At 38.8% G+C, this 71,742-nt stretch overlaps 3 protein-coding genes across 7 annotated transcripts; 2 read left to right on the plus strand and 1 right to left on the minus strand.

Moving 5' to 3' along the window:
- Window positions 1–871: 871 nt before the first annotated feature.
- Window positions 872–20,998, plus strand: slc35f4 (solute carrier family 35 member F4). 5 transcript variants are annotated; one of them, XM_032547735.1, is made up of 8 exons: window positions 8,847–8,951; window positions 16,497–16,591; window positions 16,708–16,797; window positions 17,729–17,948; window positions 18,022–18,147; window positions 18,237–18,429; window positions 18,922–19,011; window positions 19,575–20,998. In XM_032547735.1, the coding sequence occupies exons 4-8, from the start codon at window positions 17,760–17,762 to the stop codon at window positions 19,814–19,816; spliced, it is 840 nt and encodes a 279-aa protein (XP_032403626.1). In that variant the 5' UTR covers window positions 8,847–8,951; window positions 16,497–16,591; window positions 16,708–16,797; window positions 17,729–17,759; the 3' UTR covers window positions 19,817–20,998. The 5 variants fall into 5 exon arrangements, with proteins under 5 accessions (XP_032403623.1, XP_032403626.1, XP_032403625.1 ...); XM_032547732.1 differs by lacking the exon at window positions 8,847–8,951 and adding an exon at window positions 872–1,277 and having other exon boundaries at window positions 16,497–16,797; XM_032547734.1 differs by having other exon boundaries at window positions 16,497–16,797.
- A 2,065-nt stretch (window positions 20,999–23,063) lies between these two features.
- ap5m1 (adaptor related protein complex 5 subunit mu 1) lies at window positions 23,064–32,279 on the minus strand. Its single transcript, XM_032547730.1, has 8 exons — window positions 32,071–32,279; window positions 31,274–31,931; window positions 30,231–30,458; window positions 30,016–30,155; window positions 28,987–29,072; window positions 28,767–28,879; window positions 28,340–28,436; window positions 23,064–28,253 (listed from the first exon to the last, which is right to left on the minus strand). Exons 1-8 carry the CDS (start codon window positions 32,136–32,138, stop codon window positions 28,171–28,173), a joined length of 1,473 nt encoding a protein of 490 aa, XP_032403621.1. The 5' UTR covers window positions 32,139–32,279; the 3' UTR covers window positions 23,064–28,170.
- An 873-nt stretch (window positions 32,280–33,152) lies between these two features.
- exoc5 (exocyst complex component 5) lies at window positions 33,153–45,150 on the plus strand. The gene is made up of 18 exons (XM_032547502.1): window positions 33,153–33,361; window positions 33,709–33,803; window positions 35,961–36,108; window positions 36,276–36,470; window positions 38,114–38,178; window positions 39,107–39,135; window positions 39,232–39,341; window positions 39,490–39,534; window positions 39,647–39,787; window positions 39,871–39,953; window positions 40,032–40,241; window positions 40,338–40,485; window positions 40,574–40,682; window positions 41,534–41,654; window positions 41,739–41,825; window positions 41,922–42,027; window positions 42,145–42,360; window positions 43,235–45,150. Exons 1-18 carry the CDS (start codon window positions 33,335–33,337, stop codon window positions 43,421–43,423), a joined length of 2,124 nt encoding a protein of 707 aa, XP_032403393.1. The 5' UTR covers window positions 33,153–33,334; the 3' UTR covers window positions 43,424–45,150.
- Window positions 45,151–71,742: the final 26,592 nt, after the last annotated feature.

Below are 71,742 nucleotides of genomic sequence, written 5' to 3' on the forward strand. Positions count from 1 at the left end.
TTTTAACGAAGAAAACAGAAAAACTTACAGGACTTGAACACGGAGAACAGCACATGAAGTATGGGAGGAACCTGCAAAGAACAATAAAAGCTAGTGAGGCTACAAACTGAAGAAATGTTGGAGAATCCCACTAGATGCAGGTGAGCTAGTCAAGAGGATAAAAACAACTGCAGACTGACAGAAAGTGAATAAATGACACAAAAGAAGCTGAACAAAAAATCTACACACCAAAGCTGAAAGACTAACATAAAATAAACCTAGATGCAAAAAGAACAGAATACAAGAGCACAAGGAATGAACTAGTATGGCATCACTTTTCAAACAACAATGCACACAGTGATGCAAACTAAATACAGCAAGACCTTGTGATCAAAGCACAACTAAAAAACAAAAAGCAATCCTTATCTAACATCCATATATTGTCTTGTTTTACCATACATTTCACATACATCTGAAAATACATAAATAAAAAATGTCTTGATTTTTCTGACCAAGTTGCATGATGTGATTATAATTCATATGCGAAAGGCTTAATTCTGCCATGCAGCAGAATTAAGAAAATATTCTCTACACTGATATTTTGAGAAAGGAGACAAAGTAAGCAATTAATATAGATGCAAAATCAAACTGTTCATGGCAACATTTAAACCTGGGAAGCTGGTATGTGCAGAAATGTAAAATTATTAATGGATTATTTTAAAGATCCTAAAATGTCAAGTTGTGACAACTTGTCTTTTTTTGTTGTTGTTTGCTTTCAACCGAGTAAAATTTCCTCCTATATGTAAATTCACATTTTCTGCCCAGGGGTTGTAAACCATCTTAAATTAGGAGATAGTAGTGACACGCCCCCTAGTGTTTTGTGGCTGCCAGGCCACGGGAGTTTGATAACCTTGCTCTGCGTCCGGGAGCATCACTGAAGGAATGTGAACGCTGAATGTCATCCTCCTGCTGCTAATTGTTGATTCAGATCCGGGCGTCTCTCTCCCTATTGCGTGGTGGTCGGGTTTTACTCCGATCAGCCCCTCGTCTTTTCCCGCTCGGACTCGCGATGTTAAGCACCGAGGATGTTTTGGAGAGTGGGGACCAGCCTTGCATCCAGCTGGAGCCCCTGAAGAGCACGCACCTGCCGGGCAAGGCGACGCCGACCGGTGGCAGCCGCGCCGTTTTAGTGGAAAGCAGCCCGAAAGTGACCGCCAACGGAGTGCACGACATAGAGGACAGGATCCTGAGGATCACTGGATACTATGGCTACAACCCGGGCTACTCAAGTCACCGAAGTGAGTGAAAAGATGCAAGTGGAATTGGATGATGAGGGGATGTGACAGGTGTGCGCATTTATTTGCAAGGTGTGACACGTTGCGCATGATTTTTTTAAAGCATAGAAACAAAATACGAAAAAAACCCCCCCGAAAACAAGCAACGCAATGTGAATGTTAAGTATGTGAAAAATATCTGTAAATTATATTTTTAAATTGCAAATACGCTGTGTGATTGTACAATCCCACTTAATTGGCTTCAAATTGACCCCATTAAGGAACTGAATTGCGTCGCTGTCTCTGTCAGGTGAAGGCTAATCCATCTCTGAGATTGAATGCAAATGAACAGCAACACACACTGTTTCTTAAATCTAAAGTTAACTGTTTCAAATTGAGTTTGCAACAGATATTACCTGCAAATAACACTCAAACTCCAGCCTATAACGAATTGTTATATTTCAAAAATCGTACATCTCTGCAACACTACAGCTCCCTTAGCAATGCATGTGAATTGCATGGGCTGTATGAATAAAATGCATGAACTATGGCAGTGTTTCAGCAGCTCTGCTTTAGGTTGTCAATATGTGTATGACTTGTAGGCCGATATTTGGCATTCTGCTGACTCTGAGACAATAGCAGGGATTGGACAAGAGAGCTGATTGTGCACTTTGTTCTACAAGAAACCTGCTTCCACTTACGCTAAACTGTTGCCTGTGGGAGAATAAGAGAAAAGATAAACTACTGTAATGCTTTGTGAAAAGAGTTGGGTGCTAAATATAGATTTTCTGATATTGAGGTTATTTGTGCAGAGCAGAACTTTACAAGGCCCGAGGCAACAGACCAGACAACTTCGCAAATCTGCTGCACAACTGGCTGAATTTCTCAATATTTTTAAATAAAACATGGAGCTAAATTATGTTCTCCTATGGCAAATCCTTGGAAATGTAACTCAAATGTCTTGAGATTCACAGCCTGATACCCTTCACTTCATTTAAATTGAGCTTGTCGTACCACAACTTCTCCCTCGAGCCATTACATAAGAGCTGTGCTACAAATTCATGACTTCAAAATTCACATAGTCTGTGTTTTAGGATTTAACTATTGAAATCTGTTGCTAAGATGTTGCGTTCAGTGACATTATTTATCACACTGACAGACCTGTTCAAAATCCCAAAGGGAACAGGAATTGAGTCTCATTTAGCATAGAATGGATGCAGCTGAGACTCCTTCAGATGAGTTGAATGCACGTAAATTGATTTTTTTTAATGAAGCCGAGGGAAGCCAAACAAGCCCGTCTGCCACTAACTGCCTCATGTTTATCACTGCTGTCAGTTGCAGCAGACTAACCATGAATGCAATCCCACATTTCATTATAGAAATGTTTCTGCTCTTTTAGATTGATCATGCCACACCTGATTAATGAGAAGACGAAATTGCAACCAGATTAAGAGAACTTGAAACATTTGTGACACAAATTCTGAACACTGAAAGGGAAACTTTAGTATTCCGCTACTGTCTGGAAGACCTTTTTACTAAATGTACAACAGCTTGCAGAAGTCCTCATATTTGCTTGACCTTGACCACAGTTCAAGAATGGTACAAATTTTGCCCTCTAGCACAGACAGCTGATGCTTATAAACTAAAAACACAATGTGAAATTGAGTCTTTTCAATAAAATGTATTAGTAAACAACACATATATTTTTGTCTTTTATTAGAAATGTTTTTTCTTTTATTTTTATTTAAAGGTGTGGTGTAAACAACATTGTGATCGCTGAATACTTTGCTTGTACTGTGTGTGCTCAGTTTACTGTTGAATAGGTAAAAATGAAAAAATTGTGGTCCAAGAGAGCTTTAAACTTCACAATTTTTTCCAGGTCTAAAGGTTTGGACACCACTGCATTATAAACACAAACTTAAACAAAAAGTAATTTAGATTTTATGTAATAGGTTAAACAGTGTATGACTGTGCACCAGAAAAACAATGAGACACAGTTTTTAACATTTTTTACAACTAAAAATCTGGAGTCAGTACTTTGTGGAACCACAATTGGCTGTAATGACAGCAGCAAGCCTTTCAGGTGAGCCTGGGCTATAAATCAATAGCATTTACAGCATTCTAGGAGATGTAGGCAGAGGAAAGGCCTTGGCTGCTCAACTTTTCACTGCCAGGGTGAAAATGTGATAAAATATCAACCTTTACAAGCTGCATAAATATAAGTTTCATCCAGAGACTATCTAAGTCATTGAAGCTGCAATATATAAGATCAGAGGGCAGTGGGACAATCATTTGCCATTTCTTTAATGGACAGGATAATTCCTGAAGACAGTGACTTTTTTAAAGTCATCCTTGAAGAATCACATTCAGGCACCTTGGTTTGTTTACTCCAGAGTGACATGCCTTTCAACCTGGTGAGTGTCATTTTCCCACTGAGGCTGTAAGACAAAAGAGCACCCAAACAGAACAGAAGGCTCATCCTGGGGTAATGATATATTTAGTAAGGTCTTACTGCCAGTTTGCTGATATTGCCACCTGCCATCTGTGTTGAATTACAAGATGCCTCAGAGGGAGATTGTGGACCATATTCAGAGATCGGCTTTAAAGGACAGACAGAGATGTGGGTTTGTGGCCAGACGTAACCCATCGTAAGAAAAAGTAACTTAACAATATGGGTACCAGTGTTGTATAGTAACGAAGTAAAAATACTTCACTACTTTACTTAAGTATATTTTGGAGTACTTCATACTTTCCTGGAGTATGAAAATTTTTGATGACTTTCACTTTTACTTCACTATATTTCCGAACTTAATTGCGTACTTTTACTCCGATACATTTTCAATGTGTGGTTTAGTTACTCGTTACAAAAAAGCGAGAGAGAGAAACGCAAGTGTTTTGACCCCACCTACTGATTAGCAAGTAGCAAGTAGGCTACCGAAGAAAGTCCGTAGCCTGCTTGCCTGGGCTTGTTCATCACCAATAGGATACTTCTTCTTCTTCTTCTTTTCTATTATGGCGGATCACAAGCAACTTTAAGGTGCATACCGCCACCTACTGTACATGAGTGTGTAGAAGCATTACTTCATATCTATTAAATTCTACTTTTTAATTTTGTATTCTTAAGATAAATAAACAATGCTTTCCTTAATTTGTGAATATCTGTTATGTTTCCTTCATTTCCTAATATACCTTTAAGATTCCATTCATGCCCCATATTTCTAACTATTCTCTTTAATTCTTCCCTTTCGAGTTCATTTGACTTACAGTTCATCAATATGTGTTCTACATTTTCTTTCTCTCCACATCTCTCACATTTATCATTATTTTTCCTCCCTATTTTATAAAGCATGTCATTTAAGTAGGTATGACCTACTCTTAATCTACTAATTATTATTTCTTCTCTTCTGTTTCGTTCATTAATGCTTCGAATTCAAACTGACTTTTGTACTTCATATAATCTTCTTCCTTTCTTATCTTCATTCCACATTTTTTGCCATTTCTTGATTTCTTTACTTTTAATTAGGATACACCTGTTTCGCTTCTCCCATTAAACACAAAGCAAGTCTCGCAATCAGTAGCAGTCACATGGAAATTCTATCTTACAAAAACTCCCCGTCCAACTTGAAGAAACACATCGAGGTAACTTCTTATGAAATGGTTATAATCCTCCTGTTTCAGTAACTATAGCTTGGTCACTAGGCACTACTGTATTGTGAAACGTTGACCATAAATGAACTTTGTTTGGCATTGTTTCAGTTCCACACGTGGTGTATTTAGCTTAGGCCTAATGGTGACTGTAGCAGGCTACCTATACTCCTCTGTGCAAGGGGGACAGAAGCCATAGCGATAGCAATTTAGACTAAATTTAACGAATATAGGAAAGGCATGCAAGTTCAAAACCAGGTTTACAGATGCCAATAAGCTGCATTTCCCTCCCAATTCTTTTTTTCTTTTGCATAATGACCAGTTGTGTGCACCACCTACTGACTGTAGGATTGACTGATTCACTGATTTGTGAAGTAGAGTAATCGTAACAGCTCTTTTTCTTCATGTTGGCCACATTTTCTGTACTATTTATTTTTCTCATTTTCAGCACTGACCTTACTTGAAGGGAAAACTTAAGGCTTACAAAAACTTTGTATTTTCTGTCCTGGAGGGTATACTAAGAAGCTGGTTCAGTTGTAAAGCAGGTTAAGTTAACCTTGTGCTATAGGTAAAGCACCTAATTTTCTTAACTAAATGATGCCTGCAGGTATATCTATTAGCAGGTTTAATTTTGCCTGCACTTGGTTGGGTACATTATTTTAAGTATATTTGACAAGTTTACCAAAATATAAAAAATGTCATTCAAACTGCATTTGCTTTGTTTTACTTTTTACTTGTACTTTTCATTACATTACTTGAGTACATCCATTTTTACAGTAATTTCCATACTTAAGTACAAGAAGTTTCAAATACTTTAAGACTTTAACTCAAGTAACATTTCAGTCAGTGACTTCGACTTTTACCAAAGTCATATTTTGGAGAGGTACTTGTACTTTTACTTGACTCTGAGATTTCAGTACTTTATACAACACTGATGGGTACAATGTTTTAACTTGCATGCACAGTTGAGACCACGTATTCTCGATCTGTGACCTTAAATCAGATTAAAGTTTTCATGTTTTACATCACTTAGGATTGTCAAAATTATGTATATTTGCTTCATTCCAGAATAAAAGGAGATTTATTAAATATATATATATGTACCGTACAGACCAAAAGTTTGGACACACCTTTTAATTCAATGAGTTTCCTTTATTTTCATGACTATTGACATTGTAGATTCACACTGAAGGCATCAAACTATGAATAACACATGTGGAAATATGCACTAAACAAAAAAGTGTAAAACAACTGAAAATACCCCTTATATTCTAGTTTCTTCAAAGTAGCAACCTTTTGCTGTGATTACTGCTTTGCACACACTCTGCATTTTCTTGATGAGCTTCAAGAGGTAGTCACCTGAAATGGTTTTCACTTCATAGGTGTGCCCTGTCAGGTTAATAAGTGGGATTTATTGCCTTATAAATAGTCATGAAAATAAAGAAAACCCATTTTAATTAGAAGGTGTGTCCAAACTTTTGGTCTGTACTGTATATTCAAATTTGTAGGTTAATTTCCTGTGTATTTGACAGAATTTCCTTATTTGGTGAAATGCTTTGGATATCTTTCCAAAAGGTTCTCACAATAGTGTGCTGTAATTTGGGCCCATTCCTTCCAGCAAAACTGATGTTACTAAGATAATTGTGATGCCCACTCCAACACATTGACTTTGTTTGTTCATAAGCATAAGTAACTAATTTGGCAGCATGATTAGGATCCAAGTCCTTTTGTAAGACCTCTATTTTGCTAATTCACGTCTGCTTTAAATGGACCAGAGTTTGTTTCCAAGTTGGTCCGGATCTTTGGCACAGGTGTGAATACACTCATCCCGCTTCCAGCATGTTATAGGGTTGCGTGCACAGAGAATTTACAATGGATAGTTCACTTGCAAAAGATACAATATGAAAGCAAACTGCACCAAGCGAAATAAATTATTTTGGTTGTGACCAAACAAGTGGAACAAAGAACTTTCCTATTGTGAATGCACTGTAACTGCATCACTCATTCTGGAAAACAACATTATTTTCCCACCCACATACTTCACAGTTGGGAAGAATGAAGAGGAAAGTTACATTTCCTTTAAATGTAGGTAATGTCATTCCAGTCAAAACCTGTAACTTTGGTTTAATGAGACTAAAGCACATTTCCAAAAATGAAAGTTTTTGTCCCTGAGTGCATTTGCAGTGATCTGACTTTTTATGTTGCTTTCAGTGTGATGGGACACATAACCCATGTTTTTCTTGAACAGTATGATGGTTGGGTATTCCACGCTGCTTATACTTGCACGTCATTCTTTGAACAGTTGAACTAATATCTTGAATTTGAAGAAATTAATTAAAAAAAAACATTTTAACTCTATATGTAAACCTAACCCCTACAGAGACAGTAACAGAAACCTCTTTACCAAAACATATTTAAAAGAAAATAGCTCCTTAAGGCTCCTGTCAGTGTAATTTGCAGCACGGCCTCAACAAAGAAGCTCATTTTGAAAATATGTCTATTGTGAGCACACACCCTGCTGTGTGAATACAGAGCCGGAAAATGACACTTGCAAAAGTTTTAGCATTGTTCCCTGTTTGGATCGCAGCAGGGAGGCTGCACATCCTAAAAAGAAATTGCATAGTAACAAAAAGGCAAGACAGGCAGTTGTCATTATGCATCATTCTTCAGAGACAGTTTTTGTTTAGGAAATGTCTAGAATCAAAGAAAGAATAAAAACTGAACGTTATTATTCTTTTGTTAACTTGAAATCATTTTTAGACCACCTCCCAACAGTTGAACCTTGCTTTTTGTTCTGAAACATTCTTTGTGCATACAGACTTATTTTGAACGGCCCTTCAGGCCTGCTCACTTTGTGCTATTTATAACCAGCCCAACGAATGGGATATAAGCTTTGCCTGAATGGCTTCTAGGGTGCTGTTAGTCTTAAGCTCTGGGCATACTTGTATTCGAGCAACACGCCTTGCAAGTAATGGATGCAATTTATTACTGCAGCCGCTACAGAGCAACTGACCTGTCCAGAAGTCACACCACTGTAGGTGAGATTATAGATTATAGTATTTTAGCTGATCTCTGCAAGTTTGTCCTTTAAGACACTTGCTATAATTGAATAAAGAACAAAGAAAAACTTAATCCTGAAAGCAATGGCTCTAACAGCATTATAATTGCACTAAAAGTTGTTCCAGGGCAGTAGTCATGTATGAAGTGTAAACACTGACCTCTTGTGGTGGATAACTTTAATAGCTCAAATAAACAAATCCACTATCACTACATTTTTTTCTGGCTGCTTTCTCCTACACAATATAGGGCCACTGGATTTTCCCAGAAGTTAAAAAATAATATCCAGAGAACAACTGAACTAATTTCTAAGTATAATCATAACAAAGTACGAAAGCTGTATTAAACTGGGTGCATAAGTGTGTACATCCTTTAGATTATAAAGCACCTTGGGATTTCATTTTAACGCCAAGTAAAATAAATACAAGAAAGTAAGAAAATTAGCCTGCGTAATTCATAAAAGTCTAAAATTATAAAATCATAAAACAAAATTGTACACAATATGCGGATGAGTTGATAAAGTTTCATTGCATTAAAAAAACTTTGAAAATACAATCCCTCTGTTGCCTTGGATTTATCTTTGGTACTTTTTTGTAGTTTTTATAACATGGTCTCTGTCAATTTAATTGGTATTGGGGAAAGTAGCTTTCATCTTTTTAATTATGTGTTGTGACATACACAAATCAGTGCAACTATTACTCTTGTTTTTAATTAAATGTAATAATTTGTAACATCTCAGCACAGAGTAGCGATTGTTCTCTGAGCGAATCGTCTCATTTCACTAAAAGACAGCTCTGGTACTTTTTGTAAGCGATCATATTCAACACTAGGTGTCCTCATCCTCCACTCCTCTTACGTTAAGTTGATGCCACAGAGAGGACAGGAAACACACCTGACCGCCTTACAGAAAAATGTTCAGAGGTTTTCAGTTCCGATTTCAGCTAAAATGAGCTTCGTCTGTCCCTGTTCTTGGGTCCTGATCCTCGGCAGAACCTGGTGAGTGTAACGGAGAGGCACAAACGACAAAGAGCTTTTTACTATAAACTGAGGAGCATTTGGTTCATCTAAATGACAAAAGAGTCTGAATGGGCTGAGTGCGTCAGTGTGTACAGGAGCAACGCAGTTGCTATGGAGGTAAAAAGCGAGGATGCTGTACTATATTGTGTTGGGGTTTGTAATGCATGCAGACCAGCTTTAATTTACACTCAGACTCCAAATGATTATTTAGAATTTTAGATTACAGATTGCTTTATTTCAAAAACTATTTGACAGATATTTGTACATGTAGTGCTAGCCAGAAGTGTACTTTGTCATGCTAATTTAAAGATGAAATGGAACTTTTTTTTCCCAGGGTGAAACGATAGTACAAAAAACTTAGGTGATTTAAAAATGATCCCCAAAAGGAAGCAACAATTGGCTGCAAAAGTTTAAAATTTAAGGGGATTTTCTCTAATCCACAAAGTCAGTACTATACTATACAACACTATCTTGAAATTATTCAGTTCTAAGTTGAATCAGCAGCTTGATGGTTGAGATGGGACCATCACCATATTCCATAAGCCTGTTTAGCTACAGAAGTTTGGAATTTGTTTGCACTATTTAACCAAATATTATTGTAAGTTCACATGTAGATTGAGCCTTTTTGAAAGAGAGAAAATGCACAACAAATTAAAATTGTTTAGCAAATTCCTGTTTTAAAATTCATTGAAGTTTTACATTGGATAATCATACCAGAATTAATATTTAATTCATGCTGATGAGTGTATGCAAACCTCTGATTAGCTGTGGCGCTATTTTGTTGCCACAACTGTAGATTTTAAAGCTATTGAAAACACAAGATGTGAGATGGAGCGGAGTCTGTGATGTAATCTAAAGGTTGTTGACAGAACAGAATAGAAAGGTAAAATATAGAGAAATAAACAATCATCTCCAAATTCAGGATCACCAATGTACAGTTTGAAATTAAACCGTGGCCTCCTCTACTGTCGACAGGTATTTCTCTTAATCCGATAGTGATTAGCGTCTCTGGCTCTGCTGACTGGCTGTCTGGTTGTTGGCTCCATTCATCAACAGAGCTATTTTTAAGTTTTACCCTCCCAGATGAATCGATTCCTCCAGTATATCCTCTAATCTGTTTTTACAACAGTTACATTTCATTGATTTTCTTTATCGAGTGACTACGGGAACAGAATTTACATATAGTAAATTGCAACTACTTAAACACTTTTACATTTTGTCACAGAATAGCCACAACATTTAGAGGATTTCATTGAGAGAAGCACAAATGAGTGCATGATTCTGGAGTGAAAGGGAGTTATAGATGGTTTATTTATTTTATTGTTTTATTTAAAATTTGAAGAATGTGTACTAAAACCAGTGTAGCTTCATCCCTTTTTAATATGAAGAGTCAAAGTTTTCCTTCCTGCTGAACCAAACCTACAGTCAGAGATACAGTGAAATGATTTAGCTCAAAGCATAATCATATGTTAGAATGGCCTAGTCAAAGCTCAGACCTAAATCCAGCCAAGAGGTTGTGGAAATACTTAAAGCTATAAAAGACGTACCCCAAAGAGCAGCAACTGTAATTGCAGCTAATGTTAAAAGCAATGACTCAGAAGATTTGAATATAAATGTATGCCATTCTTTTATAGATTTTTATTTCTAAGAAACATTTGGGAATCTTGTATACGTTTCCTTCCACTTCCCCATTGTGCAACATTGATCTATCACAAAACTCATCATTTAGTACATTAAAGTTTGCAGTTCTAACAGCAAGATGTGGAAAAATCCATTGGCATGAATACAGTATAAAAAATTATGCTAGTAAAATATTTTTTTCTCTGCATGTAAACACAGAAATGATCATGTTTTTGTGATGTGACCCACTTTTGGCCAATTGTAACACACAACCGAACAGCAGAAAGGGTCGCTCTGATCTGTGATGCTCTTTGTAGTTTTAGCAAAGCTTTAACTGATGAGGAGTCTAAGAAAAGATAGAAGGTGGGTCGAGAACAAGCTCAGTGTGATAAAACAAACCTACTGCAAACCACTACTTATTTTGTGTGTCCTGACTTTGATTTTATGAAATATTTTGGATCAAAACACCAGTTTCCCAAGTTTGATGGCATGTTACATAAAACTTTGTTTACTTCCTTCACAGCCCTGTACATCTGACTGCACACACTTAGCATTGGCATGTTATTGAAATCGAGGCAGAACAAATACTCTGGTCCATTAAATCTTCAGGCAGAAAAACCACAGGTAAAGATTGAATGACCAGATGGCTTTCCTTGAAATGGAAACTTGTGTTTACAATCCTGCAGATGACTCTTAAAACCATATTGCTTCTGATAGGAGGGTTTCCCTTGTGTAAAAGTGATGGAATAAAGATATTGGATATCTTTACAATAGTAGCAGCATCACAAAGTAAATATTTAATGTAGGTATTCTCAGTTAACTGGAAACATTTACTGCAAATGGGTATAAAGAAACACCTATTAAAAGTTTTTACAAGAATGAAATCGGGGGCATGTGTGCCTCAGTTGGTAGAGCATGCACACCTGAGACCGTAGTCCTTGATGAGGTTGTCCTGGGTTAGATTCCCGGTCTGGTCCATTTGCTTCATGTCTTTACTTTCTCTCTGCTCCCTCTTTCCTGTCCATTTACTGCTCAATAAAGACCACTAGAGCCCAAAAAATCTTTAAAAACAACAATAAAATCCAAGTGGCTACCTCTGTACAGTCATAATCAATAAATTAGAATGTGTATCCAGATGAGCAATGTTTATTAGATGAAAAGTATATTTTGAAAATAAAAACTGTTAAGCAGTTATTAAGCATTTTATTCAGAATTAAAAATATAAATTTTATTGGTCAGGTGTAATATTCTAATCTTAATCTTTCATCAGCTATAAGGAGAATGTAAGCTCAGTAGAACATAGCAGCCATCAGTGTGACGCACGTCGGACTTATGAATGTTTGTATTTTCAGAAAAAGACGGAAAGTAAAAAATTTACAACCACTGCACGTCTCGACGTCTCTATTGTTTCAAGTGTGCAACACTTGTATAGGCACTCCTGGTCAAAAGATTTTTAGATGAATATGTATATAATTTAATTACTGTGAAAATTTTAATAAAAATCATCCATCCATCCATTGTCCTACACGCTTATCCCTAGTGCAGTCGGGAGGGCCCTGCACAGAGCACCAGCCCATCGTAGATGAATTTAAACATTTTACTTTAAATACATGTCTTTTCATGGGGAAAAAAAAAGCTTTTTAATCACTATTTAATTTTTGCTCCAGCAATAGTTTATTTGTATAATGTAGCATACCCAGGACGCTAATAAATATGTTTGGGACAATAAATGTGTAGATACACAGAACATTTAAAGTGAAGTGTTATTCGGCTTCTCAGCATGAAGAGTGTTAAAATGTCCTGTTTTTGTAATAAAATCCAGTATTGAAATGCCATGTATTCACATGAACAAAGATACGTCTATTTTTACCTCGTGGCTCATTTGATTAGTGTGGTGGAGGCAACAAGAAGAAGCTCTACAAATAAATCTGACTCTTAAGGAGCAGTCAAGAGCAGGAGATGAGCTAAGTAAAGGGGGGAGAAAGAGGACAAAAGTGTAGAAGAAGCCAGGGTAGCCTGGTCAGGTGGAGAGGTGGGGGGACGGAGGAGGATGGAGAGGAGGAAAGGATGGGGCCACAGCTAACGCAGCATAATCAGCCAGGGCTGCTTGGTTACCTTCCAAACAAAGCTGCTGATTTGTTGAAGCAAAAACAAGAGGAGGGGAAACGCGAGACAGAGAGACAGATAGGAAAGAGGGGGAGGACAGAAAGAGATGAGGTGAGTGATTGTGCCTTGCCACACAGACTTGAAGTGCATTCTCCCTTGGAGACAGTAGCAATGCTGGAGCTTTGCGTACCAGTGCAACTGTAGAGTCTCCACTTCACTCCCACTGAGCTGTGTAGCTAACCGGAGAGAAGGACAGCATCAGGGACGTTGAGAACGCTGGACTGGAGACTTCCAGAAAGTCTGGACCGAAGACGAAGAGTGGTCTGCTAACGGGAAGGGGGCTTTGAAGTGTGTGGAGACGAAGCAGTCAGCATTCTGAGAATGCACCAAGGTAGCAGAGGGAGCTGCTGAGTGTTTTGGCTTGTGCACCCGCATTCACACACCCACACACACCTTCCACTGGAGGACAGTGTGTGGTGCCCCCAGTGGAGAATGAAGAAGCACTCGGCCCGAGTGGCTCCTCTAAGCTCATACAGCACGCAGGTCCTGACCTGCCCCAACTCTGAAGGTAAACTGAGGCCTTGACTACTATTTAGACTTGGCATGAAGTGGGTTACTAGCTCAGAAAGGCTATTTGGTACTACAAAATTATGTTTATGTTTAAAAAAATAAATAGATGAACTGTATAAATCTGGAAAGCTAAAAACTTTAGAGGCTATCTTTATGTCACAGGCTTTAAAATCAAAGGGAATTGACCTAGAAAATATGATGCTATGTATTTAAGAGGGTATTTTTTGCAGCATATTAAGACCTAAACGTCACCCATTTTTACATGTTTATCCTGCTCAACTATCCTTCTTGCATCCAATTAAAAAAACGTTCCTATTTATTTTAAGACTGTCACACAGACACCCTCCACCCTCACCTTTTATATCGGAGATTACATAATGTTACATCCAATCAACTTTTCACCCATTTCATCAGATCCATGGCACAGCTTCCAGCCTAATTAGGATAAAGACTTGGTGTGTACGGCCCAGAGTTAGGCTCACTAACACTGCATTACTGGGAGCTTCTTATTGGATTCAGCGGGGCTCCATCAATCAGTGCTGCTGGCATGCAGCGTTAGTGGTGGGGATAAAACGCAGGATGGATTGAAATACAAGTTTCTAGCAGTACACTGCGTCACACAGATTTGATAAGCTGTCCAAGTAGGAGCTGGAAGTGAAAGATCCTCTGCTACAATGTTCTGTGGGATAAAATGTTGATACAAATTGTCATGGTCTTGCCTTAGAAACTAACTCTAAATTATCCCAGTTTTATGTAATTTAGTTTAAATTTACAGGGTACTTAAAGGCTTGTCCTTGTTCCCATTCTAAACTGATCAAGAACCTGGTTTAGTTCATTTTCTGATGCGTGCCTATAGAGTTATGATGGTGCTTTCTGTGTTGGCTTTCACAAAAGAAAGGAAAATCTGGTGGATAGTGGATTGAAAAATAACCAAAAGAATAAAAATAAAAATATTCCCTTGATCCTGCAGGAATTTTAGTTCTCAGTTTTTCTATCTAGCACACAGCAGGCTCATTGGGTTGATTAAGAACTTTTGCAGTGACAGAATGTAATTAGACCAAATCCCAGGATGAACTTGCTAAAATAAACCATGTTGGTGGAGATTTTTTTTTAACTTTCACCGTTCAGTGTCGATCCATCCCAGACAAAGAACAACTTTAAAGTTAAACAATTTGAATATTAATGAAAGAAATTGATGTTTTTGGTTGTGTTTCATTTAAATTTAGAATTCATAAGACATCGCTTTCCCCCCCAAAAAATCTACAAAATATGTTTTTGCTGATGCCCCTAAATAAAATCCAGTAGAAGAATCTACCTGTGTGTAATTGCCACTGAGAAGCTGTTCTTTGAAGACCCCAGAGTTTGTGTGCTTCAAACATCTCACAGAGCTATGTTTGATTCATCATCTGAGCATGGAAGTCATCTGACTGCAATCATATCAAGATATCCACCTAAACTGACTGTTCAAGGAAAGAATAATCAGAGTAGCACCCAAGAGGCTCTTAGGGACTCTGGAGATCCAGAGATTCACAGATCAGGTGGATCTCTGGCTCTCCAGACAAGACAGCTATTAGTTGTAACTCCACAAATCTGGAAAGTGATCTAATGCTGTGTGATGGACACAAACTACCAAAGTTCACTGCAATTTACGTTGCTAAACTGATGCAACTATTTTGTAAAATTTTCCTGAAGGGATCAATAAAATCTCAACTTATCTATCATTGTTGACAGAAAGCCATAACACATCTGGTTTGTAGTTTATTCCAAACCACGTAGGTGCAAAACATCATGTGTGGAGGATAACTATAACTGCACATCACCCTGAACAAATCAAGCATAGTGACAGTCGTGTCGTGCTGTGGGGATGCTGTTTTCAAGCAAGGACAGGAAAGCTGGTCAGAGTTGATGGGAAGATGGATGGAACTAAACAGATTACAATTCTGGAACAAAACATGTCTATAAAACCAGATCTGAAATGTAATGACCTTAATCCATTTCAGAATCCAGGTCAAGACTTAAAAAATTGTGTTCATAGACTATCTCCATCTAATCTAGGAGAGAAATGTAGCAAATATATTTCTTTGATCTGTACAGCTGGAAGTGAAATACACCAAAAGAATTGCAGCTGCACTTTGTGTTGTATCATCATATCAAGTACAAGCAAAATAAATTAAACAATGTGAAAACATTTTTTATCTTGTAATGAATTTGTTAAATTAACAAGCGAAATGAGGACTTCAAAAAGATGCCATTTTTTGTCTTTTTTAAACAGTAAAACTACATTTAATACTTTTCACAACTATTAGAAGAACTCCTGTCAAACATTGCTAACTTGTAATAAGAGTTCATTTGGATTGTAGAGCTTCGGCACAAAGCACTTTGATGATATACACCATTGAGACTATTTGAAGTTCAGTTACTTGAATCGCTGCTTTGTCTCATTATAGATAACAAACAAAACTTTATCTGATGCAATAATGAGGAATCAGAAGTGGCTGTGGCATCTTTACTCATGGTGGACACAGCAGAGCTTCATGCGCTGAGCTTGCAAAAAGCAAACAGCACCCAGCACATGCCATCTTTTATTCTTGCCTTGGTGTAAATTGATCACACCGTTGAGAGATAAAAAAAACAAGAAACGAAAGACAAAAGATCTAAGAGTTCTCCGTAAATGCACACACAGATACAGCACTTCAAGTGTTACAGCACAGTTAAGGTCCAGGAGCCATTTCTTTGTGCGGTCCATTAGGGCACAAAGCCAGATCTGTATCACTGATGGAAGATTAAAGTATTATCTGCCCATTGCTACATCAGTCATCTCCTCTGTCTATAAATAAAAATACAGCTGGTCTGCACCAGCTTGAGTACCAAGGTTGGCATGACTTTCTTGTGGAATGTCATGTGGTTAGATTTACACCTGCTTAATGGGCATCAGGTGACTGTACACAGTTGACCACAGGGGCAAGGCAGTACATGCTGCATCATGAGGTGACAAAGCTATATTTATGACATGTACAGCCACCATGCAAACCCAATCCATTTTAAACTATTCCTTTCATCAGGCATTAGTGCCTCTCCAGCAAAAAATGCAGACTGAGGTAATGATCAATGAAGGCAACCGGTCAATAATGCTTGTGTGATGGGACGCAAGCCATACTGTAGTCAGAATATGATGAATATGATGCAGTCATTATAAGACTGCTTTCTTCTTTCCTATTGTCTCCCCAGGAGAGGATGGTTCAGAGTCTCGACCAGAGACCCCAGCCAGCGACATCAGCATAGAGAGTCGGTCCTACCAGACATGTGCCAACACAGCTCTGAAGGTGCTGGGTGGTCTTCTGATGGTGCTGTGCGTGTCCTCCTCCTGGGTGGGTACCACTCAGGTGGTGAAGCTGACCTTCCAGTCATTTTCCTGTCCCTTCTTCATCTCCTGGTTCAGCAGCAACTGGAACATCCTCTTCTTCCCCATATACTACTCTGGACATGTTTTTACCACAGGCGAGAAGCAGACTCCCATTCAGAAATTTAGGTAAATCTCCTAAAAATTCCTTATTCTGCACTGTAGTTCAGTTGGCAGCAATGTTGCCTACCAGGGAAAAGGTCCTGGGTTTGAATCCTGTACTGTTCTTCCTGTAGATGTGTGAGTTCACTGTATATTCCAAAATATGACTGTAAAGTTAATTGATTACTCTAAATTTTTCTGAGGTTTAAGTGTGTGTGTGGGGGGGTGTGCAGGCGTGTGTGTGTGTATTTATGGTTGCCTTTCCTGTGTGTCTCTGTGTTGCCATAGTTCAGGGTATACCCCACCTCTCATCCAATGACTGCTGAAGATATGCACCAGCCCCCCACAATCCTGCATGAACAGTGGGTATAGATCAATGGTCTCAAGCTGCATTCCTCAAGGGTCAGAGTCCTGCAACTTTTAGATGTGTCCCTTGTCCCGCACTTGAACTAAATGTCAAGCTCTACAGAAATCTGCTAATAAGCTAGTATTGGAGCCAGCAGTGCTGAATCAGAGAGACATCTAAAAGTTGCAGGACACCTGCCCTTGAGGACTGGAGTTTGAGGCCACTGATGTAGACAGTGGAGAGAAGAAGGACAGTGTTACGTCCCATCTTAACAATGTGGAATTGTGACTGAAAGGCAGAAATAAGCCTGTTGATGTTTAGATTTTATCTTAAGGACATTGGGGTTAATGAATTGAGCTAACCAAGTCAGGCTTTCGGTGGTCTTCGTTTAGGGCTATAGTCCTGTTGTGAAGCTTGGCATTGGACAATCACAAAATTCTTGAAATGTGTGTTTTCCAAGTAACTGAACACACCATGATTATGAAATTTACAAATCACTGAATCTCCACTGGAGCAGAACAGGTGCTATTCAAACCATCAGGATATTCTTGAGGAGAAATGGCTAAACAAGCTGATTAAACTTTACTCCAATGCAACATTTCTCACCTTCAGGGAGTGCAGTAAACTCTTTGGGGAGGATGGAATGACTCTCAAGCTGTTTGTGAAGAGGACAGCACCCTTCTCCATCCTATGGACACTGACCAACTACCTGTACCTCTTAGCATTGAGGAAACTGACTGCCACTGACGTCTCGGCCCTCTACTGCTGCCACAAAGCCTTTGTCTTTCTCCTCTCATGGATCGTTCTCAAGGACCGGTTCATGGGTGTTCGGGTCTGTATGAAATATAGACAGTTTATACAACTGTGTGTGTTTGGCTCTGATGGTTGTTATTCTCTATGGACAGATTGTTGCTGCCATAATGGCCATCACAGGTATAGTCATGATGGCTTATGCAGATGGTTTTCATGGTGATTCATTTGTGGGTGTGGCCCTGGCTGTGGGTTCTGCCTCAACTTCAGCTCTCTATAAGGTCAGATTGATGGCTGTATAACAATTTTACCAAAACAGTAGTTACTTCTAAGTCTGTTTTGAGTGTCTTATTATTTCCTCACCTTCCAGGTTCTGTTTAAGATGTTCCTTGGCAGCGCTAACCTTGGAGAGGTTGCTCATTTTATTTCAACAATGGGCTTCTTCAACCTTATTTTCATCTCCTGTGTTCCCCTCATCCTCTACTTCACCAGGGTGGAGCACCTGGGCTCCTTGTCTTCACTACCCTGGGGTTACCTGTTTGGACTGGCAGGACTGTGGCTGGGTGAGAAAGCCTATATTTCTCTTGCTAAAGAGTGCGAAAACAGATTTACAAACAAATTTATTGTATTTTATTGGGACATTATGTTATAAATTTTCTTCTGAATGCAATGGACTTCAATTGATTTTTATCAAGGATTGTCAGAATAAATCCACGATACTATTTTCAGAATTTAATTTATTCATTTCGAAGGACTTTTCTTCCACTGCAAGTTATGAGCTACTTTGTGTTGATTAATCACATAAGTCCAAACAAAATACTTGAAGTCTGTCAAGAAAAGATTAAGCGATTTAAATACTTTTTCAAGGCGCTGTAAGCGGTACCTGAAGTCTGTATTAGCAACAAAAATTAGAAACCTAGTAGTTACACACCAGCATCCCCAGTTTAAATCCGACAATAGTTTTGATGTTTTAACAGTGTGTATAGGCTTCACTGCAGAAAACAAATTTTCCCACCAAATTTAGTTCTGCTTAACTTTGTCCATGTGTTTTCCAGTCTTTAATATTCTGGTCCATGTCGGCGTGGTGCTGACTTACCCCATCCTCATCTCCATAGGGACACTGCTCAGTGTGCCTGGAAATGCAGGTATGTAAATCTTTAATTTTCTCCAACATTACCCCCGATGTTCTGATTAGATCCCCTTCGTTTCACTGTAAGTGAACACAGTCGTTAAAGAGGACTGAACGTCCACACACACTGGGGTCTTTGTACTGTGAGATCAGCACTTAGGGCCACAAGTGCAAACAGATTACACAGCAAGTCTGCCTCTCCCATCCTGGAAATCCAATCATTGGTGCGCCACAACAGACCCTGCAACTATCATCTCGCTGAGGGAGGATCAGGTTGCCAAGGCGACACTAAATGCCTGCAGTCCACTTCTTTTCTTTAACCACAATGTGCTGGATGAAGGTCAGTGGGTTACGGCAACCTGTCCCGGAGCTCCTGATCGCAAAGACGGAGAGGATCAAGTGGATCGCTTGTGCTGATTATAAGCCGCTTTTATTACACTCATCCCCCACAGCCACAGAGTCCTGCTGTTTATCTTACTTAATGTAATTAATCTGAATTTGTTTTTGTTTCACTGACACCCTCCATGCCGTCTTTTATGCCCTCTCTACTTCTTGTCTCCCTCTTTCATTCACGTCTAGCTGTAGATGTTTTGAAACATGAGGTGATCTTCAGCGTGGTGCGGCTGGCTGCCACCTGCATCATCTGCCTGGGGTTTCTCCTCCTTCTGCTGCCAGAGGAGTGGGACTCAGTCACCCTTCGATTCCTCGCCAACATTGCTGACAAGAAGTCCGAGGAAAACGGAGAGGAACTGACAGAGTCCAGTGGCCAGACTCGAAGTCGGAGTCGAGCAAACGGCACCGTCTCCATTCCCTTGGCATGACACGGCTGGATTCTCATGATAACAACAGTTAGCAAATCCCTTGTGTTTCCTCTCTGAGGTTCTGGCAGAACGCTCAGTCTGTGTAAACTTCTCATTCAGGAGGACAGCATCGACTAAGTTGAAATGTAATCTTTACTTTGCATAAGTACCCCTGTCACTTCACAAACGGGGAGGAGAACACTTATGGATCATGCAAACCAGAAAAAGGCTGAAACTGGTATTTACTGTGGAAATAGTTGCAATGTTCCATCTTATGTCCTGCACGCACCCAAAGCAAGAGCTGACTGGCTTCTCCTGATATGCTCTCCAGACTGTATTCTGTGAATATAAATTTTGGCAGGGCCAGTTTGGCTCAAAATATTTCTATTTATTTAAATTTGTTCAAGCCAGAGTATTGATTTTAAGTCTAAGCAGTCATACTGAAAAGAATGGCTATTATACTGTGCATAATGCAGAAGCTCTTTGGTTTTTATAATAAACGACTTGAAACCTTTGGAGATTGTGTCTCTAGTTGAAGAAAGAGTTCAAGTTAAAGTTGCATGGTGGTGTTATATTTTGTTGCTATATGACAGGTCTTAAATTGCATTCAGACCAAAAAAAAATCTAATTAATGAAGATTTTGAAGGTTCTGCTTATGCTGCTCTTAATTTATGTTTTACAATAAAAACATGTTTCCCCAATAGCCGAGTTAAAAGAAACGGCTGTCAAAATAGCTTCAGCTGAAGTTAACAGAAACTAATGTCACTAAAAGCATCAGATAAAAAGCCACCTAGAGAGTATATTCAAATATCTTAGATTACTAAGATATTTGAATCTTAGTGATCTAAGATTACTAAGATCTTAGATCACTAAGATTCAACATCATTTATGCAAGCTGTACATGTTGGCAAAACATAAATGCCACCAACAGAGTAGATCAGCACAACATTTTTTATTCAAATTGTTAAGCATTGTGGTGGAAGGGCGATGATTTGTGCTCGTTTTGGATACACAGAATTTAGTCTCCTTGCAGTGTTTGTATAAACCACAAACTCCTTTGTTTATCAATGTTTTCTAGAGTAATATGTGGTGTCGACTTTCTGTCAACGGAAGTATTATTTTTGCCTCATTTTTATGCAGTGGGAAAATGGAAAAATCAGCTGTTTGGGATAGTAGAAATAATTAAACAACTTCTTGATTTTATTCCCTCGTAAGATGCAAAAGGGGTTTGATTAACATAATTATTGTCATATTGTATCAAATAAAGGTCCCTGTAGGTGGTCAAATCCTGTATGAAATGTTAACAAGAAGAACAAAACAATGTTAAAAAAAGACTCTGAGGTATTCCCAAGTGTGAATGTTTGTCCAAACACCTTTTGAGATGATTATAGTTGCTGTCACTTTCCAATCCGTTCTGTTACACACTCACCCTCCCAGGAGGAACAGCACAGCAAAGCACCATAGACCACAGTCAGTGAGTCAAGACCTCTAATGAGCCATTTGCTGAGATGACACTTCCAACTATGCAGTTTAGGTGACATTTTAACATATTAAAATAAATGAGGCAGAAAAGGGTAAATAATCTATAATGTTCATATATTAACTCCATAAATGCCACTTTTTATAAGATGTTTTTTATTTAGTGAAGCAAAGCTTCAGCTCCATCAACTAAAATTGAATTGATAAAGTAAGCAGAAAGTTCGGAATTGGTCAAATTTAATTCAAGAATTAGTCCAAATTACTTTTTAAAGAGCCCGTGCGAGACTTCCTAACTTGTATTTAGATGACAAGCACCTTTTAGAATGGTGTTGCCATCTTTTTTTGGTTTTGCAAATTACATCCACATGTAGCTAAGTTAGAAGTGTCACACCACTCAGACTACAGATGCAATGCATATTCCAAAAATAATATGTGAAGCTGTTTATGAAGCGTTTAGCCATCAGTTCACATCAATATACACAGATACAGTAAAGATATGAAGTTATTTTTTTCAGCATGGAAAGAGAAATTTGTCAGAGTCTATGGGAAGATGGGTAAAGATAAATACAACTGTGGAAAACACTGCAAAAGAGCTGAAGCTGAGGTGAAGGTTGAACTTCCTGCTGAACTACAACGCTAAACACAAAGAAAGAGCTACAACAGAATGGTTTAATAAAAGCATTTTATGTGTTACTTTGTCCAGGTCAAAGTGTAGACGTTAATCTAACTGAGAGTCCATAGAAAGACTTTCTTCATCCAGTCTGACTGAGGTTGAACTGTTTTACAAAGACAAACAAGAAGTTATAATTGCTATCGTATAATTACGATTGTTGACTGTAATCGGCACACTGGATTTGTTATTCCACTTCACAGTGTACCGCTACTTTGTATTGGTCTAGCACATAAAATCTCTAAAATACATTGAAGTTTGTGAGTCCAATGTGACAAAATGAGAAAAGGTTTAAGAGGTGGGGATACTTTTGCAAAGCACCATTTATTTGGATAATTTTATGACTACATTTGACACACATTGAAAAAACACTTCAGTAAAAGTGATTGAACCAGCAAGATGATAGATTACCATCCCTAAAGCTAAGGCATTACCATGGAAAATAATAAAGTATTGTGTTACATAAGAAACAATATTGAAAGCAATAATCCCAAAATGCACCAAACACAGAGACAGCAGAACAGCTCCGCATGAAGATTTTGACACACGACCACAACCGAGTCTGTGTACTTTTATGAACACAGCAGGAGCCTTAGTTCACAAAGACTTAACAAATTCCTAATGAACCTGCTCCGCCGAGGGCTTTCATATTGCGAAAGGAGGTGCAGGGATATAACAGGTTCTCCTAAGCATTAACTTATGAGTTTCAGAGTAACCAACAGGGAGAGTTCCCATAGAAACCCAGCACTTTTTAATGACAGAGGCAACTCTCCAAACAGGAGAAGAGTGCAGGCCTACTTATTAACCAGACCAAAACTGTTTAGTGTATTATTTTGACAGCAGACAGCGACTCTTAAGGGCAAACACTGGAAGGGAAAATGTAAGAACTACCAAGTTGTGTAGCTTGTGATTCATAACCTTTCTATTCACAACAGTAATGGGCTTGCTGTGCAGTGTAAATCCACATGCAACTGCCAGGGAGGAGAAAATACAATGCCATCTAGATTATAAGATACTCTAATCATGGGTATGACTGTCATATTTTTTTATTTAATTAAAAAGTTATTTTCCCAGGGCAAGTCAATAATAAAACATCTTCAATAAATTTTAAATCAAGCATTTGGTGCACAAGTCTGAATTTATTTTAAATATATGGGCTCAAATATGTACATACACCCATGTAATCCAGTTATAATTCTGAAATTATTCTGGCTAGACATTTAATCACATTAAATGTCAGTTTGTCCCACAGTTTATGGGACAAACTGTGCTTTTAACTGTCCACTGATTTTAGCCTGCCTCACCCATTCTAAAATCAGCTTGATGTAATTGGAATCACTGTCCTGTGTGATAAATCAGGTATATCCAATTTTCAACCATCTAACCATTATTTTGAAGTGTTTCAAGTTTAAAAAATGAAAGATAGTCCTCCCTATTAATTATTTATTAGAAATAATAGAAAGCCCAAAGCATGGTATTTATGACTACAACAATGAGGTTCAATAATCCTCTGGTTGGCCATATAACTGCTGAAAGGTGGAATGGATTAATCGAAAATGGTTGCTGATTGTGTTTGGAGTAACGAACGTCCCTTTAAAACAAATTTTAAAAATATTCAGCACAAGTTAAACATCTATTTGTTCTGATAAATTTCTGTTTTCGTTGTTTTGACTTCATAACGCCAAACTAATTAAATAAGAAGTTCAATAAAGTCCAATGAGGGCAGCCATTGGTTGTTCTTTACAGCCAAGACAGCAAAGTAATTCAGGTGAAGCATCTTGACAAAGTACAGAAAAGATTAAGTGCATCTGGTACATTAATAATTCAGATCATACTTTTTAAATAAAAACAAATGTTTGCTGTAGTGCTTAAAACAAGATATGGAAACAGCTGAGTGGAAAGAGATAGCAGTTAGCAGAGACTATGACTTCTGATTAAAGTGCTGGTAGAATGGAAACACAGTGGTCTACACATCATTATTGTTTCTTGATGGGATCTATTTTGAGCATATAGAAGAGATAAAGACCCATAATCCAAATTCAAATTGTCAAAACCAAAGTCTTGTTTGTCAAGTGGTTCTTTTTATGAAATTATTCTCCCTCATGATGTGGCGTTTAGGAAGCATTTCCACCATAGGTCCCTTTTGATGTCATTGACTGGGGGCTTGAGAGCCCCGACCAGACATTGCACAAGCACTGGTTCAGGAATACTTTGCATTGAAGAAAAAGTATTTTAAAAAAAGGCATAGAGTGGACCCCTCGCCGTTCTGTATTCACAAATTCATTTATTTGCTGATTTTTCTGTGGAACATAACTCAAAATTACTAGGAGAAAACCCACCTACGTAGGAATTTTCCTTAGAGCATATTTAAATATTCTAAAGAAAATGCGGCTTTGGAAGATGAGCATTGACACAATGCTAGTTGACATACTATTGGTTGATGTTTGTAAAACAGCCAATGAAGGAGCACCACTTATTTTCTTGCAGGATTTGTTGTATCCTCAAGAGCAGAGATAAGGAAGGTTGTATTTTTTTTAGTTTGTGCGTTATGGTAGGTGGACGGCAAAAAGATGGATGGATAATACAGAAAGTTGAATGGAATTACAAAGCCTTGAAATACAAATAACTTTCCATACTCTATTTTTTCCATTTTTATCCAGACCTTGGAAAGTAAAGCTCCTACAGACGTCATCAAGAACTGGAAAAAGGCCCAACATCTCAGAGAGGATTTGTGTTTTCTGAGGCCTTCTAAAAAAAAGCTGTTACAAGTTTTGGCATTCACCACACGAATTCAACAATTTATGGTGCTGCCTTCATGAGGGATGGTGTGATCAGTCTTCAACAAGGCTGTGTCATTACCAAGTGTCTATAAATAGCATTTATGCAAATGGCATGATGGAAGTTATAAAGACAGATTGTGTAGGTCTTTAGGAATTAATAGGCTCACTTTAGGCATTAATTACTTTAATAACCTAAAGCTTTTGATAAAAGTGGGCAAGACAGAAACTTTTAATATGATCACAACTCTTTAAATTGAGGAAACAGTCCTGAGCGTTGCTTTGTAAAATAAGATTATAGTGCCCTCTATAGGGCAAAATGATGTATTAAAGTTGCAGCTGAAGCCTATTATGCTTTACAATTACCAATAATATCCCACTTCTATAAAGTAAATTACATAATTAGTTCCAAGAGTCCAATTTAACAAGTCCTTTTCCATTATTGGAAATCTGTTAGGGGACCCTCTGAAGTCCCTGCAAATAGTTTATAACTTGAAACCAACCAGAAACCTCTTAAATAATCAAACTTTAAAATAGAAAATGTAATTCTTGAAATGCTCTCCCCGAGGCTGGTTCTCTTTAGGCTCAGAGGAAATGGACTCCTACCGAACACCTGATGCCGCTGCAGCAACAAAACTCTGATCTTCAGGCACAACAAGCTCACATCACAGCAGGACTCCCTAAATCAGCAGATAATCTGGCTTCGGTTGAGAAGAAATCCCTCAAAGATAAACATGTGCATTAAAATGTATCAAAGACATCAAAGCACTCCAACATGAGCTTTTATTGTTCTCTGCCACAAGGCACCATTATTGGGTTGAAAAGGCCCAAACAGTGGCAAGTGTTCATCCCTCTTTCTATATTTTGTCATGTTGCATATATTTAAATGGGACTTTATGTGATAGACCAACATATGATATTGCATAAGTACTTTGAACTCCCTTGTTCCTGAAAATGTGCTACATAATTAAAATTACTTTACATACGTTGAAGTGGGAAGAAAATGCCACAAAGATTAATAGTGCAACTCTGCTTAGGACTAACATTCATAACCTTAATATTCAGATAGATTCAGACTATTTACTGGTTTTTATATGCAAAAATAAGAAATTGAAAGATATCAAAAAGTGTTTTTCTTCCACTTAACAATTGTGCACTACTTATCACATAAAACCCCAATAAAATACACCAAAGCTTGTGGTTACAATGTGACAACATGTGAAAAAGTAAGGAAGGCTTGTTGCTTGATTGATTGAAATAAAGTTTTGTCATAACATTTTCATTTGGTATGGCAGAGATATAGAAAAAACAAGTATTAAACAATAACAGTGTAGCAAATATGTTGACATGGGAAACATTTAAGCAAAATATGATGCATATTGTATGAAGTCTTAATCATTTTAACCAGCACAGTCCAACTTTGCTTTCACAGTTTTATGTTGACCTAATGGATTTTGACTCTGCAAATGTTTCGACACCTTCTAAGAAACTGAAACAAAATAAATGGATGATTATAAGAGATGGTGCAATTAACAACTCACAGGTCCTGGTGGACCATAGACACTGAGGATGGAGCAACACATTAAAGAGAACTACTCAGCAAACTGTTGAGTCAATAAAGCAAAGTCTGCCAGCAAGAAGCCGCCGCATGTAGACTCAAGGAGCCAGACGGGCCACATATTGCGATGCTGAGGAGATTTAAAGTGGCTCAACCCTCCACAATAAGGAAAAAAAAAAAGACCTTCTCCTTTTCCGGTTCGCTAACCACACACACTGAACCTTAAAGCCAAATTGTCATGGAGGGGGAAGAGACATGAGGTCTCGGTGTCTGCCACTCCGTATCGCTACATAAAAAGAAGGTGAAGGATGCCGTGTGAGCAATTGGTTCCAATTGACAGAAGATTGGTCATGGTCAGCCTTCTGAGTGGAAATCCACGTGAGAATGAAGCGTTTGGACCAGCGAGGGGCACAAGAGACCAACAGCAGACAATGAGGGCACTCAGAGGAGTCTGGCTGCCGTGGAAATGTGGAGAATTTAACCCCTTCTTCGCCTGATTTTTCATTTCACTTAATGCACTGACATGTAACATTTTCAGAAGAAATATCAGAGTAAGCTGCATAGCCCCCAAAACATGACAGGAAGTAAAGTGGCTAAGATTTTTGTAACCTGCTAAAATCAATCGCAAGGTTCCCCAAACGACTGTGTTAAATAAACAAAAGGTCAAATCACATGCTTGAAGTTGTGTCTTAAATAGCACCTCTCCAACCTCAAGGGCCAGCTCAACCATTACCATCCTTGTGACTTTTTTACCAATTAGGCAGGTCCTGTTCACTGAAAGAGACCGGCTGCTTTTAAGTCTCAGAGGGCCAAAGGGTCAACGCTCAATCAGTCTGCTTGGAGAGGTTGTGTGTTTGAACGAGTCTCTAGTTGACAGGCCAAGGATGAGGGGTCAAAAGGAGACGGGGGGTGAGGGGATGCAGTGATTGGTATGGGTAAGGAGTCCTGCCAGCTCCTAAGAGAAGCCTTTTGAAGCCCAGACACTGGCCAGGGCAGCTTGGGCTTTCACAGCGCAGCCGGCTTCTTCTCCAGACCTGCAGCAGCTGATGACAAGGTCCCAGCTGCTAATTATACGGCTGATGGAGAGTCACTCAAGTGGGACTGTCGGAGCAAGGGGTGGCCCTTGTGTGCAAATCTGATGGGAAGTCAAGGGTGGAAGAACAAGAAGGGTTCCACCTCCATAAGGGTAGCTGTACTTTTTCTATTGTTTTAAAGGAAACAAGTTACTATGCTGGGAGAAATTCCAGTTATTATTCCGAATATCATGTTAATTTTAATTATGCATTCTGTTTTAGGTTTGGGGAATGAAAAACAACAAATAACTTAAATCTTAAAAATAAACATTAGATGCACAAGTTTGAATTGATTTTGGATTTTCTCCACTCCACACAGGCTCAAAAGAATAGATACACCCACACATTTTCCAGTAGTAACATAAATGTTCCTTAGCAAGTTAAAGGCAAATCAAACTCTTACTTTAGCCATTCACCAAAAGTACTGCTACTTTTATAGTCTTTCGTTGGCTACAAAGTAGCCAAACTTCTGATGGCTACAAAAAGTATGTGGTTCCAGGGACTTTGACCCAACTATTAGTGGAGGTGTGTGCATATATTCGAGTGTGTATGTTTAACTGAAAATGAGAGAAAATCCAATTTAAATTCAAACTCAGTATTTTGCTTTATTTTAGTTGTTTGTTGTATCAAAAATCTTTCCTAAAAAAAGAGCTTCATATGAAATTCGTGCCTATAATGAGTATTTGTAAACTTGTTATTGGAGCTATACAAAATAAATTCAATAAATCATTATGTTTATAGTCATATGCGTCCATTTCAGCTGGACTTGGTTTTCAGTCTCGACAGTGCACTGTGCATCCGCCCATGATGGATTTACGCTAGATCACCATCTGTCCAGTGGACATGGGGGCTGAACCAGTTGAATTCCAGATGTAGTACTCTTTGGACTGAAGTTCTCGGGCTGAGGACCACACAATGACACCACTTTCAATTTCACATAAGGATAAAAGCAAAGGAAATGTTTTGAGACCAAAGCTCTGGACTTACACGTAGAAATCCTTGGTTTTGCAGATGAATAAACTTGCACTGAATGCTGGTCAACACAACATCCGGACAGAGTCGTGTCTGGCACCCTTAAGTACAACTGTTAGTAGAAACAGAAGAACGGCAAACAGCACCGAGTTGATGAAACCGGATTTAAAGTTGTCCACCTACATGCAACTTATTAACATTTTTAAGAGGAGAGGAAAAATCCAAGACATTCATGGTTTTCATAAATATATATTAGTGTTCATCAATACCTGCAAGTCAAGCTTAAAACAAACAAAAAATAAAGAATGTAAGGCTAATAAATGCAACTAAATAATTGAAAGGATTAAAGAAAATGTCTTTTTAGATAAAGACTGAAATAGCTTTGTGTCTTTCTTTTTTAAATAAATACACAAGTTCTTATTAGAAAGCCGTAACACTTTACCTTAATGTAGGCAGTAAGTCCAGTGCAGAGAGGGTCAGAAGGTCCACGTGAGGATCCAGAAAAAGTTATTTTGCCATCCAATGTAACTTCACGAGACTTTGGAAATTTTTGACCTTTAGTTTAGCGAAAAATTGAAGAAGTTTTATTTATTTATTTTTTTAAACCTTTTAAAAAAATTCTAGAAAAAAATTCTTTTTAATAAAAAAAAAACAACATGTACCTAGAGCCCAGACCAACAGATTCTTCTCTTTAGACACGTCTAACTGGCCAGAGCTCACTTTCACATCCGCCACACCCATCTGATTTCTGGACAACATGCAAACATTTGAGAGAAGCATTAGAAGCACACCATTACTTCACACCTATTGGGCACTGTTATATTATCTTTTTTTAGATAACAGTGCTGATCGCCTTGGCAATGTCTCTCTTCTTTTTACATTTTATGTATAAATTCTTCAATTTAGTCTCACATCTTTGAAAAAACAAATTAAAATCAAAACGTTAACAGAAAACAGCTCTACATTTTTCTTACTAAAGTACAAAAAGCTGCTCCCATAAGTCTTTTTAATATGAGTTTTTAACATTGTATGGGATTCAGACACCCAAGCAAACATATAAAGATGTATAAATGCTTCTCTTTTTCATGGAAAAATCACATAAAAACAATAAGGACTTTTTTCAAGAATCTTTGAGTGAAACAAAGTCTCTACTCTGTCTGCTCCTTGCATTTCCTCTCATCGGTATGGCAAAGTCTTTCTTCTTTGCTTTGTCTCTTCCTTTCCTCACCAGATCTAAAGAGCAGGCTCATCTTCCCACTGGGTTTAAATAAGAGATTAAAAAAAATGTCCTTAATCACGACATCAAATCTTTGAATTTAACTTGAAGTATTTCTTAAGTCCACCTTGATTAATGGTCTCTGTTTTTGCTGCAACTTATTTAATTTCCCAGAGAATTTTATGAAAAATATATATTAAAAAAAAAGGACAGGCAAAGTTGGTTTTACAGCTCTAGACAAACCTTACTGAGTAGGAGTAAAAACACAATTGTACAAGTTCCTGTTGCCTGACCTTAACAGATCAATTACAAATCTCTTTAATAAATAGTAAATCACTAACTTACCATAATAAATATTTAATAAATAAAGCACCTTTTGACTACAATTTCTTACCAGAGGTGGTTTTTTTGAATGGGTCAGAAGCTATTTTCAAAGATGGCCTAGTGCAAGAGAATTTTTCATTCTGCCGTTTACCTGTTGAAGAACGGCAGGTGTGCTTCGCAGTACTCAAAGCTGTTTTTCACAGACTCGTGGAGCTTGAGGGACACACTCACGCGAAGGTTATTCTCCTCTGCCTTCAGCTGATATAAGCCAAGGATGGGGGGAACAGGGACCTGGAAGGAAAGTTCATCAGTTATCCATTCTCTCCTTGCTTCATAAAGTCATTGGTCTTCATCTGAAATGTATACCTGTGAAGTGTAGCTGCACAGTCTAAATGGCTCCAGAGGAGGAGAAAAGGGAAACTTGTACGGCCCAGAGAAAGCAGAGCCGTCTGCAGCATCAACACTGCTGGCGGTCAGTATACTAGAGTCCAGAGAGGTCACGCAGGGATGGACCAGGATGTCCTGCAGTGGAGAACCGTTGGGTGGCAGTGTGAGGGTCACAGTGACGTTCGGCAGCACCCCCTCTACTTCACACTGTTGAAAGAAGTGCAGAATGATACTGTACATTCAAAATATATTCACACCACCTGAACGTTTTCACATTTTGTCATGTTGAAACCACAAACTTCAGTGTATTATTTTAGGATTCAATAAGGCAAACTAAAACAGAGCGGTGCGCAATTGTGAGGAAGAAGGCACTGAAAGGACACAGAAAGGACACAATTTTCTGAAAAGGATGTCAAGAATGTGTTTTCCCTTTTAATCTGAAACTTGAAATTAAAATGTGACACAACCTTTTCAGAGTATTTATCAGAAAAGCAGCCACAATGTCCACATTGTCTGGAGGAGGAGCTGCACAGAACCCCAGCTCAGGTGGGCAAATCTCTTATTACAACAATCATTGACTGCCCACACCACGTATATAGACTTTATGACAGAGAAACAAGAATGAAACTAATGATAAAAGAAAGCTAAAAATAGATTTCCAGTTTGCCACAAGCCTTGTGGGGAACCTGCAAACATGTAGAGGAAAGTGATGTGGTCAGATAAAAGCACATTTCAAACCTTTAGAGTGATATGCAAAAGTTTGTGTGACAGGAAGCTAACTGCAAATGCTTAAACACACCATACCCACAGTGGAATTACGGTGGCAGCATCATGATGTGGGAATGCCTTTTTACAGAAAGAACAAGAAAAAAATATGAAATACCCTGCAGATGCACTAAAAAATTTAATCCCAGTAAAATTCATTAAAATTTGCGGATGCAATATAAGAACATGTGTGAATGTTCACTGGGCATGGATACTTTTTTAGGACACTAACTACTTTCTTTACATAGCGCCCTTACCTTGCAGGTCACTGTCCCGTAAACATCCCACGTATCCTGTCTGCTCTGGTTCCCATACTGCATGGAGCGCACTGTTTCAACCACAGCCACATTCACAGAGGCTCGACCCCGATATAGACCCGTCTTCCAGGCTGGCTGCTTCTGGGTGACCGTAGATGTGGGCGCCGTGGATGCAGTAGGTGTTCCCGCCAGTGGTATAGTATCAAGAGGTGTGCCAAGAGGACACACCTGCAAGAGGAGAGGTGGCAGCATTGCCACACGAGAGTCCAGCCCCTCCCTGTCAAGCTTCCCCCCTGACCCTAGCACAAAGGTCTGGAGGCCAGCTAGAAATGTGAGACCCTGAGACACTGACAGCAGGCTGGCCAGAGGTGGTCGCGGCTCGGAGGGGATATCCACTAATGGGAGGCAAGCCAGGATGAGTGGACCCTGAGAGATGGCCAGCACAGGCCACAATGTTGCCTTTCCATTCAAACGCAGCTCCACAGCTGGTGAACGTGGACGGTAAAGGCAATCATCTCTGTCAGCGACGTAAGGCTTGTTAGGACTGGAAAGGCCCAGCTCAGTGAGCAGGAGCTTTAGGAAGATTCTGTCCTCTGGGACGGCTACGTGGGAGGAACCTGCCATAATTTTAGCGCGGTGTTCCACAGTGGAAAACCTCCTGTTAGAGAGACACATGACATTCAGCTACATTAAATAACCAACAGGAAGGTTAGAATAAACAAACTCATATAAAACCAATGATCTTTTATTTGTAATGAGTCTATACGGAGAGAGAAAAACAGAAGGAAGTCACAAACCTTGAAAACCGCACTGATGCATTTTCTCCTTTATCATAAAAAATAATCCATAAAGCTCGCAAACTCATCTGTTCGACTGCAAGAACTTCCCTAATTTCCACAGATTAATATTTTCATCCCTTCGAGAACGTTTAATTACTTCTTATCCTCAGCATACACTCTTCTCTTGATGCAGCAGTTAACTTCCTGTTGTTATCTCATGTGACGACCACGGCCAATCAGCTGACACAAGCGCATGCGCAATATGAAGTGACTGTGCTAGGGATGGGAATGCCGACTGTTTTTTAAGATCTATGTTTTTTGGCTCCAAACCTTTAACTGTCTGAAATATTTAGCTTACATTTTGCTCAGTTTCAATACAAGAAATTTGACAAAATCTAATATGAAGAACATCTTCTCCTCTGTCCACCAAATACTAATATAAAAAGAAAGCAAAGAGAAAGTCTGGATAAAGTTTTCCAAAAACCATGTACATGTAGGCAGTACAGCAAACAGCAGAAGGTCCTCTGGTAAGGTGAGACCATAATCTCAGTTTTTGGCCTCATCGTCATGATATACAGGTGCTTGTCCTCAGCAGGAATAGCGGCTTCCCTATTCAGGGTTAACTGAAAGATGGATGGAAATAAATTTAGGGCAATCTCTGAACTGTTAAAATGTGCTAAAGATCAAGGAACTTAAGAACAGCCTTAGACTGGCTGAGCTATTTTTTTGCAAAGAATATTTGACAAAATGTCTTTCTATGCAAAGATGGTAGACTAATGGTGGTACTGCAAAGAATATATTTAGGGTTCTAAATATTATATGTCACATTTTCCCAATATTATTTGAATACATTTTCAAAAACACATTCGTTTCCTTCCACTTCACAATTTTGCACTACTTTGTATTGTTATCACATAAAATCCCCCTGGTTCATAAAGTGACAAAATATGAAAAAGTCAAATGGGTGTAAACATTTCTGCAAAGCACTGCTGTTTATTTCCTCTTGCGCAATATCGGTTCTCAGATGGGAATCTATTGCCAATTTGGCGCCACCTCAAAGAGCCGGCATATTAAGTCGGCTCAGCCTCGGACAGCACCTACTTGTCCCCACCCTTCTCTCCCATACAGGAAGCTGCATTTCTTTCAAGCTAGCTGTCAACAAAGGGGTAAAACTGAGAGAGAGGAAAAACAAACCCGAGCATACGTCGGCGTGATAGCTGACTGTTGGTTGATTGGTTGTCTTAAAACTTAATTTTGCGGGTCTGTCAGGGGAATCGTGAATATGGCGACCACCGCTCAGCTGTTCGAGGTAAAAACAACTGCAGTAAGCTATTCTAGCTAGCAGGCTAACTAATGGTCAACTGTTATAACGGCTGCTTAACGGTGCTGACTTTATTTATTTGTACAGTGTGTAAAGAAAGGTTTGCAACAACTTCTATAGCCAATACATGCTTGTTTTATTCAGCAAAATACAATGAAAAAGAGCAGCACTTTACATCTTCCTGGAGATGTCATTGTTTTTGACTGCGTGCAGGAGAATCACTGCTGGTTTTAAATGTTTTATGAGATCTTTTTGACTTTGCTCTGTGTAGATCTTATGGTTTACTCATACTATGATCTGGTCTTCATTCATCTATGCTTTCTGCCCCCATGCAGGAGCCTTTTGACGCAGATGAGTACATTGAGAGGTTAGCATGGAGGACTCCAGGAGGAGGCTCTAAAGGAGGAGCTGAGGCGTTTGACCCCAAAAGGTAGCAAATAGATGCTTGTCAGTCACGTGTTCTGAGTAATGCCCCTATATATCATCTTACTTTAGTTGACTTTATCTTTTTATTATTATAATTTTATATGAAAGCACATTGACCAGCAGGCGTTTGTAAATGTGCATTTAGTGATTCACCAACTAGATATTTTCTGTCTAAAACAGATGTCCATTTTTTCTTTGTGTATTAATTGCAAATTTCAGATTTGACAAATCCGTACTTCCTATTGTCATTGTTGAGACTAAAACAAATTCTGCAAGGTTGTTTTTTTATCAACTTATTTGATTGAATTGTACCAAATGGAGAATGTTTTATATTACTGTTTGTTTTGAGATAACTTTGTTTCTGTGAAATATAATGGACATTTTGACCTTTACAAGGTATTTGAAGGCTTTGATGTAAGTGGAAATTGAGTTTTTAAAATACAATTTTTATCTGATTCTTTTTATTAAAGTTGAGAAAATGTGTAGAAATGTACACCGTTGATTAATGTTTGTGTAAATTGAAACTGCTAGTAGTTCTTAGATTATTTTAGTATCCTGTCCTTTAAAATAAATGAAATTTAATCGGTACATTCCTATTTATTATGGCTATAATTTATAATAAATCCATCAATTCCCTTCACTTCTATCACGTCAAGTCAAGTTTTTTTAATGAAAGAACATTCAACACAAATGCAGTCAACCTTTATGCTGTGCATTTTAATAACAGCAATGTGTTAAGTGGGTTTAATCAAGTCACTGTGAGACTCTGGGTTTTCTTATAAATTTCTAATCTTTTCTTGCAGGCAAACACTTATCCATTTGTGATTGCTGAAAGAAAAGCTTCATCACTTGTTACCTTTTAATAGCAAATAATATATATATTTAATGAAACTAACAAAGAGGTGCAAATGCAAAAAAGTCACATGGATGATGTCCATTAGATTAGCTCAGTTTTTTTTTCCTTATTTTTCTCACATTAAAACAAAAATGTATGTTTTAAAACAAGTCTCTTTAAATAATTTAACGTGAAATTTGTTCAAAAGTTTCCTCCTGTTGTTTTTCAAATTATTTAACTTCATGATCATGGTAATAAAAATTGTTGAATCATGTTGTCCTCATTAAAATGCTCCCATTAGCAAAGTGTTGCAGTTGTTCATGTGATGCATGTGGATCAGTCAGTAAAGTTTCTAAACTGAATTATTGCTCAAGGTGCTTTGCACGACCAAAATAATGAATTTATTTTTAAGTAAATGCAAATTTACTTAAAACTAAATTAACAGATCCAAATAAAAACAGGTAGAATAAGATTGAAATGTTTTAAAACAATTTGGTATTTCATTTTGTTAAATGTTTTAGCCAATTTTGAATTTTATTTAATTCATTTTTTTTATTAATTAAAAAACATTTTAGGTACCTTTTTATCTGTTGCAACTATTAATTGTGACTTTGTCTAAGAGTGTTAATCCTTACTACAGCACATCTCTGGTTCCTGTCCACTGATTTAGACATTTTGATAGCTTGAAATAAATATGTTTACAAATCCTTTGCATGCTTTTCTCCCCACTTCTGTGATGTTTACACTTTGGGACAGAGTTGCATCTCATAAGCAAAAATGCCACACCAGTTTAACTTTGCTCCAGATCCATTCCCACTTTATCTACTTCAACCACAAATTGTTGCCAGCACCTCCTCGGAAGCTCTTAGCAAGAAGTCAGCGGCGGCGTGTCTGAGGAGGCCACCATACTGTGAGTCACCAGCCGGGAAAGCGAGTGTCTGTTGGGAGAGGATGGAAGATGACTTTAAGCTGCAGCCAGTGCTGAAGGAATTAGTCAGAAGATTATACACTCATCATTTTGGGATATTTCCTATTCCTTGAAATGTGGTGCTGACTTAGAACATTTGCTCTGTAGTCCTAATGGCACTTAAAATGCAGCTGACGAAGCTACTAGTTTTCTGAGCTTTTTAAGCCAAGGGAGCCAGGAATTAGACGATCAACATTATTCTGTAACTATTTACTGTATCTGTGAGGTCAGTGGGACAGATATAACCTTTTGCCAATCGGTGATTCCTTCACCTGAGGTGTATTGTTTCATGTTTTGTCTGTTTTGCATTCACAAGTGGAAACTTCTGTCTGGACATATCTGCTTGTCCTCTGCAACAGGCTCTTGGATGAATTTAAGTGTCACATCGAGGAGCTGAAGCAACTGGATGAGAAGATCCAGCGGAAGGTGGAGAAGCTCGAGCATCAGTGTCATCGGGAAGCGAAGGAATTTGCCCACAAAGTGCAAGACCTGCAAAGAAGCAACCAAGTAGGTTGCTTACTTGAACACAAACACCCAGGTTTTGAACACAACACTTAGATTAGGATTTGGAAATTATGAGATTTCACCCAGACAGTTTAAAACAACCCAGCTTACTAAGTGACATATTATATTTTCTATTTATATCACCTTCTTTTGCTCTTATTTTCATTCAGGTGGCCTTTCAGCATTTTCAAGAGCTCGATGAGCACATCAGCTACGTGGCCACTAAGGTGTGTCACCTTGGCGACCAGCTTGAAGGGGTGAATACGCCCCGCCAAAGGGCCGTGGAGGCCCAGCGGCTCATGACGTACTTCAACGAGTTCTTAGACGGAGACCTACGCAGTGACGTCTTCCATAACCCAGACAAGGTGAGGACAACATTGGGTGTGTGTGTGTTTGTGTATGTGTGTGAGACCACTGTTGAAGGCTCCTGCGGTGAGTATGAACAGGATTATGAGGTAACCCACCCTTGCTAATTTGTCAGGTTTATCCCCTTGGTTGGATCCCTCGGCTAATTTGGATTAATGGAACTGTATGACAATAGCTGGTTGATTGATGAGCATGGATGTCAGGATGCGGATGTCAAAACTAATTGCATTTACTGTAGTTTGTCTTAGAGGGAGAATTTGATTGGTCTCCAGCTTTGTGTTATGAAGCCAGATGGTAGATGTAGGAGCAGTATAAACCATGCATGTTGCAGAGTCGAGTTGGTGTGAAAGAAGTAACTCTGACACCACAAAAACACAAAACCTTAATAAGTATTTTTGGTCTTGTTTCTAGTGCAAATATCTTAGTAGACTTGAAAGAAGACAAAACTAACTTACAAGCAACTTTTGAGCAAGATATAGGAGCTTGGCTTAAGTCAATAACTTTTTAATATTGATAAAAAAGTTATAAGTGAAATAATCTCTCAGTGGAACTGGGACTTTATTGTATCAATTTTAATGATTTTTTGACTTACAACAAGCTTCTTTTTCTTGTTGAAAGTTACTTGTAAGTTGGTTTTGTCTTATTTCAAGTGTATTAAGATATTTGCACTAGAAACTGGACCAAAAATACTTGGTAAGATTTTGTGTTTTGCAGTGTAAAAGTTTGATTTTGTAGTTTTGTCATGATAGTCAACTTTGAATTATTCAGATTTAACAGGAACTTGATTTGAAGTTGGGGGGTCAATCCTATAGACTGAAGCTTGAGATGGTGCTGGTATACCAGAAAGTCATGCAAAAATATCTGTCCAGATTCCGTTTCCTGAGCATACCTCCATATGAGGGGGAAATGGGAAAGCTGCAAGTGAATAGCTGAAGGGGGATGGCTTTGCTAATCCTTCTGAAAGGGAGGGCTGGGCCGCCAGCGTGGAGACAAGTGCTGCTAAACCCTGACTGCAGGGAGACGGCTACATTACTTACATGGGATTTAGCTAATCTTAGCTGGGGGACAGATACTTAGAAAACCTTCGCCGAGCAGAAAGGCTGGATCCTCCTCACGGGAGCAGAGTAATGATGTTAGCTGAGGCAGGCATCTGCGGGAACAGAGGAGTTGCGGACGGTGGGCCTTTCGTAGGTCTGGGGCTTTTACAGCCGATGTGTGCGGGCGGTGGGGTGGGGAGGGAGTGTTCTCGATAGGGCCTCCTTTTTTACACAGATATCCCTGGCCGGACAGATTATTGAAAGCGATTTAGCCTCCTGTGGGATTACAGTCCATTCAGAAAAGACGTGCCAGTAAAGAGCTGGATGTGCTGCTAAGTCAGGACTGCTGCTGCTGCTGCCAATGCCCAGGTGAGCGCAGCCTGTCTGTTATCAGCTTCCTGTTTAACACAGGAAGGTGGAGGGAGGTTGCTCTAAGATGATGATCCCTCAAGTGGAGACGCCGCCAGCGGCCTGCCCACTTTCTGTCTGGATGTCCACCTCACGTGGTTCTGTTGTGCTATCTCTCTTTTTCCACCTCACCTGACATTTCCCCTCTCTCGCTCGCCAACACTCACACCTGCGCTGTCTCTTTCTGTAACCCTCAGATTAAGGAGGCTGCTGATATCATTCAGAAGCTGCATCTCATTGCCCAGGAGCTCCCATTCGACAGGTGAGTCAGGCTTCCTGGAGGCAGCTTTAGAACAGAGTGCTGTCAAGCAACAGAAAGGTGGTGTATTACTCACAACTTTATGCAGAAGTATTCAGCCTCTTGAACTTTTTCATGTCTTGTCACATCATAAGCATAAAAGTTATGGACTTTTATGTGATAGACCAACACAAAGTGGATGAAAAGACATTCCTTATAAGGGAGTGTTTCATCTCTCCCTGAGTCAATACTTACAGTGCCATGCTCAGTTACTCATCTATAGACTGAATAATTTTTGCTTATTCTTTTTTGCAAAATAGCTCAAGTTCAGTCAGATTGGATTGAGAAAATCAAGTTTTCAAGTATTGTCACGAATTCTCAGTCAGATTCAGGTCTGAATGCTGACTGGTAACACATTAAGACGCTTTGATCTAAACCAGGAATCTGCAACTTTTACAGTCCAAACAGCCTTTTTGTCCTCAGTGCAGCTAAAAAAAATTTTTTTTTTTGATAAACATCTACAGTGGAAAGTTTTTTTAAAGAACCACTATTTTCTTTGTTTTAAAATAAAGAAAAACATGAAACCCTTGCAAAAAGAGAATGGGTATTTTGTTTCTATGGAATGTTGGTGTGAAAAATGTTATAATGAAAAGCACAATTTAGAATGGGGGGAAAATTGATCTAAAAGCATTATTGGTGCTGCATGTGTCATTCTATTTTGAACATTTAATGCAGTCATTCCATAAAAAATGAAAAACTGTTATATCATATTTGAAAACAGTAGTTGATTCTTTATCATTTCCAAAGTTATTAAGAGCCATTGTGGAAAATCCTAAGGGCCACTTGCAGCTCCAGACCGACAGGTTGGAGGCCCCTGACTGAAACCAGTCCATTACTGCTATTGCAGTTGTTTTCAAAGATCATGATCATTTTTCCTTTGTGTGTATCACAGGTTTGCAGATGTCAAGGCAAAAATAGCAAGTAAGTTTCTACTCCACTTCCGTCTTTTGAGAATAGCAAAAGGTGGCCGCATTGAATATTGCTTTTATGTTTGTGTTTGTTTTTATTTGTGCCTAGGTAAATATCACGACCTGGAGCGACAGTTGATCCAGGAGTTCACTGCAGCCCAGCGCAGAGGGGAAATTGGTCGCATGCGGGAGGTTGCAGCAGTTCTCTTACATTTCAAGGTGACCTAGGAAGATGTATTTGTTTTGTTGGTGTTTAATTTATATAGTGAAAAACATTACAACTAGGTATTTTAGTATAGCGTTTAAAGGCCTCATCTATGCACTTTAAAGTTGCTGGAAGAGTAACATCTGTGTCTTTCTTTTGAAGGGTTATGCACATTGTGTGGATGTCTACATAAAGCAATGTCAGGAAGTAAGAGTTTGATTTTCTTTTAACGTTATCTCGTTTGTTTCCTCGTTATATAAAAACATTACAAACTCTTTACCTTTCTATCTATTTTTATTTTTTTACTCTCTGTCCTTAGGGCGCCTACATGAGGAATGATGTGTTTGAAGACACAGCAGCTCTCTGCCAGAGGGTCAACAAGCAGGTGGGAGAGGTCTTCAGCAGTCCGGAGACGGTCATGGCCAAACTCATCCAAAACATCTTCGAGAACAAGCTGCAGGTACTTTTTCAGTGATTCATTCACTTGTTTGTGTTTAGGTTTTTTTTGTTGTTGTTGTTTTTTAACTTCTTATGTCCCCACAGGCTCATGTTAGGGAAAAACTGGATGAGACTCGGCATTCAGATGTAGAGCAGTACCTAAAGAACCTCTACGACCTTTACACCAGGTGACAAGTTGCTCACTTGCTGTTTCATGAATTACATTCATGTGTAATCGTACTTATTTTACATCTCAATGTTTCCAGGACGACAGCGTTAGCCACAAAGCTGACAGAGTTCAACCTGGGCTCAGATAAGCACACATTCCTGTCCAAGCTTATAAAGAACATCTTTTCCTCTTACCTGGAAAGTTACATCAACATGGAAAGGGACTACCTTCGCAGTCGAGGCGCTATGATTCTGCAGCGATACTACGACTCCAAGAACCACCAGAAGCGTTCGATCGGCTCGGGCAGGTCGGATTTTCACCTGCAGTGTGAAGCATTTCTGTAAGCTTTTTTTTTTTGCTCTGTGTTTTGCAAGAAATGAGAAACGTTGCTGTGTTTGTGCAGTATCCAAGAACTGAAGGAGCGGATCAGGCAGCGGACCAATCTTCCACTGGGTCCAAGCATCGACACCCATGGGGAGACCTTCCTGTCCCCAGAACTGGTTGTCAACCTGTTACAGGAGACGCGTCATGCCTTTGAGAGATGCCACAAGGTGAATCTTCTCTACTTCCTCCATTTAACTGATGCCTTCATGTTTTCTAATTAAATGAAATGATTGGTTTTCTTTGAATGCTGCACAGCTTTCAGATCCGCCTGATCTGCCCAAGAATGCCTTCTCAATCTTCCTCCTGCTAGTTGAACATCTGTGTGTGGAGCACATTGATTATGCCTTGGAGATCGGCCTGGCAGGTACTCCCGTCCGTCCTCATGAGAGTAAACAATGTCTGTTTACTATTACATACAGTGAAACATTTACATACACTCATCACTGGAGTAAATATCACATTAATTCAGGACAAACACCTTCAAGGGTTTTAAAAATCTAAAATTAGAGAGCCAATATTTTTGATTTATTGCAGAGTTTATCTTGTCCACATAGGGTATAAATGAGGCACTCAACCTCAAAAATATGCATACAACACCTGTATGTTTGGATAAAAATTCATATGGAAATTGCAGAAAAAAGCAAAACAGATTTTGTAGCTATTAGTAAACTTTAAAATTCTATATTAAAAACAAAGTAAAAACTTTTTCTGTAACATTTCAGTAATGTGTTTAAGTGATTATCGCACCACACTAATGTTAAATGTTGCTAATGTTAGTCTAGCTAAGCATAAAAAAAATGTTTCCATCTTATTTCTCAAGTGAAAGTACCTCTTCAAAAGGAATATAAATTCTAAATAATGGAAAGTTGTGGATGGTAAAAAAAAAGATGAAGTAGCTGAATAATTTTAGTCTGAGCTGGTGATTTTCACGTAATGTGATCCTGCTTACTAACTGCGATATGTTTACGCTGAGGCAGCTCCAGACAAACGAAAGAGGCTGTGTTTTATTCTTGGCAGTCATATGAGACACCAAGCAAAAAGCTGTCAAACACAGCTCTTTTTTTAAAATTATTATTATACTGTACTGTTAACCGAATGGGAAATGACGGACATCATGCTACATCGGGAACTTTACAAAATGCTGCATTTTGTAAAAATGTTCCCTTTTGAATGACGTCATATGCTTTACTGCCTTTACTTATGATTTCCTTTCAGCGATTCCCTCATCTGATGCAAAAAATGCCAACCTCTACTTCCTAGATGTGGTTCAGCAAGCAAACTCTATCTTTCATTTGTTTGACAAGCAGTTTAATGACCAGCTCATGCCTCTAATAAGGTCAGTTACAACCAAAAGAGCCTCTTACAAATTATAGTTCCTGTCAATTCACCCAAAAATTTGCTTTCTGTAATCTGTCTGCAGCTCCTCTCCAAAGTTGGCCGAGTGTTTGCATAAGAAAAAGGAGGTGATAGAACAAATGGAAGTGAAACTGGACACTGGAATTGACAGGTTGGTGTGTTTAAATTTTTTTTCCTGTTTGTCCCATATAACTACTATTTGGCCAGTAAAAATACATTTTATGGTCAATTTTGTTTTTACACACAGAACATTAAACTGCATGGTGGGACAGATGAAACACATCCTGACAGAGCAGAAGAAAACTGACTTCAGGCCCGAGGACGAGAACAACGTCATGATCCAGTACACTACTGTAAGAGACGCTGAACTCTCATGCAAAGCTCAACATATGCTGCTAGTTTAACACGCCTTGTTGTTCCTAAGCTACATATCGATAGATTCTCCTGTTTTTATTCCGTTTCTCGGACAGGCCTGCTCCAAGGTCTGCGGCTACGTCAGCAAACAGGTGGAACACGTTCGGAAGTCCATGGACGGGAAAAACGTGGACACGGTACTGGCGGAACTGGGCGTCCGTTTTCACAGACTCATCCACGAGCATTTACAGCAGTTCAGCTACAGCTCCATGGGAGGCATGCTGGCCATCTGCGATGTGGCTGAATACAGACGATGCGCCAAGAACTTCAGAGTGAGTGAAGGGACAAAGGTCCAAAATACTCTAGTCACAGGCCAAACTTGGTTCTGCCATTTCAGGCCTTAATTTCTATTTGTTTATATTCATAAATTCACCAAAACAGTTGTGGTTAATGGTTACAGAGCAAATGATGTTTAAAAATTAAACATTTCTACTGATATATAGCATGTAGATCACTTTATGGATATTAAAATATTATTAAAAAGTTCCTTGATTTTTAGTAAGTTTATCTAAAAATTCATTTTTATTCATCATTAGACAGAATGATTTTTGATGATTATGACTTACAACTAATGAAAAGAAAAAAACTGTTTGTCAGAAAATGGGACTATTGCATAAAACCATTAAAAATTACTTTTAATACAGAAGTATTAGCCTACTCAATGTATTTTAATGCACTTTACAACACACTTGGTCTGTGGTCCATTTTGGGGTCAATTGCAGTGCAGGGTGCCGTGGAGGCGATCAGCCTGTGGCTCTGCTAAGACGTTAAAGACACACCCATGTCCTCAATGTGTGTCTGTGTGTGGTGCCTCATGGAGTCCATGTGAATCTCCCCCAGACTTTTAACCAGCCTTTGGTTGACAATTCTCACAAGTGTGGTAGTGCGCTTTTTTTTAAACCACACTTTTTTTTTTCTTTCTACTCAACTTTCTATAAATATGTTTAGATCAAGCTCTTTGAACATCCAGCTTCTTTAGCTGAGTTGTAGTTGTTGCTGCTATTGGACAGATGTCAGTCAGCAGTCTTAACTTAATTGTTCTTATATGATTTTTCTGAGAAACATAATTTTGGCTTTTTGTTAGCTGTAAGCTAATCTTCCATTGAAGATGTAGTTTCTGAACCGTTTCTGCCTGTCCGTCCTCAGGTCCCTCTCGTGCTGCAGCTCTTTGACACGCTCCACTCCCTCTGTAACCTGCTGGTCGTCGCGCCTGACAACCTGAAGCAAGTCTGTTCAGGTGAGCAGCTCACCAATCTGGATCGCAACCTCTTGCACGCCTTCGTCCAGCTAAGAGTGGACTACCGCTCAGCAAGACTGGGCCGTCATTTCAGCTAATGACTCTTTAAAGACCTACTGTACTCCGTCCAGGGAAAAAAAATAATAATGATGCCTCCTGAAGATACTAATTGTCAATCGGTCTGTCTCCTTCAAACAGACCACACCGATTGGGAAGCCAATACTCCTTGAATGTGGGAATTTTACCCTTTTGTTTTTCTTTATTTCTGTAAAAGGATGAAATATAAGTATTTGTTGATCTTGAATCAATTTTGTTTTTAAATACTAATCATTGACAAATTTATGTTATAAGTGAATTACTTATGTTTGTGCTTGCATAAAAAAACACTTTGCTTGTGCCAAATATTTAAATTCTGTGGTTGAACTTCTGCACAGGATTTGGCTCTGAAGCAGCTTTAAAGGGAGACTTCCTGTCAAGTCAGACATCCGCTCTGCAGTTTTCACTTCAAATGGTGGAAGCTTACTTATTTTGCTGAAATATTTAGTGATCAGAAAGCTCTATGAAACTAGAGAAGCAGCTACGCTCTAAAAGGAACGTCCAGAAGCAAGAGCAATTGCATTCATAATCTGCTGCTGCTTCTTCTGTCCCAGTATCTGAGGTAAAAGTAAAACATCGCAAAGATAACCCTTAACTCTGACCACACAGTCTGCATCTATTCTTTACATTTCAGTAGCGAATAAAGCATTAGTCAGAAACACTTATTTCAGATCTTAGTACTCAATATACATGTAACTCAGGTATGTGTCTGTAAAACCTGCATTTCAGTTTAAACTAACACACAGTATGGATTGTTTTGTACTTTTTTTTTTTTTAAAGCATCCAAGTTTATCAAAAGTAATGTAATTGTAACTTTGACATATAATGAAGTGGGGATGGGTGATGTTGAGGTAAAAATCATAATGTTATGCAGTATTTATTGCAGTAAAAGGAAAAATTCCCCTCGTTGCTTACAGTCAAGGCCTCAGAAGCGTAAATACTTGTAAAAAAAATATAAAGTGGAACAAATCCTTTGTCACATAGACATTAAGGTGCTGCAGCTGTACTGCTAAACCTCGAATATTAACAGAATTCACTTGTGTTTTCAAATATATCAATTGAATTTATTATAAACACTACATCATAAATCTTATCAGAAATTATTTTTTACCCATATAACATCGTGATAATTCCCCAACCCTTTCACAAAGTACATTCTTTTGGCTCAACAGACAAAGTGGTCGACAAGTTTAAAAAAATATTAACAGATTCCGGCCAAGTCAGCGGTGCTTTGCACTCTGAAATGACAAGCAAGGCAGACTTTGCTTATGTCGGTGCGTAGCGGCCACAGAGGAGCCACATGAGGACATTGTGACTTGTTGGACGCCATGATGGAAGCAGACAGGCCTGAGAATCCCTCTCTGGAGGGTCTGGGTGGTCCCTCACAGTTCAGATCGGTGCGATGGGTCACTGAGTGTGCGGCTCCGTAATTGCACAGATCAACACTTGCTCAGTCAGCGGTGCGCGAAGTCCAAGACATTGTTCATCTGATCTGCGGCATTTCTGGGTCAGAGGAGGCTGAAATGTTGATCTCCGGTGATTAGGGAAACAAACTGAACTTAAAAGGGACTTCTTCACACACACACGGCTTACTGGAGGTCCACGTTAGCTACCCTCTTCCCAAGAAAAAGAAGGATCGCGCTCCTGATGTCTGGAACTATCTGCTGCTCCCATTGTACTGCTGTTTACCGTGATTACTGATTCAATAAAGATGCATTTTATTATTCAACTCTGGATATCTTTCATATTTTGAGAGCTGTGAATAGAAAGTTTGCCTTGGTCTCTTTCTTCCTCTCTCTGTGTGAATGTCACTTTCAAAGTGAGATGAAAAACACTCCTCCTTTCTGTAGAAGTCATCAAGTATTCATAGGAATTCTTGCCACCAGAGTAAAGTTCTTTCTTCGACTTCAGGAAGTGAGCAGAGCCGGGGGGGATTAGATCTGTACGAGCTGATGAATTGTGTGCAGTAGTCATGAACTGGGGGAGAGTGGCGGAGATAGAGACGGCTCAGAGCTCAGCTCCAGCGCCGGCTGGTTAGTGTTGTGTAGAAGGTACACACAGAGCTGCGCAAGTTCAAACAACATAATTAATTAGGCTAATATTAATATTATCAATGCCACATAAATTCAATTCTCTCTGTCCTAATCACAGCTAGATAGCTTGTAAAAATTATTTTGTTAGGCCCTGATGCAAACAGCGGGGATTTTCCAAACATTTGAGAACTATTTGTTTTTGCGGCGATTAATGTGCGTGACTCGGGAAGGGGTTGGGGGAGTGGAGCCCGGCCAGAGACGATAACTGGCGTGCAGACGGAGGCAGCGGCGCAGCGTGGCCCCGGGGACTCCCAGCATGGGCACATGGAGGAGGTGGAGGGATGGGGGCTTTTGAGGGGGGAGGGCGGGTGTTTGAGCAGGTGGAGGGGATTAGTAATATTGTCAACACTGGAGAGGTGGATAAGACTGTACCCCCTTAATCGTCAGTTTGAGCAACTCTTGCATACATGGAAACATAAAGACTTCAGTGCAACTTAGAGTTGGACTGATTCTGGTTAAAATGGCCCAGCTTGTAAACGTATTTGTATTTAGTCACCTTAGAACCACAAATGTTGTTCCTAAAGCATTTTCTTACTCTGCTCTGTCAATCTGGAACAGCAGGGCCTGAATCCACTTTGATTCCTTTTGGACAATTCAAATTTCTGTTAAGAGGAAGACAAAAATATAAATCTTCTTATGAAACTTGCTCATTTAATTGAGTCAAAATTCTTAATTATATGTATCATTGCTGTTTTTGTAAGTCCTGTTTTGTTTTTTCAAAGTGGGTCTTCTTAATGAGTTCTTGGATCTCAGTGAGACAAACTATATAATTCAGATCAAACTTATAAAAATGTATACTATTTGATTTTATTTAATATCCTAAAGTATCACAAAACAGTGAAGCGGAAGAAAACAATCTTCACTCTGATATTCTGAAACTAAATCAGATTGTTGTACAAAGGGCTGATTCAGGGTGCCTGAATACAAATGCATGCCACACCTTTAAGATTTTGATTTGTATAAACTCTTTATACAAATCAAGTGGAAGAAAAGTTTAATGATTTTTCTTCCACTTCATTTATTATGTGCGCTTTGTGTTTGTCTGTCACGTGAAATCCCAATAGAATAAGTTGAAGTTTGTGTTTGCAATGTGACAAAGTGTGAAAACATTCAAACCTGAGTTCTGAGTACTTTTGTGGAACTCTGTAGTTCCAAGAATGTGACCCATAAAAGCTCATTTATGACATAAATGTGGACAGTAAAAATTTTCTCTATAGGATGGTAAATATTTAGGGTAACTTAAGCTTGAAGCTATTTGGCAAATAATGTGAGGGACTTGGACATTTTGTCCACAAAACCTCAGATTCTTGTGTTTTCTTTAGACAAAAAATAATTTATCCTGTTATTTAAAGTTAGCTCAGGTATAATGAGTGGAAAGAAAGAGTAAGGCACAAACTCTTCAACATCTTGAACTTAAGAGAAACTTACACTGTCTCTGAATTATCGCCGGTATTTGTTTACTCTGGTATTTCCTCTGCCAGATAAGTCATCAACCAGCATTTCCTGTTTTGTCCACTCCATCTGCACATCCAGTTATTTCTCCTCACATCCCATAAATCCCTGCTTTCGGCACATTTTTGCTCCCCCATCTGGGCTGGGCCACTCTGCCTCCTGGAGCACTGACAATAAAGCATTACAGCAGTCAATCCATGTCAACAGCAGCTTTGCTTAATTCCTGCTAAACACGTTTAAACTAAATCTTCACCTAATGATGCATAATGATTTGCTCTTCACTGTGTTGATGGCTCATATCTGTTTATTTCCCCACTCCAGTGGAAAGGATGACTCAGGTGGACTTGTTGTGGAAGGCGATTGGGATCATTTGCAAGGCCTCGTATAGTCTTGGCACCCTTTAACTTTTTTTTATATTTTGTAGTGTTGCATCCAGAAACTTCTGTGTGTTTTACTGGAATGCGCCCCCCCCCCCCCCCAGGACAACACAAAGTAGTGCTTCATTGTGAAGAGGAAGGAAAGAATACATAGAAATCTGTAAAATATGACATGAATTTCTACCAAGCCCCTCATTTTTACCCACTCCTCTTCGAATTTCCTCAATTTTTTTGTTTCATTGCTGATTTTCAACTGGATTTAGATGTAACACAGATGTACTCTGATCTGAACCATTTCATCATAGCTCTGGCTGCATGTTTAGAGTCATTGTCCTAGTGAACTGTGAACTTCCTTCCCAGTCTCAAGTCTTTTTCAGCATCTAACTGGTGTTCTTCCAGGATTGCCCTCCATTTGGTTCCATCCATTTCATATGACTCTGCTGAAAGAAAAAAAAAAAATTTCCACAGCATGATGCTGCCACTGCCATACTGTGTTCAGCGGGATCTTCACTGTTAGTTTTCCACCACACGTAGCACTTTGCATCTTCCACATGCTTACTGTTTGGCTTTTATAAAACCACAAATGGGAGCTTTGTGGATCTGTGCAGCTCCTCCAGAGTCACTTTAATGTTGGTTGATTCTCTGATAAAGCTCTCCTTGCTCAGCCTTAGTTCAGCCAGTCACCCATGTTTCCAGTTGCGCAGTACATTTTCAGATGATGGATTGAGCAGAACTCTGTGATATTTAAAGCTTGCATTATTGTTTTATAACCTCTCTCTGCTTTAAGCTTCTCCATCACTTTCTCCCTGCCCTCTCTGCTGTGCTTGTTGATCTTCATGACGCTGTTTGTACTGTGATGTTCTCCAACAAACCTCTGTGGCGTTTACTTTAGCTGATTTTAGACTGAAATCTAAGTATACACAAATGGATTTGATTTAATTCAGACTAAAGGGGGTTGAATGCACTTACTACCTCACAGTTTTATGCTACTTTTCTTTCAGATTCCATTAAAATACATTAAAGTTTGTGGCTTTAACAAGAAAAATGAGAATATTCAAGGGATGTGAATGTTTTTTCCAAGAGAGTGCAGGGGTAAAAGATTCCAGCTTATTATACAGATCGAAATCAGAAAATGTGTTTTTTTGTAAAGGCCTGGTTTGATTCTTAAAACCTTCCTTTAGCGCTGCTTATGTGAGAGATTTTTTAGTGTGGGCGCTCAGCCAGGCTCTCTGTGTGATGCAGATGTTGCCCTGGCCTTGCCCTTCTGCAAGACACAGGTGCCTCCCAGCCCTCCGTCTTATTGCTGTGAGGATGCAAACTGTGCCAGCTCTCCTCCTTCCCTCACTTTTCTATTCAAAGTCTTGTCTTAGAGAGCTTAACAATCATCCCCTTTCATTCCCATAATTATTCACAACAGTAGTTTTGATGGCTAGTTTGATGGTCCTCCTTACCCCCCCGACTTTCAGCCTTATGTCTTATAGAAACACCAGTGCTGTTCTCTGCCGGTAGTGGAGTGTTTTCCAGGGTTATTTCCTGGCTCCTTGCCTGTGCCTTGCTCTCTCTTGGCTGGGTTCGTCTGGTTGACTGCTCCACAGGAACAGACTGGCACTCTAGCTGAGGGCTCCAGGGCCTGCATGCACACTCCGCTAAACATGGCTGTGTGTTCAGAGCTGCACTCTAATGATTTACATAAAAATTAACCACATTTATTGGGAAGTAATCATATTTTTAATGCAATACTACTTCATTTCTTACATTTCTAATTAATTGTTTTAAAAAAAATGCTCCTGACACGCATTGTTTTTTTTTAATGGTACACATCTCCAATTGCAAATGTAACAACTTAACTTACACATGGGTGAAAATGACTCTGTATGAAGAGAAATCTATATCCAGTTAAGTGGTCTCAGTGCTGGACACTCATTGATGAACAGCAGCTAGATTTGTAAGGCCTGTGGCCCTCCTAACCCACTGATGTTAAACCAAGACTCCACACATGCCAGAGAAACAAATGAGGTCTCTCTCTCCTCCACTGAAGATGAAACACTGCATCACCAAAGCATGTGCATTTGTCTAATCAAGCTTTCGCCTGCGGCTACGTCAAATGTAAATGAATAGGCTGGTATGTGCCAGCCTCTATTTCTGTTCAGCCTGACTGGTGTTTGATGATGAAACGACACGACGGGCTTCAGACAGAAGGGGGCACTGGTGCTCCAGTGTTGCTCTCTTCCCCCTTGTGAAGCCCTCTCCTTCCTCAGAGCTCTGCACAATGGGAATCAGCCTGAGGGGGGAAATGTTGCTTTTTTAGGTCTGTGAGCCCATATCCCTTAATCCCCAGCCATGATTGACAATCATGATTTAGGGTATATGGTGTCCCATTCTAATCCACGAGCAGTGATTTCATTTGCATACCTTCCGAACGTGGCCTCATTTTGGAGGAAACGGCTGCCTTTGTAAGTGATACAGAAAGAGAGAAGGGTGCAAAAGATGGAGAATAAGGAGGAGAAAGAGAAAGGATGGGGTAATGTCTCTGTGTTTTTTTGTTTTCTTTTTCTTTTTTCCAGAAGATGAGAGCATGCCTGAGCAAATATTCCAGTATAGATGCCTTTGCTTCTGCAGCCCTTTCTTCTGAAATACACACAAAGAATACATGTGCAATTGGAAACTCGCATGCACCAAGTATATTTAGCAACATAAGGATGTATAAAAACACAGAGGAACACACAGAGACGCTCCCTCACACGATGCAAAACTAAATTGCTATTTGCTCATTTTATAACCAAGTCAGGCTTAATTATAATCATGGGAGTTTGGGAGTTACCGTATAATCTCTGGAAGGTATTAAGTATTTCCCAGTGCTCATCACAGTGTAAAAAGAAACAAATACAAATACTTACAATTATTTCCCCCATCATAACACCCAGGGGACTATGAATCAAATAGTGCTGCTCAGTGTTTCTGGCGCCCGCAGAGACCGTTCATCTTCACTTTTATCTGCTGACGAAGTGGAGCAGAACTGAAACGTTGGATAAAAGGTCAAAAGAATCACATTTCTCTGTGAGGCAAAACGAGAAATCTGTAAACCAACAGTCGTGAAGTTAATTTTCAGAAACAATCAGCATAAATTATTGTTTAATACATTTTTTTCTGTTTGAAAATATTCATCATACCTACAGTTTACTACATTTGTTTGTATTTTAAATACATGGCTTGTAAGTCATGAAAGGAATACATGAACACAAATTATTTATGTGAATATTGTGTTTATTTAATATTCTATCGAATATCTGAATGTTTATTTGTTATAAATATGATTATGTGACAATATTTACTTCAGTCAGGCAGCTACCACAAAGTTAAGCCAAGATAAAAGTAAAAATAAGTTTATTGGCTTGAATATCCAATAGAAAAGGCTTCAATTGATTTCCATAAAAATGTTCTTCCAAAGAAGGTGAACTTTTATAATCTTCCAATCAAGAAATGCTTTATAGTTATTTACAGACTAAAAGAAAAGCTGAAATGAGACAAAACCGCAAAATTTAACCAAGAAATTTAGCGTAACAATTTTGAAATATTTCATTTGGATAGTTAAAAACATTTCTGAGCCAAAATTAAGCTTAACACCTAAAAGACTGGAACAAAACAGTGCAATTCCAGCCAGTTTTCCAAATGAACTTATTTAACAAAAAAGTTAAAGTTGAACTAATATTTAGATACATTATGTTGTGTTTCAACACTTGTAAATTTATGATACTTATGGATAATATTTATAGAATATTTATGATATTTGCATTTATAATAATCTCCCAATTTCTGAATTAATAATCTACAAATTCAGATCAACTTGTACAGTAGCTAATCCACCTGATTGTTGGTCTGCACAATATTATAATTGAGTTTTGCTACTGATTGACCCACATTTCATTGACTGCTTTCTTTCATTTCAATCATCTTGATAACCACACCTCTCTTCCTGACCTCTTGTATCAAGTGTGTGCCAAAACGACAATGAAAATTGTTACACAAAAAGTAATGTTGTCCGAATTGAACTACTGACAAACTAATAACTTTGATTACATTTTATTTAAAATATGTTCCTACAATAAAATCACTTCTCCTTGTCTGATAATAAGTGATCAATAATGCAGTCTCATGTAGATTTGAAATACCAAAGAAATGTCTTTAAATTTATTTTAAAGGTATTTGCAGCAATGACCATAATCAATCCACAATAACCTGCTAACCTCATTTTTATTAGTTTCTGGTAAATACACTGTCTGTTTGATGGGTGGTCTCTTTATGTGTCTGCTATGTGAGAAAGACCAAGAACATAAAAAACCTGATTATTCTGGTGATAAAAACATGGGTAATTTCTTAAAGATTAATATAAGATTTGTACATCTTTTCTTCACACACTAAATAAAAGTAAAAAAAAAAAAAAAAAAGGTCAAAAATGTCATAGATGTTCCCCTCACCTCCATGGGCCATCCCGCGCTCTCAACAGTTAGGACTATTTACGAACGTTGCTCTAATTGATTCCGTTTCTTTATCTTTTTACCTCCTTAATTTTGTTATTAAGTGAGAGGGAGAGGCACAAAAAGCTCTTCCACTTCCCCGTTTTGAGAAATTATACTCTTGTACTTGATCCAGCTAACAGGATTTTCTTAAATTACTTTATAAAAGACCATCTTTTAACTTTCTTCTTTCTCTCTCTATCCATTCATTAGCAGGTCTGCCTGGAGGCCTGCTCACATCAATTTCTTGGGTTAAAGTTACAAACTTAGGCAGCTCAGCTCGACGCTCGCGGAGGTTTTTCATGGACGAGAGGAGGGTGGCTGTGGGAGGAATGGGGACAAATTATTAATTTCTGATGTATTAGAAAAATAAAGAGATTGAATTAAGAGTATTGGTCCTCTGTTATCCAGCATGACTTGCCTCAGGGACTTACTGTGGTGGAGGACATTATGCAAATGCTCGTCGCTCATTCTCTGCTATCTTCCCCTCTCTCTTTCTTGCTCCCGACTTCCACCTTTTCTCTCTCTCTCTCTCTTTCCATGAGTCAATCTCTGCGTCTCCATAATCTGTCCTTCTCTGTCTCTTTAATCTCTGTCCGTCAGCAGAAGCAGAAACAGAGCGGAGAGATCGTCTTCTCTCAAAACACAGTGATTTTCTGTCTATTTTTCCTCTCATTGGCCTTCATGTTGAGCTTATTCCCAAAATCTCAAAACCAAAGTTTATATTCAGAAAAAGAGCCTATCGAAAGATGTAGGTTTTAAAAGACACATATAATTTGCATTTAAAGTGTAGCACATACTACTCGATTAAATTTAGTTACAGTTACTTATGTAGTACTGATTCACAAAAAAATTCACCTCAAGAAACTTTACAAAATAAACCCAGTTTGTATACTGAAATTCATGGTCAATTCAATCCAATCATACATAGAGTCTAATTTAGTTACATGCCTTACAGTTGAATCATAGTTATAAAACACTGCAGTCGTGTTCAGGATATTTTTGAAATGCCTTGCTGCTGAAATGTGCTATACAAATAAAATTGAATTGATTGATTGCCAACCAGTAAAATGTTTTCTCATCTAATGAAACAGCTGATTGCATCAAGTCACCAATTTTACATCAATCCCTTCTCCTACTGAACAAACGTGGCAACAGTGGACAGTCTATTCCATAGCGTCGTTAATTTTGCATCAATCCTTAATACTGATTATGCATGTAGTGACGGTGGAAATTTATTTATTTATATAACGAAGATACCTCTAGAGAACTTCAGTTTGAACAGACGTTACCATGCACACACATTTATACCCAACGACAATCTACAGAGACCGATTAACCTAACTGTCAAGTTTTTAGAAAGCGAGAGGAAGTCAGAATGCCTAAAGAGAACCCACACATGCACAAGGAGAGCCAACTGGGCTGGGATTTGAACCCATGACCTTCTCGCAGTACTACCAACTGCATCATCATGCGGCCACTTCTTTCCAACCTACCTTTACAGTTTTGTTTTAAGTTAAAAAAAAATTAAATAAGTAGTCATTGTGTTTTTACACAACAATTAACTTGCAAAAGTTTGAATTTATTTTGGAGTTTCTCAAATCAACACATCTTCAGTATAAATGCAAGCTCAAATATATAACATAGTATGTCTGAATGGACGTGTGACCACTCTTCTTGTCAGAATAGGTAGAAATCATTTAAATTGTTTAAGTATCTGAAAAAGTCGTTTATATATTCCAGTCATTCAAACTTTTGCACATATATTTTGTGATTTCAGATTTATGTGATGATGATTGTATGTAACCTTCTGGCTAGATTTCAGCCATTTTCTTGTTGAACCAAAGCTCAACAGGGTCTAAACTCACAAAGTTGTTTTCAAGTTGGAGCTGAGAAATAAAAGTGTGACCACGTACCTGAAAACTGAAAATGAACAACATCCTCTATAAACTAATTAATCTACTGTTCCTGTTACATCATACACTTAAAGATAATTAAAACTAGTTAAAGATTCAGTAACAATTTTGGTAACTGTAAATACAAAGGTCAAATAAAAAATAATCATATCAGGTCATAACTGGTAAAGAAGGTTGCGAAAGTTACTTTTAATCGTGTTACTTTTTCATGTCTGTTTCTTGCTAAATTCAGAGTGTTTTGTTTTCTGTCAGATTATTCAGTTCTTTGTAAAAATCATCATTCATTTAGAACCTTTTCACATTTTGTCACATTAACCACAAACCTAAGCCTATTAAATTTTCATTGAGTCATATGAAAATTAAATACGCTTTAATTTTCATAAAATTAAAGTGGATAGCATAGTTGGGACGTGGAATAAAAATGGTACGTGGTATCAGAAGATGGATAGCGTGCATTTTTATTCCAGTCCAATGTTTTGCTTTTATAAACCCCCTAATTAGTAAATATCACCCTTATGTGTGTAATTGACTCTCCAGTAGTTCTGTGATGGCCTCAGAGGGTTTTCAGAGAACAGTAGTGAGCAAACAACAGCAGAAAGACTAAGAGACACAGCGGAAAGGGATAAAGTTGTGAAGAAGTTCAAGGGAAGGACAATCCATCATGTGGGAATGGGAATAATATCGTACAAAAAGGAAATCATGAGAAGTTCAATTTATTGTTTCCAAGAAGCATTGTTGGGATGACAGCTTCCAAAATGCTCCTTGTTGGCCTGCACGAGTGAAATGAAACATCACCTTGAACCTGTACCGTGGGTGGTGGCAGTGTCATGCTGTAGGCATGTTGTTTTCAGCAGCGACAGGAAAGCTAGAATGGATTGAATCAAAACATTGTAAAGTGACATTCTCCATTCAATCTGATTGAACGTGAGCTGTTTTGTTCGAGAAGAACTTGCAAAAATGTTCCAGTTGACTTGTTGCTATAAGTGCAGCACAAACTAACTGTATTTACCCAACCTGAATGTACACCACATACACCACTCTTTTCAGATTTCCACTCTCATTTGTTTATTTTACTTTTAAAAAACATGTTTTTTTTTTGGGTGTGCTGTGGTGGCGCAGGGGTTAAGCACAACCCACATAAGGAGGCCTTAGTCCTCGACGTGGCTGTTGCAGGTTCGATTCCCGCCCTGGCAACCTTTGCCGCATGTCTTCCCCCTTCTCTCTTTCCTGTCAATTAACTATCAAATAAAGGCCACTAGAGCCAATAAAACCTTTAAAAAAAAAAAAAAACAAAAAAAAAAACATGTTTTTTTCTACCATTTTACAGTTAAGCACTTTTTTTACATAAAATCCCAATGACATACAGTACAGACCAAAAGTTTGGACACAACTGTGTGTCCAAACCTTTGGTCTGTACTCAGTTCAGACCAAAAGTTTGGACACACCTTCTCATTGAATTCAATGAGAAAGCACCACTACTTTGTACTTTTAGTTGAGTAAATTTTGCTGAAGCAGTGCTACTATTATTGGAATTTAATTTTTGAGTACTCTATCTATCCAAGGTTATGAATACCTTTCAACACAAATCTACTGAGATTACAAGAAGGAGATCATTTCTACTTTTATGTAAAACATGTTATAACAGACAAAGCTAGTATTACTATATAATTTGACTGTATAACAAACACGTACCTCCTTGAAACCTCCGGAAGAAATAAGTTCTGGCCGACTACGGTCGTCTTCTAATCTAATCTGTCAATTGATTCTTGGATTCTGCTGCACAAGAATAAAACATTTCTCATTAAAACATGCATGTGAAGGCAGGTTAAATGTGCTCATTATCTGTGATCCATAGAAATTCAGATATCCTAAGCTGACATGTAAAACTTCAGTCAATATTGATATTTATTCAAGAAGGCTTTAAAGGGCGTATGAGGCCCAAGTCCAGTTAATTAAGTCTTAATAGAGGAGGAGGAAGAAAACGAAAGGGCGAGATGATAAGAGAAGGGCAAGCAGGAAAGGGAGGAGGAGGGCAGCGAGGCGTGGTGTCAGTAACAAGGCCAGTAATCTTACAGCAGGAGGGGGAGAGCATCCCAGCAGCACCAGTCGAATTCAGCTCTCTACTAGAGGCAGAACAGACAGGTTTGATGTTGGTAAATATTAGCCTTGTGTCGGCGACTCATTGCATATTCAAAGACAGATGTTTCTGAGGAGGGTGGCAGAATGAAAGGCCTGAGATGGCAACGTTGCTCTCAGAGGAGCAAGTAATTGGCCCCTCGATGGTGTCGCCGCGACAGAGAGAGGCGTTCACACACACGCTCTCTCTCTTTCTCATGCACACACCTTTCCCCCTCCCCACCTCTCTCTCAGCTCCTCTGCCTCTCTTCTCTGATCTGATAAAGGTAAACGTGTAGCAAATTTGCCATTTGATGAGGGAGGATTTCCACAAACAGAGCTGACATGATGAGCCTGTGATCTGCCTGTATGAGAGTCAGCAGGGGCCCCGGCAGTCAGAGATCTCAATCCTCCCTCCCGCCCTTCCTCCACTCGCCCTGCGCTTCTCTTCTCCTCACATACTGTCACACACAGACTCACACTTGGCTGTGCTCACATGGAGCTTCAGTCTCAGTAATTGCTGCCTGCCATCCATATCTTTCCTCCCTGTCTGTCTCCGAGTCCCTCGCTCTGCTGCCGTCTATCTCTCCCCCTCAGAGACGTCCGCCGCTCCTTTTTCTCTGTTTCCTCTTTTCTCCATCAAATAAAGGGCCCGGCCCTTGCCTCAGCATCACACTCGATTTCTCACTCCTTCACTTATCTCTGAGCTCCAAGACTGCAGACTGCTCAATTATCCACTCTCACCTTGCTTCTGCACTCTTCCTCGTCTTCTTCATGTCCACTCAGTTAAATCCAGAAAGTCAAGCGTTTTCAGTGCTGCTGCATAGACAAGTGAAAGGGTCAAGAGCTCAGTCAAAGAGTGGGGAAATATTCAGGTGAAAACAAGTTTTGTTTTTTTTCTGTGAGCCTGTTATTGGAGGGTTATCTGATGGCTAGGCTGCATCAAATGAGGCACTTTGATCATGGCCCATGCAAGCTTCTCAGCCACAAATTGATCCCCATAACCACAATTATTCTCAGTGCTGTAACTCCTTCAGAACTCACACATTCAAAGTCATCACAAGGCTCCCTTCTGTCCATAAAGCCAGAGCTTCACCATCCCACCACACCTAATTGCTCAGCTCTTTTGCAGCCACCTTTCAGGATCGTACAGAACAAACACTCCATTGCCTATATCACTCTGTCTACGTCTTCTTTTTAGTCTTTTTCTCACCATCTTATTTAAGAAGGAGTCACTGGGTTTGAGCCTTTTCAATCAGGGGTAATGGTCCTGCCTTTGTCTAGTCTCATGACTCTAATCCTTGGACCCGAGCTACTGCTCTCCTCCGTCTGTCTAACTCTACGCCTCTCTGTCGTTCTGAGCTTTTTCTGCTGACTTTAACCCCTTGTTGGAATGTGGATATGAAAAACTAATGATTTTAGCAAGAAATATTTAAAAGCAATATGATGCAATACAGGGAGAAGCCACATAAAAAACAAACTTTGTGTAACTATGCTTCACTCTAAAGCATTAGTTTCAAAATTGCAATATTCATTTTACATGAAGTGCTTTAGAGTAGGATTACATTGTACCACCTTTCCAAAGTAAAAAAATTAAAACAAAAGAGCAAAAACATAAGGACAACTTCCTGCTTATATGCAGTTTTCTCAATCAATATCTTCTGACCTTTTTTAACTGATTATTTTTGATCTTTTAAAAATATATCTTTTATTTAAAGTTTCTATCAACATTTCTCTGAGACTTTTATTCTCCGACACTACGAGTTTAGAAATATTACAAACTTGTTTTCAGGTTCTGAACTGTGAAGATGCTTTTACAACCCTCACTAAAGATTTTATTCAATGACGTAGAATAATCAAAGATCCATATTAACTGAGGAAATATTCTCAATCCCACAGAAAAAGTCTCAGTTTTCTAAAATGTGATGTACTCCAAATATCAGCTCTTCAAAACAAACAAAACCTTTTTTTTTTAACCTGAATGATATTTTCTGACATGATAATTTAAGTTTGATTTGCCTAAAGAAAGCAGATTACTTCAGTGATTTTTGTCTGATTTTGCTTGTTGAGTGATTACATGGGCTGTGACTGACTGTGAGTGGTCTAAACAGACTGAGGCCTCCTCTGTCTCGTTTGCTCTCATTTTTAGATTCCTAATGTTTATGGTGTTGCTGCCCCCTGAAATATCTTCAGAAATATGTATAAAAAAAGAAGCGGTGCTGCCAGTGAGAGGTCTTCTGTGGTGGGGGGGGGAGATGGAGTGAGGCTTGGAGGAGAGCTGAACTTTGTTAATGGAGTGTTTCTCTGTGCAAGTCACTGCAGCTTTGAAAGCCAAGCCCCCCGGGTGAGGACTCTGAAGCACAGGAATCAGACATGCACAATCAGTTCCACTCCTTAAATCTTCTTCAGAATCATATCTATTTGAGCAGCCTCTCCTTAATTTATTTCTCTATCAGTTAGTGGGTTGTGATCTGGCGAACTGCTTCGGGAATAGGAGGCACCGCTGAAATGTGAAATGGAGAAGGTTCCTCTCCTTTTTTCTCTGTGTGTTTTCTGCTTCCTCTCTCTGATTTCCACACATACTCCCGTCCTTCCCCATCTCCCCCCCATACTCCGTGCCCTCGCCATCCATTTAGGCAGCGCCTCTGACTAATTTGCCCATCACGCTCGCTGTCTGGTCCTTTACGGTTGAAGATGTTTTGACGTGTCTCTCTCAGCTCGCTCTCTTCACTGGCGCTGTCTCCACCATGATTAAGAGTATTCTGATAATAAGCAAAATGCCAAGAGTCGCAGAATGGCTCGGGAGAGTGTGCTCCTGTGCATCAGTGGGAAAAAAAAAAACGTTTAGAGCAAGCGGTGCACAACAGTTCCACTCAAGAGAAATGTAATCCAAAGTGCAGAAAAGGAGAGGCTTCTTGAAGGCAACCTCTTTATCCTTTACATGAAAGACTCACTATTCTTATTTATTCCTCAGACTAAAACCAGTTCAGATCAGTGACTGTATTGGTCATGTCTCATATAAATCAGTTTTTATTGGGGTGAATTTGTAAGCTTTAGCATGACCTTGATTTCCCCCAACATTTCCAACCACACTGTGCTGTTTGGCTCCTTCCAAGTCGACTAAGGAGGCCCCACCTCCACAATCCTCCACCTACCTCCAGACCTCCATCCTTTAAATCTGTCATATGCTGAGCTGTGTTTTTGCTACCTGACCCAACAATGACCTTTTTTTTTGACTTGTCAAACCATTCCTAAGACACACTTTGAGTTTAAAATAGGAACCGACTTACAGATGTTTTTTTTTTTTTTACTAATTGTGCTTTGCAGCCACAGCTATACATATACTTAAAAAAGTAACAAATATCACAATTTTTATTATCACAATTGCATTAAAAAATATTGTGATAAATCTTCAAGCCAATATCACTCTTAATTGTGCCACAGATTGTGCCCAAAACTCCAAAGAAGAACACATAAAATCCTTTGTAGAGTTTGAAATATTGCACAAACTCTTTTAAAAAGTTTCCCTCCTTGTAAATAAAACATAAAGGAACAGGTATAGATCTTTCTCACAGTAAGAGTGTGCAATAATAAAATCTATTAACTTCTACATTAGCAACAGATCTCAGGAGAAAGTGGACTGCCTGTGAAACTCCTGAAGTTGACAGTGCTGTCATTGGTGTGATCCAAGACAATGATGTGTCTGCATAAAGACAGGAGGGGAACACCGCCTACAATGCTTCCCCTCACCACCCTCAACAACACTGTGTCTACTGTAGATCACCTCCAACTAGATTGTCCAACTACAGGTTGGACAATCAGGTCTGCAGAGAGGATAATCAGGGCTGACCTTCCCTCCATTGAGTTCTTGGACAGGGCACAGGTCAGAAACATGACAGCTAGCATCTCTGCAAACCCCACACATCCTGGAGACAAACAGTTTAGACTTTGACTTTCAGGTTGGCGTTATTTGCAAAAACAAGCTGCCACAGAAACAGCATCTTCCTTGCGGTTGTCTCTATGATGAACATTTTTGCACCTTCATTTTGTTCTGTCTTTATCTAAAACATTTATTGACTACTATTATGTTTATATAATTTGTTCCTTTATTCTTGTTTTAATTGTTCTTAAGTTTATCCCTCAAATCCTTTGGCCAGTAAATCTGATTTTAATTCTGAAAATCAACCTGATCTCAGGTTTACTTGAACTTCTTGTTCCTAATTATTCACAGAACAATTTGATCCACTGAGTGTGTGGTAACATCTAAAATGTCCAAAGCCTCTCGTACATTTTCACTACTTTTTATGTAACAGCAGTTTGCAAACGCATTTCTTCAAGATTCCACACGAAGTGCAAAATAAAAGGAAAATTGGCTGAAGTTGCCAAGTCCTTTATTACCCCTCAGAGCCAAACAACATGCACCCCTGAGGACTCACTTCACTCAGCAAATTAAGAGCAGGCTCTGTGGCTACCGCCGTCCATCTCAGCAGCTTCTAGCTCCCCGCCGCCGACCAATTCAACCTGCACTGCCACCGCAGAGCATTCAGCCCGGCTCTGTGCGCCGTCTTGTTTCTCTTTTATTATGAGTCCTGGCCACTAACTCGGGGGGCTAATATTGTTTTGCTTCCGACGGTCATTTGGCAGTGAGTGCTCTTAATTTCTTGTGCCCCCTCACTCCATCCTACCTTTTCTTTGAGGCCTGCTAGGGCGAGGCAGATGAAGGATGTCGGCAAAATGCAAAGGTTTAATTACTTTCTGTTGAATTAATTAAGGAGGAAAAACTTGTTGTTGGAGAACAAAAGTGAGGCTGGTTGGAAGCAGTGTTGAAGAGTGAGTTTTCAGTAGAGGGAAAGCGCCATTGTAGCCTGGCAGCCTCTGAGGATTTAATTTAGAGTGGATCTCCTGGAGAGCCCATCTTCTAGAGTCCTGGGCCTCAAATCGACCACTTGGAGGTTCTTATTGGTACCAAGCTTACAGCTATCCATCATTGTCACGCCACCCTCTGAAATACAAGGCTTATTGTGGAGAAACTTCGTCAACGCCTTTGGCTTTATGACTCTAGAAGTGACTCTCAGGAAGATGGCTGCTCGAAAACCTTTTTGAAGTAAACATAAAAGTTTAGTGTTTATCAATTAGCAAACACAGTTTTTCTATTTATGTTCTTTTCTGTTGAACATTGTTGTACATTTTTAATTTGAAAATATTAGACCTGTTTGTGCACAAAAACAGAATGACATTTCACACATCATGGCCAAGCAGTCTGGAGTTTCAGTATATTTAAGTTGATCAAACAGAAACAGAGACTAATATGACAATAATTAGCCCAACCCTGTTGCCCTTTGAGCACCATAATTCAAAGAGAATAAAAACTATGCTGTCAAAAATAAATGCAAACCATAACGGAGTGCAGTGGGTTTTCCAATGCTCATGACTGAGCGTGAGAGTTCCCCAACTTTTTTGACTCAGCACAAAATGTCCCAGTTCAGTTTGTGGTTGAATGATAGCATCATAGCATATAGACAATGCTGACCAATACATGTCATGCCTAGGCTTCCTGCTTATAAAAATTGGTGATGCTTGCTGCAAGAGAATGACTCCCCTGAAGGGTTCCCACCTCCAAACTGTGCCTTATAGGCAATGCCAAAGGAAGAAGTGGGTTTTTAAGGTTGAAGTTTGAATCAAGTGCTTTACTAACTTTTCCGTATGAACTTTACTATTTAAGATGCTTGAACTGCCTGAACCATCTAATATTTAGCTTTTGGATTATTTAGTTTGACCACTTTGTGAATTTGCTAGGACATCCACTACTAAATATACCGGTAGGCATCTTAATGGTTTTTTGTTGCCAGTGATAGTTCTCTCTGCATATTGGCTTCAAAGTTGTTTGAAATGGCCCCATTACTTTTCTCTGAGGCAGCAACAGTTGCTTTACTGGAAATTTTGCAGTTTCTGACCACCACACTTTTTATTTGTAAAGGAAAATATAAAAATGATTTTAACATTTTTTTTCTCCCTCTTCACAATCATGTACTACAGTATATTGTGTTGTTGTGTCACGTAAACCCCCAAATAATACAATGAAGTTTGTAATTGTAACATGACAATTTCTAAAAAGGTTAAAGAGGTATAAAGAGTTATGCATGACCAAAATAGTATCAAAAGCAAATACATTTTTAACAGTTCTGTAGATAGTATAAGTGGTTCTTTTTACACAAACTGAAATGAAAACATGTTATTCTAGAAGAGCTCAGATACAGGTATTTGCATATTTAAGGCTGTTGACATCCAAATAATGTGTAGGTGTTGACTTCTTGTGGCTTCACAAACACAAATATATATAAAGTCAAAGAAATCATCCAAGACAGTTCCTCTTTTTTTAGTTTGATTCCAAGACAAACATTTTTGCTTCAGTTTGTTTCTAAACACATATTTTAATTTAGAAAAACTTGCCTTCCAGGTCTTTTTATTTCTGTCCCTACCTTGAACCATTGTGAGCAGTTCACGATACAACAAAGATGCCCAGCAAGCACACGGATTGAAAACCTCTCAAAATTGCAAGAAGATGCTGAGCTTGGCAAGAGAAAGAACGGCACAATATTTACAGTTTTTTCTTTGTGTGTGCGCGTGCGGGGGGGGGGGGGGGGGGGGGGGGGGGTTGCATGTGTGTGAGTTTGTGCTTGTGGCAAATGGGGAGGGGTTGACTGCACAAATACCACATCCAAAGAGTGCATGGCAGAAATATCACCAAATTAGATGTCTCTAATCCCTAGGGAATTTGAATTAGCCCGGAATGAATCAGTCTTCAAATGAGTAGGTGTTTTGAGGAAACAGAGGCACAGATATGAGGCACCGAAGCTGGTAAACAACAATCCACAATGACAAAAATACAAAAAGGAAAGAGTGATGCTGCCAGAGGAAGATGCCAGTGAGATCTGAGATGCCACATTCAGCATTTCAAACAAAGAAATGGTCCCATTGTATGAAGATGATTTTTTTTGTCTTGTGTTTCTTACCTTTTGACTTACTGTATGAAAAATCTTAGCAAAGTTTGGCATAGTCTCTGCACAGTCTTTTGCTGATGGATTTGCCTTTGTTTGACTTGTCACTACATCTAATCTACTTGTTCAAAAATAGACATGGAACAGAGAATAGTTTGTCTTTTACTTGTGTTGATTTAGTGGGTAAGAATTAGTTTGAAGTTTTTGAAATTTGTGGAAGAAACTTAAATGAGACTGGTAGATAGGCTACTTAAAGAACCCCTAAAGACACCTGGATATAAGCTGCTGCTAATGCAACCTTTGGTCTGGTCAGTGTGTCAGTTAGCATATCTTACTGTAAGAGAAAGAAAACAGTAAAACAAAGCCTTAGAACCATCCCACGGATGCACTTTTTAATCAATTTCTCTTTCTTATTGTTGAACCATGAACACTGACCTCACCTGAGGCAAATGCCTGCAATGCTTTAACGTTTATGGGACTTTTTGTAACTGTGACTTTTTTGTGTCATAGACCTGCTCAACAATATTATCATGGACCAACCTTTGAGGTGTGGTGAATAAATAAAACAAAATAAAATGATTTGCCTAGCTTATAACCTGGGATATTTCACAACACTCTTTAGTTGAGCCCAAATTTATTCTCACCCAAATACAGCAATTATTAGAATGACTTGTTTGCTGCTAATATTTTTCTATGATTTTTTATTTTTATTTTTTATCTATATCCCATTTTGCATTTATTTTGAGAGATGTCTGTCTCACTACCTATCAGGCAACAAACTTCTTGGTAGAATGATAATAATTTACATTTTTTAAATCTGCCATTGACTGGGTGACTTCCCAGTCAATGTTTTCCAGCTCTGCATGGTTAACAGCGCTAACAGTGTGACCTGTAATCTAAAAGTGTGCCCTTTTTAGAGGCTCCATGTTTTCCCTTGATCACACTATCAAGCCTTAAGATCAATACAGCTTAGTGCCTAAGCTTGGTTTTATTTTACGAGGAAAAATTGAGGCAGTGTGCTCTGTAAATGTTCTGACTGGCACATATGAATTTCTCTGTGCTCAAATTAAGCAGGATTAAGAAGTGTGGCTTGAGGAATAAAGAAAAACAAGAAGGAGAGCACCAGTGCTTTTGGACCACAGATCAGGTGACAACAGCTGAGTGAGCTCAGTCAGACTGTCGGTGTTAGGCAGTGGACTGAACTTTGCACTCTGTCAGAGTCTGATCCACACAATAGCATGGCAAGACAATCATTAAACTCAAAGGAGTTCTCTTTCTGGATAATTATTTCCCAAAACGTCCTAAGGTTTCTGAAAACTTTACTTTGATATATAAACCTGCATCCAAACTATCCACTTCTGATTTTTTTTTTTTGCCCTGTTCCTAATTTCTTTCATATGACATAAATGCTACGGATGCAATAAGTTAAATCCAGTCACAAATATTTTGATTTATTGCTATAATGTAAGGAATAATACTTCTCACACTCTATGCATAAACAAAATGATGGGCAACAGGGCTTTCCTTAATATTTTCAATATAGCAAACAACTGTTTTCATTGTTTTATTACTGTTTTCTAATTGAAATTCTATTAAAGCATGAAGCACCAATAACATTTAAACCTCATTTCAAGAACGCCCTGAGCAGGTTGAAAACTGTACTAAAATATAACACACATAAAAATACAAATTCTGCGACAGACTGGTGACCTGTCCAGTGTGAACCCCGCCTCTCGCCCGGAACGTTAGCTGGAGATAGGCACCAGCCCTCCCGACCCCACTAGGGACAAGGGTGTTAGAAGATGGATGAATGGATGAAAAATACAAATTAAAATCTTAAATAGTCATTGAAGTTTTAGTTTGATATGTCCTGTTCAATCATTAACAAACTCAGCAATCAAAGTATATACATTCATGTGTTTGAGCATAAAAATATCTTTAAAAGTTGTTGAAACTCCCTGAGAACAGCAGTAATGTTTCCATTTGCTCTGGGTTTTGAAGCCACTTCGGATTTGGAACCAAGTGACAAAGTTGTCAGTGATTTAAACTAATAGCAGCAAAGGTGTGCAGGAAAGGAAAGATAAAACAAAACTCTTTGCTCAGACTGTACACGAAAGATTAACAAATACCAAAACAATAAATAAATAAAACATTTATTCCAAACCCAGACTGGCCACATCAGGGTGACTCTGTTGGGTCAATTGATTGCTTCAATGAATACTTTTGCTCCTTTTTGCTTCAGATATCAACCGAAGATGATACACTCCCTCACATTAAGTGGATCCACCAGTCATTAGTGGATTTTTGTCCAATGTGGGAGCTAAGTCATCACATCCAGTCCAAGTGTAAAAAGGGAGTCGGAGATTAGCCAATTTCTTTTTCTGAGATTTCTTCTGTGATGTCAGACAGTTTCACAGACATCTGATTTTTTTTAAAAAATATTTTTCTTTTTTCTAACACAAATTGTTGGCACATTAACTGTATTTTACACAAAACTGTATCACTAGATAAAACATCATCACACTCAGCACTCATAATGAACATAATGAACATTCAATATTGTACTTTATGCTCTTTATTATCCCCATAACTCTAAAGTTATGCTGATTAATAAAAAAAAACTGCTAACTTTCCCAATTTTATAATATTAATTATAATGCAATTTGTATGAGAACAAAGACTCAAATTCAACTTTACTCAGCCTTTAGCATTGTTGTGCATTATTTATTTTTTGTCAAAACATGTATTGTAATGACACAAATATTGAACTTACAAAATTACATCTCCAGTTTAAACAAGTAGTTTGTCTCTTTAGTTACTTTTGTCAGCTCTTGCTGACTAAATATGTTTTTAGTCATTTGACAAAAGTGCTAAACTTAATTAGTATCGAATGAGAACACAATAAAACAGAAACTGTCCCTGAAATGATTAGATTAACAAATTAAACTCTTTATAAGGCCTTTTTTTTAAACTTCCTTCTTCCTATCTCCCTTTTTCTCTTCCTCTCACCCATACAATGCTGACCATGTTGACCAAGACCAAATAAAAGGAGGCTCAGACAGAGAATAGATGAGGCTTTGGCCATAGTGTGCTGAAATAGCTGAGGCTCTAAAAGAAATGAGATCCAGGCACTTATTTGTCAGAATGTCTGCCTGCTTTTTTCCCTCGTCTCTGCACTGTGTGAATATGCATGAGGATTTGAGAGGTATAAATAGCGGAGGTGTCCATATTGCCACTGCGTTTTCCATCAGCTCAAAGAAAAAGCTTTAATGGGCTTATTATGAACTGCATTACATCACCGATGGCCAATTACAATTCCTTTAAGGGAAGGAAAATTTTTACTTTAATAAAAGCTCTACAGTGACTTGAGGAAGTATTAATACCTCTTTAACTATTTTGTTTTTTTACTTTTGATCTCAACTACAACCTTAAATTATAAACCGACACAACTGCTAGTGTCGGTTTATAATTTTCTCTGACAGAGAAAGTCATAAGAAATGTATTTTAAAGTAGGGGACACAGCAGATACATGGGACGATTAAATATTAGCCATTTAACTCATTTAGATTTTAGACAAGTATATTAGTTTAGCAGTTTTAGTTTTCAATAATAGTGCAGTTCTATCTAAATTAGCAACTTAATTTTTCATGTCCTTCTAAAAAAAAATTTTTTTTGTTGCAACAATTTAAAATGGAGATGTTTGCATGAGTTTTATTATGAATAAATGTATCAATTAAGTAACATTTCAGTGCTAAAATTGAGAATTTTTCTATCTGGGTTTTAATAACTCTAAAGTTATTAAAACAAGAAGAAACCCCTTTGTTTTATATGAATAACTCTGTGTGTTGGAAGACTAATGCCACACATTTCCTTTAACACGTTATCCCCACAGTGACACATGGTGGTGGCAGCATCATGCTGGGGGGATGCTTTTCTTCAGTAGAGACAGAGAGCTTGGTCACAATAGATTGAAGGAACTTAATACTCATAACACAGATGAAAAACTAAACTGTTAGAGGCTGCAAAAGATTCATGGCTGGGGTAATGGAATGTTTTAAAGTATTTTTATGTGTTAGAATGGCCCAGTCAAAGTCCAGACCTAAATGCAATTTAGAAACTGTAGCAAAGAACATGATATTCTTAGATGCCCCTTTTCCATCCTGATTAAACATTTACAAGATGGTTCTACAAACTATTGACTAAAAGAGAAAACTACACATGTTCTAAGAGATTATTGGTAAAACATGTGTAATACTATGAAACAGATAGTAAAAGATAGTATTTGCATGTTCTGCCTTTTATATCCAAAAACATGCAGGTCTATGCACAAGGTTGTCCTATGATGTTTTTTTTTTTATGTTGATTCAGATTAACAGTAAATGGATTTTACTGCCCGACTTTTGAGAACCAGATCTCCCACTGAGTTTGCCAATGTAGTTCTTGCATACGCTGTTTGAATTTGTTTATCAGCGTGCTCCGTGGCCCACTTTGCACCCATCGTTAGTGTTGGGGATTCACTCAGTCAGACTTCTGTTCCACTTTCTCTTCAGGGTTACGTCTGTGACCCACTTTGATTCACTTCAGCTTTGTCACCTCTGAACCTTTGATGGCGCTGAATGAAACAAAACGGAGGAAACAGATCCTTCCCCTGAGGCACCATAGAGGTTAAATCATCAGAAGATTGCAACTTCATTGTAAACGAGGCATTCAGAAGGACAGAAGGTCAGGAGCAGAAAGCTGCCCTGTATGGCTGAAGAGAATGAGTACAGCCATGGGAGATTAACATATGAGATACAGTTTGAGCCGGTGTAGGAAAGAAAGACAGAGCTAGATAAGTTGAGGAGGAGATGAAGCGGCGATCTTCTGATAAGCTTGATAGAAACAAGGCTCAGAGTTCTCTGAAGGAAGAGGTTGAGGGAGGCGGATAGATGCAGCGGATGGCACATCGAGCGCTTCTACCATCAGCAGGGCTTCGGGTGCTTGCCAGTCCAGATGCAGATGAACAAGCAGAGGAGAGAAACAATTGGGCAGGGGCAGCAGGCTGGGCATGAGGGGAGGCAGATAGAAGGAGAGAGGGAGCTGGGGAGAAGGGTACCATCCCCGCCGCTCTTTATCACAGCCATTGATCGTGGCGTGTGTGCATTGATCCAAGTCGACCATCTGCTAGAGTTAGATAAGCGTGCGAGGGCCTGGGCATTGTGCTGTCACTCATGGAGTGTGCACTAAGAGAGAGGGAGAATGAGAGAGATACAGGGTGAGTTCGATAGAGAAAAAGGGAGTGGTGATGTTGAGGAAGGAGGGGTGCTATGGCTGCAGGGAATTATAGGGGCAGGATTAGCCTCCTCACTTGCAGGAAACAGAATTTTAAACGGCTGTCTCCTGGCTCTTTCACGCACACACACACCCCTACATGCGCACACACCCCTTGTCTCTTCCTGCCCCCTCTCTGACTCGTCACTCACTCTATGTTACAGTGAACTTCATCAGAGTATCTTATCTCTGACGTGTGTGACTGTGTGCCCCCAGAGGCCACACAAAGAATCACTTTGTAGCATTGAGTTTTGAGTTTGTGTGTCATCGACTGTCCTGCTCCTCCCACCCTGGACAAATTGGACACTACAACCATCATCAGTCCAAGACAACTTCTTCCATGTCCTGCATCAAGATCACCATGCTGACTGACCTTTTTCATCCACTTTAATCTTTTTATTTGTTTTCGCTTTTTTAAAGTGAAAAAAACAGATTTGTTCAAGCACATGAAATCTTGATTAACTCTGCTTTGATTGCAGGTATAAATCTCAGAGTTAATATTTGAAGCATCATAATTCTTTAAAAAGTTTCAGCTGTCTTGTGTTTTCTTTTACCTTTTACATTCAAAGACTTGGAGCTCAGTGCAGAAGAGAAATGTTAAAAAATACCAGCAGAAACAGAAAAATTTCTGTAGTAATAAGAACTCTTTAATTGATTTTTTTTCAACATGCTATTTTTAGCAGAGAATTTTTTTAAAACACGTCTTTCATATTTTTAGTACTTGAGAGACAGCTTTATAATTTCATATCAGAAACAAATTTCTTGGTTGGTTGGAAAAATTAAGTCTGTCAGCGGCATGGATAATTCTGGTCTTAATTTATATGTATTTAATAAAAGCACATTTTTACATTCTGCACTTTCCAGTTAGGTTTTAGGTAAATAAATCACTATGTCATCAACATATTTATGAACATTTATGAAGACTTCAGAATTTTTCTTAATTTAGTTTATCAAATAATTAAAAATCAGAACTTTGTGCATAAAATTTGACAGTATTTTTTTTAGTATTGCATTTTAATCTATGAGGTGGAGAGCAAATAAATTGTAATTTATTAGTGTCATCTTTGGTTTTAACCAAAATCATATTTTAGTTAGTATTACTCAAATGTTTCTTCCTTCAGCTGTTTTTTCCTACTTTGTTGTTTCACTGCTTCATCACTCACAAACACATTAAATATTAAGACAATAGAATCATGACTCAAGAAAGCTATCAGATATTTTTAATATTTTACCCCTTTGTTATTTCATCAGTGTTTCATCTTTGGAAAACGCAAAGAATTGTGATAAATATTATAAAATTGTGCATGGACTTGCACTATGAATACTTTTAACCTGTGGATATTTCTAAAATTTTTGCTCTGCTTCACCTTTTGTTGTCTTGATTATGTGGTTCTGTTAAGTCAAGTGTTGCTGGCTTTAATCTTCATCTTTTTCCAGTAGCACTGAACAGCATACAGGCATTATTTCCCTCACAGCAACATTTAGATAGAGCTTAAAGGGTGAGGTTTCAATCTTCTTTGTCAGTTTGAACAAGTCATGTTTGATCCAGAAGCTCCAGCATCCACTTCTTCAGTTTTTTTTTTGGGGGGGGAGGTTACATTTGGCTGCCTGTTATTTTACTGGCTTATCCAGGATTTAGATCGAAACAATATGGTGTGTCACAGTTGGCATTTGTGTACAACTTTAAGCTCATGTGCATTCGGCCGAGAGGCACCTGTCCCTTTTCTCCCGGCTTGTTGTCGTGAAAAAAAAGAAAGAAATATACAGGTTTTGAGGAATATTCTGGTTCCCAGGGAGACCTATAAAAGAGCAAGTGCAGCAGCAGCATCAGGGCTTGACCTGAGGGGGCGAGTGGCAGCAGGAGGAGCGTGTGTTCTCGCAGGCTGGAAGGAGCCGGCGATGCCCCCACCCTCACACCAGATTTCACCCCGTCTTCTGTGCAACTGTCTTTAAGTCTATTCTGCCCTGTTGTTGCAACTATTTCTTTGCTCCTTTTTGCTCTTTAGAATTTGCACATTGGGGTCCAACACACAGGACCGCTGCTTTGTGGGAGGGTGGGGGGTGTTTTTGATGTGAAGGCGAAAGTGGTATGGAGGGATTAGTGTGGCCGGTTGGATCATCTTACAGCCGCGGACCCCCCTCCACCCACAGACTCGTGGACAATGGGGATTAAAACTTCTCTTATTCTTCAGCCGCGAACGGTGGGATGACAAAGACAGTATTCCTCTGGGTCTTTTAACACCAGGCTGCACAGCTGAAGTTGTGGACAGGGTGGGGGTTGGAGGCCTGAGCAGGGGTCTTATACAGAAAATTAATCCTATGGAATTTTCTCCTCATTGCAAATGGAGATTTCGTAGCTTTTGGTATCTTAGGCAATCACACAACTCATCAGTGTCACTCACTGGAGGATAACAGCATCCAATGAAGTAAATGTTCATACTTGAGGCTCCTAGGGGCCAGAAACAGCCGATAAGCACCTACATTCACAGCTTCAAAGACTCAGTTGTAGCACATGTGTTAAAATAATTGTTTTTCCCTTTTGCAGATGTTCCACAGTGCAGTTTCTTTCATTACAGAGGTAGGTGTAAGTGCAAATAAGAGCTGTACATTATACCTAATTACAATTGTCGTCAATTTCAGTGTATGCAATTTTTCACCTGTGAAATACTGTTTGTACACAATATTTGGCATCAAATTTAAACTAATAAAGTGTATTCGAATAGAATAAGTAAGAGACTAATTAAAAAAATTATCATGGTTGAGTTTTGAGGCCAAAACACCTTCTGACTAAAAAGTACACAAAGCTTTGCCTCACATTTCCAAAACATATTTTCATCATCGCTGAGACTTTTATGTACATGTTCTGTGGACAGATGAGCATTTCAGACAAAAAGCATCATGCCAGCAGTCAAACATGGAGGTGATAGTGCATTGATCCAGAGTCCAGAGTTATGTTGCTTCTTCAGGATCATAAAATCCTGAAGGACAAGATCCAGCAAATAACTGGAGTTGAGCTGCAACTCAATGATTCAAAGCACATCGCAAAGTCCATCTGAATGGCTCATGTTTACTTTTTTAATCAAGGTTTTGGAGTGGCCTAATCAAAATTATTCCAGTCACACTTATTGCACTTATTGATGTTTGTTGTTGCTGCCAGAATCTGTTTTTGGATTTAGGAGGGAATTACTTTTTCAGATTGAGCCAGGCTAGTTTAGATTTTATGCCTTTAAAAGAAATCCATACCTGCGATTTTTGCTTTTGATTTCACAAAGTTGACCATTTAAAGTAACTTTAGTTAGTTATATGTCAATCACCTTCATACTATAACCGCCACAGTTCAACAAAAGACATCTTCCAGTTTCAATTATGGCTGCCATCATCACTTCGGGAGCTCACAATGTCACTTCCTTTCCCTTTCACTGAATATACGGGGAAAATGCAATGCTGTGTTTGGGGGTTGACGGCGAACAATATCCAACAACAAAATGACAAACCTCCCCCCTCTTCCACCCTGGTGTTGCAAAATTGTTTCCCTAATAAAATGCA

The sequence above is a fragment of the Xiphophorus hellerii genome, chromosome 19 (genome assembly GCF_003331165.1).
Source record: "Xiphophorus hellerii strain 12219 chromosome 19, Xiphophorus_hellerii-4.1, whole genome shotgun sequence".
NCBI classification, from domain to species: Eukaryota; Metazoa; Chordata; class Actinopteri; order Cyprinodontiformes; family Poeciliidae; genus Xiphophorus; species Xiphophorus hellerii.

Bases quoted from the DNA above. Each gene is read 5' to 3' on its own strand.
- slc35f4 (XM_032547732.1), top strand. From the start codon at position 1,049: ATGTTAAGCACCGAGGATGTTTTGGAGAGTGGGGACCAGCCTTGCATC. The intron at 17,949-18,021 runs GTCTGTATGAAA...CTCTATGGACAG, and splicing joins ACCGGTTCATGGGTGTTCGG to ATTGTTGCTGCCATAATGGC. The intron at 19,012-19,574 runs GTATGTAAATCT...ATTCACGTCTAG, and splicing joins CAGTGTGCCTGGAAATGCAG to CTGTAGATGTTTTGAAACAT.
- ap5m1 (XM_032547730.1), bottom strand. From the start codon at position 32,138: ATGAGTTTGCGAGCTTTATGGATTATTTTTTATGATAAAGGAGAAAAT. The intron at 30,156-30,230 runs GTATACATTTCA...CTTTCCTTCCAG, and splicing joins TGTGCAGCTACACTTCACAG to GTCCCTGTTCCCCCCATCCT. The intron at 28,254-28,339 runs GTAAGTCCAGAG...TGTGGTCCTCAG, and splicing joins AAAACCAAGGATTTCTACGT to CCCGAGAACTTCAGTCCAAA.
- exoc5 (XM_032547502.1), top strand. From the start codon at position 33,335: ATGGCGACCACCGCTCAGCTGTTCGAG. The intron at 33,362-33,708 runs GTAAAAACAACT...GCCCCCATGCAG, and splicing joins CCACCGCTCAGCTGTTCGAG to GAGCCTTTTGACGCAGATGA. The intron at 36,109-36,275 runs GTAGGTTGCTTA...ATTTTCATTCAG, and splicing joins ACCTGCAAAGAAGCAACCAA to GTGGCCTTTCAGCATTTTCA.